The 72,089-nt window shown below is 33.7% G+C and overlaps 2 protein-coding genes across 2 annotated transcripts; one reads left to right on the top strand and one right to left on the bottom strand.

Moving 5' to 3' along the window:
• Positions 1 to 11,698: 11,698 nt before the first annotated feature.
• On the top strand, positions 11,699 to 12,397 carry LOC110021945 (AT-hook motif nuclear-localized protein 23-like). The gene has a single exon (XM_020720675.1). It carries the CDS (start codon positions 11,937 to 11,939, stop codon positions 12,321 to 12,323), a length of 387 nt encoding a protein of 128 aa, XP_020576334.1. The 5' UTR covers positions 11,699 to 11,936; the 3' UTR covers positions 12,324 to 12,397.
• Positions 12,398 to 37,801: 25,404 nt separating this feature from the next.
• On the bottom strand, positions 37,802 to 67,074 carry LOC110021950 (brefeldin A-inhibited guanine nucleotide-exchange protein 2-like). Its single transcript, XM_020720682.1, has 11 exons — positions 65,702 to 67,074; positions 52,846 to 53,163; positions 51,779 to 52,121; positions 51,280 to 51,702; positions 50,893 to 51,182; positions 50,378 to 50,651; positions 44,079 to 44,584; positions 43,674 to 43,995; positions 43,162 to 43,528; positions 42,306 to 42,994; positions 37,802 to 38,796 (listed from the first exon to the last, which is right to left on the bottom strand). The coding sequence occupies exons 1-11, from the start codon at positions 66,889 to 66,891 to the stop codon at positions 38,173 to 38,175; spliced, it is 5,346 nt and encodes a 1,781-aa protein (XP_020576341.1). The 5' UTR covers positions 66,892 to 67,074; the 3' UTR covers positions 37,802 to 38,172.
• Between the last annotated feature and the right edge of the window lie 5,015 nt (positions 67,075 to 72,089).

Below are 72,089 nucleotides of genomic sequence, written 5' to 3'. Positions count from 1 at the left end.
ATATTACGACACTAATAAAAACACTCCTTGTTTGCGCTATGCTAGACAAAATTTTCTGACAATGTATTCAAGATATGTCTATTATGGAATCTATACATTTATTGAGAGGTTTGGTAGAGAATGTTTTAGAGAGTAAGAAATATCTTCATATGCTTTTTATTGATTTTGAAGAAGCTTATGATAAGGTTCCAAGTGAAGCTCTTTGGAGACTTCTGGTAAAAAATAGTGGTGATATGTCTTATATTGAAGTTATTAATGATTTGTATATTGGAGTTACTTTTCTTGTTTCAACAAAATGAGGATTGACAAGGTACTTTCCTATTTCAATTGGATTGCATCAGAGATCTACTTTAAGCCCATTTTGTTTCACATTAGTTATGGATTCTTTTAGTGGACATTTTCAAGAGATTGTACATTGGCGTATGCTTATCTCTAATGAAATTCTTCTTATAGATAAGACTAGAGCAAGAATTAAGAAAAATCTTGATCCAAGGAGGTCTACTTTAGTTTCTAATGGCCTTCGTTTGAGTAGATCTAAAACTGATTGCATAGAATGTAATTTTTTGTAGAAATAGGTCTACTGGTGGAGTTGTAATAATAAATGATCAAATCATTAAAAGAAGTGAACATTTTTTATATGTCAATTCTATTGTTCAAAGTGATGGAAATATGGATGGGGATGTTATTAGTTGAATTCAAGTTGGATGGTTTAAGTAGTGGAATGCATTAGGCATTATGTGTGACAGAAAATTACTGCTTAGACTTAAAGAAAAATTTTGTAAGGTGGTGGTGGAACCTGCAATGCTTTATGGTGCAGAATGTTGGCCTATAAAGGAGAACATAAAACTATGTTAATTGTTGTTGAGATGAGAAAGCTGGGGATGTTATTAGTTGAATTCAAGTTGGATGGTTTAAGTAGTGGAATGCATTAGGCATTATGTGTGACAGAAAATTACTGCTTAGACTTAAAGAAAAATTTTGTAAGGTGGTGGTGGAACCTGCAATGCTTTATGGTGCAGAATGTTGGCCTATAAAGGAGAACATAAAACTATGTTAATTGTTGTTGAGATGAGAAAGCTTTGGTGGATAAGTGGCTTTACACTTAGAGACAAAACGCAAAGCGACAGTATCCCTGATAGGAATGGCAGGAAAGATTAGAGAAATATTTTTAGATGGTTTGGTGACGTTAAACATCAATCAGCTGATGACCCAGTTAGGAGAGTAAATGCTTTAAATTAGACATATGTTAAGAAAGGTAGAAGTAGACCTATAAAGAGTTGGGTCATGTTGTATAAAAATTGATCTTAATTTATTAGAATTAGTTGAAAATATGACACTGAATGAGACACAATGGAGAAAATGATTCATGAAGCCAACCCCACTTAGTGGGATAAATGCTTGTCGTTATTGTTATGGTTGTTGTTGTTCTTATTTTTAATGACTAAAATTTTGTTTTTTTTTTTGGTATTACCCACCTTCCTGGTAAAAAATGATTGGCGTAAAAAAATTTCATTTCAAAGTTTTGGTAGCCGTTTTATCAACCGAATTAACTAATATTAACATGAAAAAAAAACTCAATATATTATTAGACATAAAATTTATTTTTGAGGCAATTACATACAGACCACCAAAAACTTCCTATTTACAAATCAACCAACTCTTTCATCAATTCTTCAAATTCTCACTCAAATATCAAATTTCATGATAAAACGCCAACCCATATTTTTCATGTTTATCAAATCTTCAATATTTCAATCATGACACGCACAAATACATCAGTTTGATAGTTCAAAAAAATCCTATGTGATTAATTTATACGCATCAATGCTTCAGATGACCTATATATAACAATCCCTTTATTTTTTTAAAAGACATGCATTTGTGAAGTGCGTGTGATTCAATAAGACAATCATTGCTGACAGCTTCTAGTGCTACTTTCATGCATGTTTATGAAGACTTAATATGCGGCCATTGAGGCCTGGGAACAAAGTATGTTGGTTCCATGTAAGCCAATAATACCACCAATGGGGATGACTAAGCATCACTCGTTCTTATTAATGTTGGTTTCTGCACACTTTCATATTGTATTTTCCTTAATAAAATTTGTGGGAAAAGCCCAAATTCTATCAAGGGGCGTTTACATTCATAACACACAATTTTATGTATTTTTGTACATAACACCTAAACTTTACATTTATAACATCCTAAATTTTCATATCACATCAAAGTATTAGTATTTTAATTTTTTTTTTAAATATAATATGCATTTTTTTGTATAAATAAAGTTATGTTTGTGTCTGTGAAAATTGAAGCTGTGTTAGATATGAAAATACATACGAATTGACCAGTAAGGATGCAAAGTTTATGACGTACGTAGAGTTACGTCTGGATTCCAATAACATAGAGACACATGGCCAGCTTCACGTTTTACATCTTATAAGGCAGCTTTTAAAAAGCAAGCCCGACAACCCAACGTGGTTTGAAACAAGTATATTAGACGATGCGAGCGCGGGAGAAATTTGAAAAAATAAAACTTTATTTAGGGTTTTAGGGTTAAAGAAATCAGAGCGGGAAATAAATTGTGATTTGAGAAATACTCTGAGGTGAAGAAAAAAAACTTATTTTGAAGGTAAAGAAAATGCAACAAAGGATAGACGCAATAATAAAGGTGAAGATGGAAAACCAACACAGTGCTAATTAAAATGAATGAAAAGCAGATCGTTGTTAAGATTTGAACTTAATGATAAGTTTATGAGAGTTGATCTTCGCAATTATTTTTTATGATGAAATAATAGAAATAATAACAATAATAATATGATGTCTATTCGCCAAAATTATTTATTTTAGACATTGTCATGGCAATATATTTGGAGTCTATTGACTTATTCATTAACAAAATTACATCTAATTATTTTATTATGTTGTAACAAGATTTTAATGTTTTCTAAATAAAATCTAATATAATTTGTTGCATTAAGACACAATTTGAGTAGCACAATGAAATTATATTATAATATTTTTGAAAAAAAAAGTCATGTAAATATCCTGTGTTGTTAAAATAAAAATTATTTGATGTTTTAAGCCAGCTTAGTCGACTAATTTGTTGATTTTGGACACAATTTTGGCATTACAATTGTATTCTACTACTTGATTTCTTAAAATATGGCTCATGTAATTATGTTGGGATAATGATATTTTATGAACTAGATATGTTATGTTGATTTTGCAAATAAGGCACATGTAAATATGTCGATTTTTGAAAAAAAGGGTCATGTAACATGTTATGATGTAGACATCAAATTTCTATTATGTTTATTTGAGCATTGTTCAGTAATTTGTTAAATAGGCAGCATGGCTATGTCTGCCTGATTCTGAAAAGCCCACTTATGAAAAATTGTTGTTTAAATCATATTTGAGCTTAGTTGATCACTTTGTTAAATGTGGGCACAAATTTTTCAGTACAATCAGATTATATGGCTTGAATTCTGAAAATAATGCTCATGTAATTATGTTAAATATTGGATTTAGAATTTTATGATGTTTTTTTGAAGTCAACTATATATAGCTATTTGTTAACTTGAGGCACAATTTGTGCAGCACAATGGATTTGTGCAGCCTCAATTCTGAACAAAATCCTAAAGTAATTTTATTATATTATTGAAACTAGTATTTTATCTTACTTTTAGTCAGCATGTTGAGTAATTTGTAGATTTATGCATAAATTGTGCGGCACTACCTTATTTTTAATGAATGTTTTAACTGAAATTCATGAAGTAATAACTTCGAAATGAAGATAAACAAGTTTTAGGGTATTTAATAATCAACAGTCGTGATACATTAATCAACCGTCTGCGCCATCACTTATTAAGAGATTAAGAGTCTATATGAAATATTATCTAAAAGTCATTAGAAAGATTCTTTTTTATCGAACAGACATCATAAATTTCTCGTTTTTGCTCACGTGTAAGCCCTCGACACTGGAGCCTACGTCGAACCAAATGCTATCTGCCGAAATTTCGCCGAGATTTACCATTTCTTATATTTTTACACTCAAATACAATGCAATCTCAATTACAATATTTCTTGAAGTTTTTTTTCTTAAATTATTAGCTTTTTTCGGCAATTCGATATTTTGTGTTTTGGAGAAATTCAAAATTTTTAATTCCGTTTTCTAAAATTTTGTTGACATTTTTCATTATTACATGCATATGGCTCAACTCTTATGTCTTTTCATATCTAACACTAGTACAATAAGAAATTTGCATGCCTAGCACAATTCTCATACCCAAACTTTAATATTTATGCACATGAGACTTAGGAAGGGAGAAATGTCCATATTAACAAGTTTGATCCAAGTATTAATTGTAGCCATTGTGTATTATATAAATTAAAGTAAATAATATTAGTATTTACATATCTCCCACCTATACTTCTATATATACATACATAACACTTTTGTGTTTTAAAGCTATACATGAAAATGTGTTATTAAGTTTTGAGAATTATGTGTGCAAATATGAAATTTTAGATTTGGATTATGTAAATACATATGAATTGGTTGCCATGGATGTAAATTTGCCTTTGTAGTGACAAATTCACATACCTAGCACACAGTTCTTTTGTATTTATGTATCTCACACTTAACTGGTATTTATATACATGACACTTTAGTGCCTTAAATCTATGCATAAAAATGTGTATTTTACATATAAAAATTGATAATAGTGATGTTGTTGCGGTCGTGAATAAACTTAATCTTACTTATTATGATGTTATTATTTAGAGCAGTGATGAAGAGAGTAAAATGAGATAATTTTGATGTTTCATTTTAGAGTTTTCGCGTTTTTTATTTTTATTTAAGGCCAACGAAGTATGTTCAGCTCTCAACATTTTCTTAGAAGCATGATATCAACATTTAACTGTTTTGTCATTTTGTTAATTGCCATTTGAAAAAGTTTAGACGTATCATCAAATAAAATGTTGTTCCTGTTGACCTAACTTTTGTTGAGGTCTAGTTTTCTTCTCCTAAAGGCCTAAGATCTAGTCATAGAATTTTCTTGTTGACTATCCTAGAGGACTGGTGATGGAAACCTACTCATTAGAAATTCTAGACACCTATTTACTCTTTTTGAAGTTTCACATGTATGGTTTTGACCTCTAGCACTTAGTAGGTTGGAGCCAACATAAGGAAACTCAAGGATGGTCCCCATAGGACTGTCAGGCCTTGGGGTTAGCCCTGGAAGACTTGGTCTTGGTCAGGCTTATCAAAACACACTTGAACCCATAACTATCACATTTTCCAAAGACCCTAAAGCAAGTCATGCTTAGTCCTTTCTCCCTTTTTTGGAAATTCATGTAGGTGGTCTCCAAACCCTTGACCTTTGGTAAGGATGGCTAAGACCAACACAGGGAGGATCCAAAATGGGCTCTCATTGATCTCATGGGATAAAAAGGGCATCATTATGATTAACATCTTCATGAATTCCAATTTCACCAAAAACACCCAACTTTAACCTTCTTCCCCCCAAATTTTCCAAAATTACCAAAATACCCTCGGAACCCAAAGATTATTAAAATTACCCAAACTGTCAATTCTCACCCAAAAATAATATCAAATCATTCAAATTGACCAAAATACCCCATTTTAGTCAAAATCTCCAAAATACCCCCCAAATTGCCAAAAAATTTACCAAAATTTCCTTCTTGCTCCAAAAATTCCCAAAATCTCTAATTTCACTCCAAACCTCACCCAAATCAATCCTAACCACCTAATGATCCCAATTTCACCCAAATTGACCAAAATTCTTAAATTGCCCTTAAAATCCCAAAGTCCCCAAATCACCCCAAATTCATTTCAAATTTCTCAAATTTCAAATCCACATTAAAGTTCATCATGTTTAAGACCAACTGAAACCAAATCCAAACAAAATTTGATAAGCCCATTATTAATTTTAATAATCGAATTCTTCATGCATTCTTTGAAAGCCCATACCCATATGCATTCCCTAAAGTCCATGGGATTAATTTTGAAAGGCCCAAATTGATCCCACATGACAAAAGACCTTCTTCATCATCTCACTTTAATTTAAATCATTCCATCACGGAATCATACCAAGCATACCATACTAGTACATGAAGTTTTACCCAAATGGGGCATGTTAACCTTTTTCATTTAAAGTTCATAAAAATCCTAATTTCCTTTTGCATGAAACACAACCATGGCCTCATACATGGCATACTTGTTGGCCATCTCAAATAGCTTGTTCTGGGACGCTCTCATAGACGACAATATACTTGTTGGACATCTCAAATAGCTCGGTCAAGCTTTATGGCTCTACGAGTTCGAGGTCAAAACAAAATCTCTTCGTCCTCACTCCTTATGTCAGTGCAACTTTTGCCATGTTGGGTTTTAGATCCTTGACATCCAGTGTTTCAATCTAGAAACACTCAACAAATGACCACGAGCTCTCTTTGGCTCCCTGCTTCAGTTGCTATAGAGATTGGGTGCTTTTCTAAGGCCTCAGAGCACTAGCAAACTACGGTAGAAAAATTCTCCTAAACTCTATAAGATAGGTGATTACCCCCGGGCAACCCATCGAACCACCTTAATGCGGTTGATCTCAATGTTGTGAAGAATAGCTTACACTGGAGGGAAGAAAAAAATTTTAGCATGCAAATGGATGATTCCAGCGATGCAAGGTGGTCATTGAGATCTAACCGTCTTTTATATGATTCTAAGACGGGCAAGTTGAACTTCTTCATGAGTTTAGCTTCTGAGACCTGTAGGAAGAAAGCATTCTCTGACTACCTCTATAACTCGGTCAGCACTAGTCGGTTCCTCTCTTCCACAGGGTCAGATCTAGTGTTGCCTTGGTATAACCGGTCTTCAGGCTTCTTCTGTAGGTGGATCACTCTTTCTCCATTATTTGTTGGTGGTTCTCCTTTAGGGGTGGTAGTTGTTGGGTCGGTTCTCTTCCTGGGACTAGGGCAACCACGACTCTTCGCACCCCTACAAATTGTATTGACATTTGATTGGTGATCTAAGTTCTCAAATCTTGCAGACCTTGCTAGATGAATTCTTCCATGAACTCCTTAGTGCATGCTACTTTCACCACGTTCCTCTGACTGGATTTTCCCCATTGTTGTTGCTAGGCTCCTCTTCTCGTCCATGCTCATTGCACCTTAAAGGATGTTGAATCTGAAACTGTCCCGGATACACACCCAAGGTATTAAATGTTAGAGCGAGAGAGAGAGAGACAGTAGGGAACAACAAGAAATGTGTAGCTATTATTTAATTTATTCAAAATTACATATCATTCCCCTCATCATTAGCCTTTTAGAGAGACCTTTTGGTAATTACATAAATACCCACTTGTAATAAGACTCAAGGACTGATTCGGGTGCCTATGAAGCTCGTCGGTCGTTCGTGGTGTCATATGTTCGCCGATAGTCGGTCCAAAAAGGGATGTTTCTTGTCGACCGTTATGAGGACCGATCGCTACACTGCGAGACGATTGCTACCCTACGAGAAATTCACTGGTAAGTTCCTCTGGTCACTAAAACTAGACGCCTCATTAGCCAATATCCAACTCAAACGATTGTCAAAAGCCTCGTTCAATCGTCTGTATCTTTCGTCCAAGTTGTTCATCTGTCTCGAGATTCATACTGACATATTTTAATATTTTCACATATTGTATGTATGTAGGTTATATATATATATATATGCAACAAATCTATATATATATATATATATTTGTCTGTGTCTATGTGATATATAACATGAAGATGACTCTGGTTGTTTTTTTTTTTAATCTAAATAAAAATTGGCACTTTTGAATGAAGATGATGGCAATGGACTCGTCAAAATTATTATTAGGAAAAGTAAAGTAATTAGAATTTTTTTTTTCTTATTTAACAAAAAATACAAAATACCTACATGAACAAATTAGATTTCTTTAAAGAAGAAAAATTTCCTTATGTTGTTAAATGCACATGTCGCAAGACATGAGCTTGATATGCATGACCTTAAATTATTTGGCTATTTATTTCTTGAATTCCTGAAATATGAATGGATTGTTATTTTTGAAAATCAAGTCGTTTAGATAAGACACACGATTATAATATTTTCATCTAGAACTTTGATATGAGGTGCATGCTTCTCTGGACACTGTTGTTGTTGCGAGATCTAGATATACCAGTTGATGTGGTGTATGTATATATATATATATATATATAACAGGAGAATGATATTTGATGAAGTGAAAAAATAGAGCGAGAAAATTCACATTAGAAAAGAACACACAGATTTACGTGGTTCGACAAATTGTATACGTCCACAGAGTTGCAGAGGATTTTTTTACTTGAGGAATTTACACCAATCGATCACCTCGACTTACAAGAGGAATCTCTCACTTCGTTGCTCTCTCTTTTTTTCTCTCTGTTCTTCTCTCTCTACACCGAGATACACCGAAAAAACTACACCGAGATACACCGAAGAAGATAAACTTATAAGAGAAATAAACCCAATTTCTCTTCTGCCACAAGCCACCAAGAAAAAGCTATGGGAGAACAATCTTCTTCCTTATGTCGCATGGAACTACTTCTTGCACTTTCCTTCATTCTATCATGAGGAAGCCCGAAGAAGAACACCAACCATGACTTAGAAACTTTCTTCTCTTTTGTTCGCAACTTAAAAGAGATGGGAGACGGCAACGGTTTGCGGGAACAGTTTCGCAAACAACAGGAGGCGCATCTATTTGCGAATCGGGACCAAGAAGCGGTGGGAACAGGTATCACGACAGTGAAGCGGGAGCAATCGCGATGATTTGCGATCGGGTGTGATAGGTGGGAACGAGATCAAGATGTGTGGATCGGGCTCCAACGCTTAACTATCTCTCACTTGGAGACCGATACATTTGCTACAACATCTCCTTCATCAAACTGACATCCTCCACTAGCGGCGTCACCTTTTTCTTTAAACTTGAATCATCCGCCTCTGCAACTCAAAGCCATGTCTTCACTCCAGAAGACCAACTGAAGTTGTGCACAATTTCAGTTTCTCAAGAGTAATACCCTCAGTCAACATATCAGCAGGGTCAACATAGCTTTGCACCTCCAAGCTATTTCTTGAATTACTCTTATCTCTACTTACAACTTGTACTTGCTTGAACTTTCATCTTGCAAAATTTCTTTTTAGCTCTGTGGTTTTCTACTATCTCTCTGTGGAATAATAAGACTTGGTGCCCCGGGCCCACTATCCTCTTCACTTTTATCATCAACAGAACTATGAACTGCTAGCAATAGTGCATCATGTACTTCTTCAGATACTACATTTGCACTATCAATTTTCATCTACTTGGGATTCCTGCAGTTCATCTTTATGTGGCCAACCTTGCCACTATTCCAGCAGATTGCCTGCTGACCAAACTTTGATTTTGATCTCCCTTTATTTGAGTTCCTTTCATGTCATCTCCCTCTAAAATCAACATTCAGTGTCGAACTCGTATCTGAGATCTCGCTAGAATCTTTTTTGAGCACCTCCTAAGCCAAAATCAAATCACGAATATCATCACATTTCAGTTTAGATTTACATGCAGAACTTCTAACTGTCATTCTCATGGCTTCCCAACTATTTGTCAATGATGCCAAGAAGACCAGCGCACGTACCTTATCATCAAAATCATTTTCAAAAGACGACAATTGATTTATAATAGTATTGAAATCATTTAAGTGTTGAGCAATAGAAACACCTTCCACTATCTTCAAGTTAAATAACTTCTTCATCAAGTGCACCTTGTTATTCACCGATAGTTTTTCATACATACCTGATAAGGCTCCCATGAGATCTGCAATCATCCTCTCTTTGACGAAGTTGTGTGCAACGTACCTCGATATGGTCAATCGAATAACCCCCAGACGAATAACCCCCAGAACTTACCCAGAACTTATCGATCCAATAAATTTCATTCAGCCTCATCCATCCTTTCAGGTCTTTTTCCACAATAACGGAAGATGAAGTTTCATCCCATAGAGATAGTACTCTATATGCATTCTCCAATAACCAAAATCTGTGTCATTAAATTTCTTGATCCCTAAAACTTTTACTTCATCTGTAGCCATCGTTCTTCCTCAGATCAAACAAAGCTCTGATACCAGTTGTTGCGAGATACTATATACATATACACCAGTTGATGTGGTGTGTGTATATATATACAAACAGGAGAACGATCTTTGATGAAGCGAGAAAATAGAATGAGAAAATTCACACCATAAAAGAACACACAGATTTACGTAGTTCGGCAAATTGTCTACGTCCATGGAGTTGCAGAGGATTTTACTACTTAAGGAATTTACACTAGTCAATCACCTCGATTTACAAAAAGTATCTCTCATTTTGTTGTTCTCTCTTCTTCTCGCTCTGTTCTTCTCTCTATACACTGAGATACACCGAAGAAACTCTACAATGAGATACACCGAAGAAGATAAACTTACAAGAGAAATAAACTCAATTTCTTTTCTGCCACATGTCACTAAGAAAAAGCAAATGGAGAACAATTTTCTTCCTTCCCCCTCAAGGAACAACTTCTTGCACTTTCCATCCTTCTATCTTGAGGAAGCCCAAAGAAGAACACCAACTCTGACTTAGAAACTTTCTTTTCTTCTGTTCGCAACTTAAATGAGACGGGAGGCGAGAACAGTTCACGAGAACAGTTTCGCGAACAGTAGGGAGGCGCGTCTCTTCGCGAATCGGGATCAGGGAGCGGCGGGATCAGAGAGCGGCGGGAACAGGTATCACGATAGTGGAGCGGGAGCAATCATGATGATTCGCGATCAGGTGCGACTGGCGGGAGCGGGATCTGAAGGCATGGATCGGGCACCAGCGCTTAACACCTTACAACATTCAAATTAAAAAATCTGAATGCTCAATTAAAAAATTGAACAATTGCAGGATTACTCTCAAAGGCCTAAAATATCAAAAAGTAGAAAAAAGAATAAATGAAAAATAAAAAAAGAAAACTTTGGCCACCAAAAGCTTTGCGGTGTGGAACAAGTCACCCCTCGTGTTGGTTACTAATTCCTTCTTAAATTTATCAAAATAATATATAATAGCGGCATTTCCATACATACCACACAATTCCGGCATATTTACATAACTCTTATTATTATATTCTTAACATCCCTATCTCTAACATCATATCATAAATATTATAATCATTATCTTTTTATAAATAAAATAAATCCCATTTATGCATAATTTATGACACCAATGTGTTGAAAACTTTAAATATCAAACATTGAGTTTAAAAATTAAATTCCTCATAATATTAATTTTTAATTAAAATTAATTGTATATTCCTTAAAAATTGAGCGCTAAGAAAATATTCTTATTTGCGTTTTCCCAAAACCATGGTCTATGCATAGCTCACTTCGCCCTTTGACAAAACCCTAACCCCAAACAAATCGGAGAGGAAGAAGAAGAAGAAGAGGCATGGATATCCGAGCTCAGCTACCACCATAGATTCCTCTGCAAACTCTTCTTTTTTCTTGCCAAAGCAAGCTCTTTGTCTCAAGCAGGTAAAAGTATCAATCACTTCCCTCCATCCCAAATATTTTCTTTCTAATTCTTTCAATTTTTTGGGTTGTTAGTTCATCTCCAAGTTTTGTTGATACCTAGTACAGATGGATCCGGCAAGACGGCGCATAGCCACCACCATCCTCCCTCGTTCCACCGCCGCCACTTCTGCTTCCCCTACCACCCCATCCTCCACGCTCCGGCGCCACACCTCCGACCACGGCACCCACTCCTTAATCTCCGTCCCAAATCCGAGCCCGACCTCACCGCCACCAAGCGAGACCATAATTCCCCACAAATTCAGGCAACGTCGAAGCCGTCAATCATCACTACTCGCAACAACTTTAATTCATTACAGTACCACATGTTGGAGATCTCCGATGGCTGCGACGTTGCTACTAGCGTCGCCGCCTACGCTGCACGCCGCCGGCGCAGTTTTTGTATACTGAGCGGCAGCGGCGCTGTCGCTGACATCACCATCCGGCAGCCTGGTTACAGTGATATTTCCTTCAGTCTTCAAGGGTGCTATGAGATTCTCTCAATCTCCGGCTCGTTTTTCTTTGCGCCGCCGGTTCCTCCTGTGGCGGCTGGAGTCACAGTGTTTCTTGCCCGCGGTGAAGGGGAGGTGGTGGGCGGATGCGTTGTGGGTGAGTTGAGAGCTTCCGGTAAAGTCGTTGTCATGGCAGTATCGTTTGTTAATGCGGTGTACGAAAGGCTGCCGCTGGATGCTAACCCCTTAATATCTCTATAATAATCTATGAATAATTTTGAAATTGAGCTTGCGAAGATTATTGAAAGATTATTAGGATTATAATATCTCAATAACCTCCCAATAACCCCCTAATAACCGCAAAGCCGAGGTTATTACATAAGTAACTCTGCGTGCGTGTTAAGTACGCAAATATTTCTCGACGAGAAGGCAGCGACCAATGTCTGAGCGAAAAAATCTATTTTTTAGTGGGCTATTATAAACCGTATATTATTAGTTCATTGCGACATTCTTCTAATTGAATGCTCGACAAATTAAACATTTATTTTAATTAATTTATGGTATAGATTATGATTTTAAAGCTTATTTGTCATACTAGTTAAAAATATTAAACTCTTACGTGTATGATTAACTCATTCTGGTTTATGACAAACAAAATTGTGACAAATAAGATGCTCTTTATGTAACCGATGATATTAAAATATGTTATGTGGTGTTGATTCACTTGTGAACCATGTAGATTTGATTTCTGCTGACATGAGGAAGATCACTAGTGTAGAATTTAATACATTATAATTGACAAAAATTTATGGTTAGAATACCCTATAAGAAGGCAGATAAATAGAGACATTAATGAAAATTATTACGGGCAAATAAATGGAGAATATATTCACAAATCTAGAGCAGAAAAAGGTCCAAGTAGTTCACTGATATCTCTTTGCTCCTCTCTAAATTTCGTAGAGCTAGATGTCCCAACACCCCTAAGTCCACGTTGCCAAGAGCTTAGCTTTGTTGGTACTTAGTTTAATTGGACTAACCTACTATACACAATCTCCCATGAAATACCCGTTAGACTACAGTCAATATAGTCAAGAAAAATTTAATCATTCCAACAGTTTCTTTGATGTAGCTTGGTGTGTTTGGCATACATAACATCTTCTTAGGGCTTGCGCTTAACCTCATCAAAACTTAAGTTGTTCGGCCTCTCATAAGATCAACTCGATTGTTGGCCAACTCAGAGCTAATTCAGATTGAACTTGATTCTAGAAAAATTCTCTAAATTTGTGTTTTAAAGCTTGATAGTGATACGCCCGAAATGACGTAAAATAATGACAACAATGCAAGCATACGCTATAGAATCTATGCTTATTAGCATCGTATAAGTCCGACGCTACCCAAGGAGAAATCCAATACTAAATGGGATTAGTGTCAGAAATAACTTTTCGTTAAAACGGGGGTTGCTAAAAATATTAGCATTGCAACTGTCCTATGCAAAAATTTTATGATGGAGTTAGCATCCATATATATCGTTGTTGACCAATTTCGTCGGATCATTGACCGACACAAGATCAGCGTGGTATTTGCATCAACCAATGTCAGATTCAAATTTGCGTCGAAATATTGTTGGCTAATATCAAATATCATCGTTAGAGATCCAATGAATTACATCAGTGTTCCGACATGATGTCAAAAAATTGGAAGAAGAAGAAAATTAATTCAAGAACATAGGGAAATTTACGAGGTTCAGCAATGTGCTTACATCATCGGGAGCAGAGCGCCGTCACTATTCCAGAAAAAATTTCAATACATACCCATAGGGTTACACATCCAATATACAGATTAAAACCCACAGATAAAATTACTAAAAAAATGCCCCCACTTCCCCAACCTACTTAACTCCAAGAGACACAACTCTTCACTCTAAGAGACACATCTCTTAATTCCAAGAGACACTTCTCCTCACATCAAGAGTCCAGATTTATTGCATGACTCATGGGGCGTGCATGGCCTCCCAAAACCTTCCAGAACAGCCAGGAAACGACCAACATCTGTCAATTTTCTAGTATATGAGTCATATCTAACAAATCTCCACCTAGGTGAATACTCAGGCCTTTAGGAGAAAGATACCTTAGAGTTTCTCATACATCGAAGCGGTTTGAGGAACCATGTTGTCTTGCAACTGTTGACCTAACTTTTGGTTGAGGTCTAGTTTCTTCCTTAGAAGCCTAAGATCTAGCCATAGGATTTTCCTGTTAACTATTACTAAAGGACTAGTGATTGTACCCTCACCAATAAAAATTCAAAATGCTTTTTGGCTCTTCTTGAAGTTCCACATGTTTATTCTAACCTCTAGCATATAGTAGGTGGAGTGAACATGGGGGAGATCAAGATGAGTTTCTATAAAACTGTTTGGCCTTAAGGTTAGCCTTGGGTGGTGTGGTGTGGTCTTGGTCAGGTCTATACATACACACACATGAACCTTTCACATTCACTCACAACCTAAACTTTGAACCAAGTTTGCCTAATCTACTTCCCTGCTATGTTGGAAACTTATGTGGGTGGTCTCCCAGACCTTTAGCCTTAGGCTAGTGTTTGGCTAGGACCAGAACATGGAGGATCCAAAATGAGGTTCCCTTTTTTTCATGGTACCATAAGGGTAATTTTATGATTACCATCTTCAATTGATTCTAATTTTTTCAAATTTCCAATTTTGACACTTTTAGCCCCAAACTTCACCAAATTACCAAGATACCCCTAAAACTCTAATTTTCTCAAATTGACCCAAAACTCTCAATTTTATCCAAAAATCATTTCAAACCACTCAAATTACACAAAACACCCCAAAATTTCCAAAATTTCCAAAATACCTCCAAAATCCCCAAAATTACCAAAATGCCCTTGGAGGTCCAAATTTTCCAAAACCTCCTAAATCATTTCAAACACCTTTAAAACCAATTCTTGATCATGCATTAGGGCTAATTTGACCAAGTTGACCCATTTTGACCAAAATCCCCAAATTTCTCCCAAGTGCCTAAAGTCCTCAAATCACCTCCAATTTCCACCAAATTGATCTAAAATTTCTTCAATTTCAAACCTAAACACAAATTCACTTTTTCCAAACCCGATTGAAACCAAATTTAAGCCCAAGTGTACCCATTTTTAAAGCCAATTTCCAAGCCCAATTTGAACCCCCAATTTGACCATCTCTTCAAATTCCATCAAATTGAATGCCCTAACCTATCCAATTTCCCTAAATTCATTTCCTAAACTCTTTATAAGATTACCATATACCAAATTAAGCCTTCAATTGACCTTAGACAAGCCTTAAGCATAGCCCAAGTTCAACCCAAGCCAAAATCCCCAATTTTGCCCCAAAGTCCAAATTTCTTCAAATTAAACCTCATCACCCTTCAATTATCCACCCAATCGATTCCCAAATACCTTGTGACAATACCCTACACCAAATTGTCCAATAAATTAGACTAGATCCAAGATTTAGCCAAGCCTAAACCCAAGTCCAATTCAACTAATACATTTTGAATCCAAACCTTAAACCCACTTGGAACTACTTGTTTTTACCCATCTTAAACCACCTCAGCAGCCACTTAGACCCTAAGATCTACCCTAAGTGCTCTTAGCCCACCCTAAAGGTACCATGGACTAAAAGTCCCTTTTTTCGCCAAGTGACCAAAGCTTGAGCTCAAGTAATTAAACCCCCATCCTAATCACATTTAAGCTTCACCTTGGATTCTCTGAGTCAGCTAATCACCTTCTCTGTCCTTGTCGGCATGCCTAGTCACCAAAAAACACCAAAATTGAGAGGCCCCCATTGTCAAAACCTAAATTTAAAAATCCCTGACTTGGCTCACTCCCATTAGACATTGGAGCTTCTCTTCCCTCTATCTAAGCAACTCTTTGCACCCACTGGCTAGCTCTGGTGTCCACCATGGCCTCACATATTTAAACACCTCCTCCCACAACCAAACATAGAGAGTGCATATTTCCTTACTGAGACTCTGCCAAATTACTTCCAAAGCTTCTCCAAGACTTCCTAAGCCCATTCCAACCATTTTCCAACCACCTTCTCCACTGTTTGAACTCAATTTTAGAGCTCAAAACCACAGCATTTTTTGGCCATTTCTTAAAACTCCACAAAACTCTAAATTAATTATTTCAAAAGCTTCCCCATACCAAACTAAGAAGATCCCCACTGAAAGCCCCATCCCCCAGCCACTCTTACTTAGCTTTAGACTAAGACCTCCACACATGTTGGAGGAACTTCTACTCAAAGCATTCACCAGAGGAAAGTGACACTTCAAGGAGGTTCGCCATACTCCACTGAAGCTTCTCCAAGCATCTGATTGAGGCCTCCTCTCATATACTTCTCCTCTCATCTGATTCGCCATACTCCACTGAATTCAGATGATTAATTGAACAATATAATAAATTCAAATAAACTCAAAATGCTTCAAAAGGGTCTCAAAGTTGTTAGGGATTATTCCTGAAACACTTTTATAACATTTTGGATGTTTTGAAGGACAACTGGACTTATTATATTTTGTTCAAGAAAATCATCCATTAAAACCTTTAAGGACCCATCAAGTTAGGACATAAGATTTGGTAGACACACCTTCAACTAGTCTTCTTGTTTTCCATCCTTGCAATTTATTTAAATTCCCTATAAAATTATATATATGTTACAGGTTCTAATATTTTAGCAGGAGTGTGAGAAGATGACATGTATGCATTTACATTTTTGCATTCAATCTCCTTTTCTTTTACTTTACTGCATTTCAAATATGTACTTGCTTCAATTATAAAACCTCTAAATTACAAAAACTTTTTTAAAACTAAACAATATCTTTCAAAAACAACAAACCAATAATTTCATAACTCGTCCTTTTGAATTTACGTGAGTCCCTCGGATGAGGTACGGATGAGGTAACCCAAGGTTTGCTAACGAGATCTCCTAGTTTAAATGGGCTTAACAACTTATTTAAGCTAAGCAAATTCATAAGAAAACAATGGTACCAAAATGAGTGAACCATAGGATCCTAATCAATGTCACTCTAATCAACTTTACTCTCCCCATAATGATTGAACTGAAATTGTCATTTAAAACATTTGAAACTTTAGACTTTAGGACTACTACTTTGCCTAGTGCAACATTCTACAACAACAATCTTTCCTTAGACTTAAACAACATAATCCATAGGATTTCGAGGTTGTTTGCCTAGTGCATCTTCACTTTATCTTTAGGCCTTTGCACTGCACAATCATGTTGTGTAAATTGTAAATTAAGCCCTAACTCGTTTTAAGATTTTGAGGTTGTCATTCATTACGACATAAATCTTCTTATCTTCCAGGCTATTTGTTTGATTATCTCATACAAATGTAAACCCTAAATAATAATAATTAGTAGGAAGAAACATTTAATAACATCTCTCCAAAATTGAAGCCAACCATAGGATAGCTTGAGAGGTCGTCGAGGTTCTCCTCAAGATCTGTGACACCCCCTAATTTTCTTCCTTTAGATTCCATAATAATGTTCCAAATTTGAGCCTCTCCCATTTGACACATCTTGGTCTGATCTTTGGAAAGTCATATCCTTTAAAATTCTTGAAGATAATATTTTATGATCTAAATCAAGAGTTTTCTTAGGTGACCATGGTCATTTAAGATGTAATTAACTATAGGGGTGTGCCTCCATATGGAGCTTTAAGAACCCAGGTAATATAAACCCTACCTAATCTTCCATATTAGATAGGAAAATTTGTCGGCTTATATAAAAAAATGGTTCGCAGAATAAACAGATGTCATAACCTCTGTAGTTTATTTAATTGAGTCTCACAGATAAGTGATATGTCTATTCCTCGGAATATATATGTCACTTGTAGTGTTATGCTTGTTTATTTAAACTATTGTCTATATTGGATCAGTTCGGTCTTGTATGTTCAAAATTAAAACATTACTTTTCAAAATTAAAATACCATTTTTCTAAAAATCAAATTTACATGTATATTATATTAAATCAAAACCATATCTTGAATCTTGAATTTTTAACAGCCGACGACAACTGCAAACATTCAACAGGCTTAAGCAATGCAAGAACTTGTTTATAGTAACTGACTTGATCAACATATCAGCTGCATTTTCATCAGTATGATCCTTTTGCAACAAAATATCATCAAATGCAATCAATTCTCTAATATTGTGATACCTCATATCAATATGCTTAGTTCTAGCATGACATACTTAATTTTTAGTCAGATAATTGACACTCTGATTGTCACAATGCAACTGAACCCCACCTTGGTCAACACCCTGTTCCTTTACTAGCCCAAAAATCCATAAGGCTTTTTTAGCACCTTTGGCTAGTACCATGCACTCAGCTTCAGTTGTAGATAATGCTACAATAGACTGAACTATAGATTTCTAACATATAGGCCCTCTACCAAGAGTAAAGACCTACCTAGTTGTAGACCTTCTATCGTCCAAATCACATGCATAGTCTGAATCCATATATCCAACAATTAAATGATCATTCTGTTGACTGCCAAAAATAATTCCATGTCCTGATGTACCCTTCAGATACCTGAAAATCCACTTGACTGCTTCCCAATGTCGCCTTCTAAGTGTAGACATGTATTTGCAAACTTGACAAACAACATAAGTCGAGTCAAGACGAGTACAAACCATAGCATGCATCAAGCAGCCAACCTCATTGGCATAAGGAACCTTTGTCATGACTTTAATTTTCATATCTATCTTAGAACACTGATATGAGGAAAGCTTAAAATGATTTGCCAACGAAGTGCACACAGGGTTTGCTTGGCTCATTTCAAACCTGTCTAACACTTTCTCAACATAGTCCCGTTGAGATGACCACAGTCGTCCCGAGCTTCTGTCTCAGTGAACATTCTAAGTATTTTCTTTAAAGCACCCAAAACTTTCATATCAAATTCTTGACTTAGTAAAGCTTTCAAGACAAGAACATCATGCATATTCTTTGCAGCAATAAGTATGTCATCAACATTCAGTAGCAGAAAAATAAAAGAAGCATCTTCAACACTCTTAACATAAAAATAACATTCATACTCACATTGTTTGTAGGTAATCTAAATCATAAAGGAGTCAAACTGCTTGTACCACTGTCTTGGAGACTGTTTCAACTCAAAAAATGATTTCTTTAACCCGCAAATCAAATCCTTATGTCCAAGTTAAGTAAACCCTTCTGGCTGCTCTATATAAATCTGCTCCTCTAAATCACCATGCAAAAAAACAGTTTTAACATCCATTTTCTCTAGATGTAGATCCCAAACAGCTTCTAATGCAAGCACTTCACTGATTGAAGTATGTCTGACCACAGGAGAAAAAATTGCATCATAATCTATCCCTTTCTGCTATGAAAATCCGTTTGCTAACAGTCAGCCTTGAATTTTTCCCTTCTTTTTTTGTTATTGATAGTTTTCTTTTGTACACCCATTTGCATCCAATAGTCTTCTTTCCCTTAGGAAGCCGCACCAACTCCCATGTATGATTTTTCTGCAAAGACTCCATCTCCTCAACCATTGCACCCATCCATTTGTATTTCTCTTGGCTAGTGATAGCCCTTGGAAAGTAGCTAGATCATCAATATTGATGAGAAGTGCAAAAGAGACCAAGTCTTCACAACACAATCTGTTGGGAGGCCTTTTATTCGCGTGTCTTTATTTATCTCTAGCCAGATTAAAATTTTGTAAACAATCAATAGACTCATCAGATGTAGGATTTGAACTTTCAACTCTCTTTAATGTTACAATTGGTTGTTTGAAATCCATCTGCACTGTATCTGAACTGGAACTATTCTCTGTCACATTGTCTTGATGTTGCTGCAACATAGACTGCTCATAAAAAACTACATCCTTACTGATCACATTCTTCTTTGCAATCGGATCCCAAAACTTGTATCCTTTGACACCTTTCTTGTAGCCCAGGAAGATACACTTCTTGGATTTTGGATCAAGTTTTGATCTTTCATCTCCATGTACATGCACATAAGCAGGATAAACAAAAATTCGTAAATTATCAAAATTAACTGCATTACCTGTTCATACCTCTTTTGCAACCTTGCCACCCAATGATGTCTGAGGCGATCTATTAATAAGGTTGCACATCATATTCACAGTGTCTGCCAAGAAAGTTTTAGGAAGCTATACATTTAGTCTCAAGCATCTTGCCATTTTAGTTAAAGATTTATTCATCCTTTATGTAATGTCATTTTGTTGTGGTGTCTTGCAAACTAAAAAATGCCTCTGAATCTCATGCTCTTGACAAAATTTTTGAAAATGTGAATTTGTGTACTCAGTGTCATTATCAGACCTAAAATATTTAATCTTTCTACCAATTTGGTTCTCCACCTCAACCTTACACAACTTGAATTTAGAAAAAACTTCATATTTCTGTTTCAAGAGATACACCAAAACTTTTATAAAAAAATCATCAATTAAAGTAACATAATACAAAGATCTACCAAATTAATCTTCCCTACTAGGACCCTATACATCAGATTTTCCAAGAAAACAAAAAATTATAAAAATCGAGCATGCAGCTTTTAACACCATGCAACAAATTTCTTTTATGCAATTCAATTATCCCACGTTCACCAAGATGACATAAACACATGTGCCATAATTTTGTATTATCATCATATGTATCAATAGAGTAAATTCCACCTACAACTGTACTCCCCAATAATTTATAATTATTACTTGTTGTGATCTCTCCTTTCATCATAGTCAATGCGCCCTTAACAAATTTGATAGTTTCTCTATTCTCTTCCATCTTAGGAATAAAATCATTCATGTGTAAATTGCCCAAGGAAATTAAGTACTTCTTCAAATCTACAATACGCCTAACATCACATAATATTCTGACAGCGTCATCATACATCTTAACTCTGACTTCACCAATACTAGCAAAATTAGAACATCTATCATAACTCAAATAGACTGAACCAGAATTAAATAACCTGTATGATATAAACCACTCCCTATTAGGTGCAATATGATAAGAGCATCCTGAATCAAGAATCCATGTATCCTTCAATTGAGTTGTTGTAACTGAAAGTATATCACCATCATTGCATTATGAATTTTCACTCTGCACCACATACAGACTTGGAAGATACATCACGTTTCTCATCAGTCTGTTTTTTGAATTTCAGATAATCTCTTTTCATATGTCCTGACTCCTTGCATTTGTAGCAATGAATTATCTTTCTGTCTTTAAATTTTGATTTGAAATTTTGCTTTCCAGAAAAATCATTCTTTCTTTCTTTCTTTCATGATCCTGATTACCCTTAACATATAAATTGTTGTCATGAGAGCTTTCTCATGTATTCTACTTCTGCTTATTATGTGCCAACAATACTGCAGAAATCTCATCATCTTTGATTGTTTCTTTGTCATATGTAAGAGTAGTCACCAGGTGTTCATAAGAAGAAGGCAATGAACACAACAAAATCATTGTTCGGTCTTCATCCTCAATAATCACATCAAGTCATGCAAGATCTGTGATTATTTGAATGAATACATTCAAGTGTTGCGCCTGATCAGAGTCTGCCTGCATCTTCAGCCCATAAAGTCTTTGCTTCAGATACAGTTTATTCATTAAATATTTGGACATAAATTAAGTTTTTAATTTCTTTCATACTTTTCTTGAAGATTTTAGATTCATAACATGATATATAATCTCATATGCAAGACATAAATATATGGTATCTGACGCTCATTGTTGATACTCTTCCCAATCTTCATCTTCCATGATATCAAACTTCATTGCTCGCAAAGCCTTCAAGATACCTTGTTGTGCCAACAGATTCTTCACTCTTGTTTGCTAGAATCTAAAGTTTCTAGTTTCATTGTACTTCACCACTTCAAAAAGTAGAAGAGACATTTACATTTTTTTTCTATTTTTTTCTCTTTCTCCCCTTTATTTGAACCTATCAACACCGCAAAAAATGTATTTTGTATCCACTGCACAGCCTTGTAATATAACATGCAGTTGTTAACACAACATTCTATCTTTTTAGACAGTAACCCTAACACTGACACTAAATTTTTAGTTTTGTACAATCCTCTGAAACTAAATACTTTGTAGGGTTAGTCTCCTTTACAAATATTGCTATCTGATTTAAGCATTCTTTGGCCACGTTGAAACAACATTTGATATTCAACATGCTCAATGCCACCGATAACTTCATATGCTTAGTGCATCCTTACCACTAAGGTTGTTATGCAAAATTTAATAAATCATAGAATTTTTAAGCCCTACGAGCATCACTAATCATTTTCTCATATATGTCAGGATCGTCTTCCGTTGAAATGACATAACTTAATGAGGCATCAACATGAACGTACTGAACATTCGTTCAAACTCATCATGTGATACCAATCCCTTATGGTATAGTTCCAACTTCACTTCTTCAGGTGTCAGTTGCACTTGATTCTTGTGGTTTGCACAGAGGCATTAGAACTTGCCTTTTGAAAGGTAAACGAGTACTTGCAATGCCACCTACCCAAATTGCTCAACAAAATTCAAGAACTCGTCAGTGGGTCCTTTTCTCCCTAGATATAGTCTGTTATACATATATGATCTCAATTTTTGAATATTTATTTGCATCATATATGTGGATTTACACATTTAGACATCAGCAGTACAAATCAGATAAAACTCACGTATTACATACAAAAAAATCTACTAAGTGGGATTAGCTACATGAATTTGTTACTCCATTACATCCTATTGAGTGTCATATTTTCATTTAATTTTAATAGATTATGATCATTATTTATACAACATGACTAGGTCTTTTTAGAGTATTGCAATACTTACCCCCATTTTATATAAATTTCCTTTAAGTCTAAGAGATACTTTTCATTCACATAAGAGACTTGATGTATTCCTAGATTCAACCATCCAACATTAATTATACTAATAATTAACTTCCTGGACTATATCACAATAACACTGAACAATAGACTAGATATATCTAAAATGTTCACTCATAACAGAATTATCAGATAGACGTTGACAGCGACTTTATATATGCTTAAATTTATGAACCCATATTTATATATTTATAATGATTTTGTAAAGTCACAATTTCAAACGCAAGTATATGTATCACTCAAGTAATACAGGGCTCTACTGGAGTCTCGTTTATCAATCCCACAGGGAAGCGAGGTAAGAGGTCCTTCGTCAAATCCTAGTCTGCTACAATTGGTTCTTAGTTTGGAATGTCAATTAAAATGATGTTTTATCTAGCAACTACTCCTAAATGCAAGTGTTAAATGTAAAGATAATAAGTGTAATTAAATGCAAATATTAATTCTAAATATAACCCTTTTTGGATAAATTGGTTTGGAGAATTTTGAGATATTAGATATTACTATTCTTATGTAATGAAAAGGAAGTATTTTAGAGCTAAATGTAAAGGAATGAGATACATTAATCATTATATGTTCCAATTAGGAGCCATTTTAATTCTCTACCATGATTCACAGACATAAAGAACATTGACTAATCCTAGCTTGTTTACTGAATCCGTGGTTAGGCTGGGAGGTTACTGGCTCTCACTTCGGAGCTCCCACGTTCCCCTCGCCTGATGGCTAACATCTCCGCTTCAGTACTCAAACAATAGGACTGAATTGGGGATTTTAGTTTGTCACCCTAAAATCTCTAATTCTACGCCCATCAAAGTATATTTTTCTATTTATTTGTATTCAACTCCCATGAACTTAACAATCCATGGAATCTGAATGTGGTTCTACTTTGTTGAGAATTACACAGCCCTCTCGGGTAAATGCAATTACAACGTACTTTAACACTACAACAGACCTTTATTGTAATGTAAATAAAGTGCAAGTAAAAACCATCACATTGATAATTAAATCCGCTTCTAACATGCATCACAAAATCCTAAACATGAATTCTACTCAAAATAAAAGAAAAGTAAAATAAAAACAACGGCATAATCTTCTCATGCCATTATTTCCAAACAAGAAGAGAGAGTAAGAGAAACACATCACAAATCATGAATAAAACACAACGGAAAACTTCATTTCATCAAAACAAATCCACTGGATAAGTGTTTACAAAACTATAATATAATGAAGAACACAATACTTAGTTTTTTTCCCTTGAAAGAAAGAAGAAAACCCCTCCCACAAAGTCTCCCGCCGATCCATGCAATGCTAGAACATCTCCTTACAAATTCTCTCAAAATCTCCTCTCCAATCTCTCTAAAAGGGTAGAAATCTATATTTCTACTTCTATTCTAAAAACCCTAAACTTTCTCCTCACTTTTTCTAACATTCCTCTCACATAAATCCCTATTTTTCTAACCTAAATTTGTTCTTTTAAATTGTAGGGATGAAGTTTGAAGAGTTGCCACAAGCACCCTTCCAAAAAGCGTCCAAATACATTGAATTGCAGCCCATAACCGCCAAAAGTCGGCCCATAGTCGTCCCGGGCACTGTCGGCGGGCTCGAGGGCGCTGTCGGCGAGCTTTTCTGTCGTTTTTTCGGTCTTCTCGGGTAAATCTCGCCGTCGGCGCCATTTTGGCGTTGTCGGCGGGCAGACTGCGCACATTCACCGTTTCACTCTGTTTTAGCTCTGTTTCGCCCCATTTTAGTTCCGTTGCGTTCCTAGATAGCCCTACAAAATAAACATGAAAACAATCTTTCTTTAAAGTGTAATATCATTCAAAAATATGTAAGATTTGTAAAAGAGATTAAGCATCCAAAAACTTATCGAAAGGTGACAGGGCAAAATATCATTTATTGCTCGTTTTTGCTCCAAATTGCACCGTTTTTGCATATTTTTGCTCCAATGGCAATAATTCATCATACCTACAATAAAACATCAAAAATACCCTTCTTTAAAGTGCAATATCATCAAAATTATTACCCTTCTTTAAAGTGCAATATCATCAAAATTAGTATAAAATAGGTATGAAAATCTCAACATATTTTCCTTTGATCAGGCGTCAATGTTTAATGTGACCAAAATATCTAATATGACTCTCTCTAATCTTTTCTACAATTAGTGCTACACTAACCCTTTCATAGTATATTCGTTTTGCATTTTTGTATCTAAACTTAAAGTCACTTATCCATCAAAGAATTCTCATCTCAGCAGTCCTTTCATAGATATAATCGTTTTGCATTTTGCCTCTATGCTTAAAGTCACTCATCGACCTAAGCGTAAAGTCGCTCATCAATATAATTTCTATACATTACATAGCTATTACCTAACACCTAAAAAACACCAAAACCGCTTAATTTTTATGCATTACATAGCTAACTCTAAACATTATTTTTACATAAAAATCACCCATTTTCTATGCATTACATGTCTAACACCTAAACCCTACATTCCACATAAAGAGCAAATAATTCCTATGCATTACATATCTAACACCCAAATTTCACTTTTGACAAACTATAAAACAAAAGTTCAAAAATCTCGTGAAATGGAGGCTCAATTGAGAAAGAGAATATTACACATTGACGTAGAGGATAATCACTTGCCTATGGCGTGAACTCATCTGTGGAAGGTTACTGGAGACATTGGACTTAGCGATCGAAAGGGAGGAGCTGCGATAGGGTCCAAAACTAGAGGAAGGAAATAAAATTCACGAGTAAGAGTTTCGTCTCGGGTGGTCATTTTATTAGGGCATTAGCGTCGGCCAACGCTGACTCTATTATATAACTTACTAACATCAACACTTTTGACGGTAAATCAACTTACGATTGTTCATTATTTTCAACACAAGGCAGAGATCGACAAAAAATAAACACAAATTTGATGCAAATTTTGCATTCAAATAAAATCCAACGCTAATTCTAACAATAAATTGCATTTTTTTCTGTAGTGATACGTGCTGACTAAGTAATATACGAAATATGAGTTCCTGTATCGATCCAACAGAGAACAAGTTAACCATCCATATCAAGAAAAGCTCTAGCCATCTGGTTTTTAGTCTAGCTTGAATTGTTCGAATTGTTGGAGTCTTTTTTAAGATTATACTCTGAATATTTGCCAAAAAAAAAAAAAAAACTCAAAACCTAGGTTACTCTATTCAAAATTTCTATGGTTTTCTATCTAGCAAATAATTCTTCTCTGAATTGAAACTTATAAATTTTGGTTTAACTATGTGATCAAAATATGGGTGACAACCAAGAACAAAACTTCTTTGTATCCTCTCCCGTTCATCAAAAAGGGTTTTGAAATCAAACATGCTTAGTCACCTAAATCAAGGGTTTGTCCCAAGATCATGTATTTTCTTACTTCATAGAACTAATATAGAAGCAATATCCCTCTTCTCTGAATTAAATATATGTTAACCTAATTTATTCCACAGCCTGCTCCCCGCAACTAGATGATAAAATATTTTAACTTGACAATTGGTCAGATTGAAAGTCAATTTAGTGCAAAAGGTTATCTTATCACCTCTATGTAGTTCAATTGAATTACATTATATACATTAAGCACGTAATTCCCAGACTACCAATTCATGTGAAAAATAAGGATTCTACTCGTAGAAATCAATATTTTATTCAACAAAACATAGTAAATAAAAAAATGTAAGAATGAAAGAACAAATAAAGTGAACTATTCCCACCTGATATTTCTTTGTTCTCCTCAAGAGCAAACCACATTGAATCACAACACCACATGACTCTTCTCACACAGTAACACCATTATCTCTCTCTACACACACTGAGAACACGACACTTAGAACACCAAAGATGGCTGGCGAAGACAACGAGTGAAAGGGGAAATTCTAAACTGCTCTAACTTCTTCCTTCATTCATTTTCATCCTTCTTGCCTTCAAATGACCCGACAAAATGAATCTTGCACATACGGGCAGCTGTATGCCTCAGAGGTGGTGCTGAGGCATCTGGTGCTCTGGATTCAGTCGCCAACGCGCCCAGTGGCATCTAGATCATTGGGCCGCCTAGGTTCCTAGAAAGTGTTTTTTGTGCTCTTTACTCCCCAAGTTGGTCATTTGCTCCATAAGTTACTACTTAGCTCTATAAATTTCAAATGTACCCTACATAAGAAACAAAAAATACTAATAAGAAGTATAAAAATGGCACAAAATATAAAAAATCACATTAAAATAACAAGCACCTTTGGTACACATCAGGTAGTAAAATTTTGATATACACACCACTCTTTAGTATCACATACCAATTTTTATGTTATCATATGATATTTTATTTAGTATGGTAGTCCAAAAATACCATCAACCATGTATGATGTGTGCTTAATCTTAACAAAAGATGGACCATCCCTCAACATCATGCACGCTGACCCCACACTCTAATATTTTTCATCTATAAGGTTTGGGCCATTTACATACATACCATACAATTCTCACATTTTTACATTTTAAACACCCAAACCTTAATTTTTAAGTTTATAACAGTCAATTTTTTCATGTCACAACAAAAATATCATATAACTAACTTAGTGAATTACAAAATTTCATTCATACATAAAAAGGTATAAATGTAATTATTTAAGTTTAGGCATTGATATTTAAATACATTGGAATTATGTGACATGTATGAAAATCTTCCCATTGATACTAACATAATTAGATATTTATATAGTTAGGGCTGTCAATTTGGTTCGCTGTTCGTGAACAGCTCGTGTTCGGCTCGTTCGTTAAGCCTAACGAGCTGAACGCGAACAAATTTTTAAGCTCGAAATGTAAACGAGTCGAACACGAACAACAGTTTGTTCGCTCATATTCGGCTTGAAATGGCTCGAAAAAAAAATTATATAACTTTTTATATAACAATATATTACATATATTATTTATATAATAATATATTATATATATTTATGTCTAAACTTAAATCATAACACCTCATGTGGCAATGTGATTAGTGTCTTCTTTTGTATATATTTGATCCAGGTTCGAATCCCACACTTTACATCTATTTTTCTCAATTTTAGTTTAATGAGTCAATTTCGAGCCGAAGACGAACACACTGTTCACGAGCCGATTTCGAACACGAGCTATTTCGAACGAGCCGAACACGAGCCAAGCCTGAGCTCACTCAAGCTCGGCTCGTTTACAGCCCTATATATAGTAGCAAAATGATTAATTAAGATTCCCCAAACTTTTCATTCTTGTCTTTTCCTTTAACTCAATAGTTGATTCTTATTTTGCAACAACTGTGAATGAAATCTACTTGAGACATATTGTATTATTTTAAGATCTCTTGGACTATATTTTGTCCGATTATCATAATTCCTCTCAGAATTATCATGAAAAGACACATTCGAGAGCATATATCAATGAGACTAATGAATTGTACAATATAATAAATTCAAATAAACTTAAGCCTCTCCAAAATTATACAAATTATACACAATATAATAAATTATCATGAATTGTACAAATTACACCACACTTAAGCCTCTCCAAAATTTAGAAACTTCAACATGCTATCCTTTTCTTAACACGAGAAATAAAAATCTCATACCTTCTAATCGGCAAAAAAAAAACTTTTATGGAACAAAAATTCATTCGGTTACAAGCGCTTTAGAACCATGATGTGGTGATGCAACACTATAGATGAATGACACTAATACTATTAATGTGAGGCTTTATATTCTCCTACTCATTGCCAAGTTCTACCATAACTATACATATAAATTATTTATTTGGATAGTCTCAGTGATAACGATATTCTCAGCTTTTATAGTTGATAGAGTAACAATCCTCTGTAAACAAAAAAACCCAACTCACTGTTGTATTCTCTGAAGTGAAGATATAACATGATGTATTTCTTCTACCATCAATAAATTCTATAAGGTCTAAATCTACATATCCATATAGATTAATCCTTAAACTTTCAAAGAAAAGTGCCTTTTTGACTCTCACTCTCTTGTATTTAAGATTCTACTTCAGCGTCTCTCAATGATATTTATTTGGATTATTGATGTACTAACTGATGGCTCCCACTGCATGTGCAATATCTGGTCTTGTACATATCATCACATATACTAACACTTCAAAATTGAAGCATATGGGATTCTTCTCATATGTGTTTGATTTTCTTCAAACTTAGGTGATTGCTCCTTAGATATTTAAAGTGATTAGCTAAGGGAGTGCAAACTAATTTTACCTCTGTAGGACATTCTCAGCATATTCTGCTTGAGACAATTTCATTCTAACACTAGTATCTCTACTAATTCTCATACAGGGAATTTTTTTGTTTGGACCTAAATCTTTCATTTCAAACTCCTTTGAGAATTGATTCTTTAAGTCCCCAATCTTCTCCATATGAAACTGCAATCAACATATCATCCACGTACACTAGCAAAACAATATAGGAATTATATTTAATGAAGTAACATTGTTCTAACTAACACTTCGTGTATTGATTTGTGAAATGTGGTAAAGCACCAACAATTAAAAATTTTATGTGTCAATTAAGTAATATATAGAATTAGAGTTTGTGTATAGATCTCATAAGAAATGTTTTTAATTTCCAAATAAGTCAAAGTATTAGTTTACTAATAATTTTTTTTAACTTGAAATGTCAAAGGTTAAGTAACTTTCAGAGTTGCTAATTCTAAATTTTGTAGAAAAAAAAACTCAAAATTGTAGAATGTTCTATTAAGTTAAAAAGCTTTCCCTGGAATTGGATCTTAGCAATCTACGATTAATTAAGTGTTCAAGATGAAAGTGATAATCGAGAATAGTTTTCCTATTTATCCCCTCTTAATGGCCTAAGGAGGTTTTGAAAATACAAGTTTAATTCCCTAAATCTGAAGGAGTTTCCAAGGATTCCAAATTTCCCTTTGTTGTTGTACTAACCAGAAGCAATATCATTATTCTGCCAAGACAGTGTGCTTTAACCTAATTTTCAACTAGCCTGCTTTTGTAGTACTGGATCACAACGCCTTTTAACAAATCAACTAGTCAAATTGTGAGTAAATTAGATGCATGAGGTTAAAACATCACCATGATGAATGTTTAATTTAATCACATAACAAAGTTAAGTTTCAAATCCCTAGACTACCAATTCAAGAGAGAAAATTATATGTAATAGGTACACATGCTTTGGAATAACAAAGATTATTTTTTAGTAATGAAAGTAAAGAAAATACAAAAGTTTAGAAAAGAGAAAACCCACTAGAGTAAAACAATTCTACCACCGAACTTCATTCTCCACAATATCAATAGAGTAATACTTACAGAGAAATTTCTCACTCAAAATCTCACAAAACTCTCCTCTGATGCTTGAAGACTTTTTCTTACTTCAAAAAAAAAACAGCAAAGAGGCTCTTCACTCTTTATATTACATCATTTTAAGCTTACACCCATGAAACAATGTGAAATGAGACATCTGAATTATAGTCCAATGCTTATGGGTGCCTAGGCGCCTAGACTGGTGCTTAGATGTTGATGATTGGTTCCTAGGTGCCCATGACTTGAAGCTAGGTGCTCTCATGGCTTGCGCCTAAGCACACCCATGACTGGTGCCTAGGCAACCCATGACTGATGACTAAGCACATGGGCTTCTGGATCAAGGCTCTCATAATTAGCGCCTAAGTAACAATTTCTCTAAACCCACTCACTTAAGTGTAGGGTTCTCTGGATCTGGGTGCCTGCGCATCAATCCAGCCCCATAGCACACCAATTGACTTTCTTTGCTCCACTTGCTCCTTAGGTTGTCAATCATCAGTGCAATGTATATAAAATCAAAAATATAATGGAAGAGCATAAAAATGGAACAAATACATATAAAAAAATATTGAAATATCATGCATATTAAAATACATATCAAATAACCTTAAAATTACACATTTCTTGCCCTCTATTAATTCAAAATCTAAAGTTAGAAGTTTTAAAAAATATGGTAGATTGTGATTAAGGATTATTGTGTTTTTTAGTAATGAAGTAAATAACTAAGTCAAAGTGCATAGGGCACATTTTTAGAAATAACTTTTTATAGAAATAACCTAATATCATAATATAACTCTTGCTAATACTATAAATATATAACCCTCATAAATCTCTTACGTGAGGCCTGACTAAGATGAAGTTAATACTTAACAAATGAAGTTTAGTTAGCTATGAACTTAAACAACATTAATTCCATCATTATCTCTCTAAATATAAACTTTTAAGAAAAGTTGTCGGTGAAGAAAAAAAGGAGGGAGAGACATGTGTGTGTGTTTATAATTTAATATAATATAAATTTGGATTTTTTAGAAAAATAGTGTTTCAATTTTGAAAAAAAGTAATATTTTAATTTTTGAAAATACGAGACCGAACCGATCTCATATAGACAATAGTTTAAATAATCGAGCACGACATCGCTAGTAATGTACATATCGTGAATGATAGATACACTACTTACCGGTGAAGGCTCAATTAAATAAACTAAAAAATTGCGGCATCCGTTTGGTATGCAAACCATTTTTATGTGCCGACAAATTCCACCATCTAATATAGAAGATTAGATAGGGTTTATATTAAGCTGGGTTCATAAAGTTTCTAATAAGGGCGGGCAAGCCTCTATAGTTAGTTAGTTACATCTTAAATGATCGAAGTCACTTAAGAAAACTCTCTATTTAGATCATAAAATCATGTCTTCAAGAATTTTGAAAGGTATGACTTTTCAAGGATCGGACAAAGAGGTGTGAAATGAGAAGGGCTCAAATTTGGAATTTTTTTATCATTACATCCAAAGGAAGAAAACTAGAGGATGTCATGGATCCTGAGGAGAACCATGGAGACTTCCCAAAATATCCTATGGTTTGGCTTCAATTTTTGGTGAGAAGAAACTAACTGTTTCATCCTGCCAATTTGTATTATATAGGGCTTACATTTATGCGAGACTGACACACAAATAACCTGCAAGATATGAGAATTTAGGTCATGTCTAACGACAACCTCAGAATCCTAAAGCAAGTCAGGACTTAAATTGCACAACATGATTGTGTAAAGGCCTAAAGATGAGTTAATGATTTATGTCGCACTTGGCGACAGCCTCAAAGTCCTATGAGTTGTTGTTTAATTTTAGAAAAAAGAAATCGTTGTTGTAGATCCTCATGTTGTTGTAGATTGTTGTTGTAATAGGCTACCTAAGGAGTTGACTCCAAGCTCCTCAGCGAAGTAGTAGTCCTAAAGTCTAAGGGTTTAACTGGTTTAAATGACAAGTTCAAGTTCAATCAAGGGTGGTAAAGTTGATTAAAGCGACACCGGTTAGGATCTCACAGTTCCCTCGTTCTGGTATCACTATTTTCTTTTAAATTTACTTAGCTTAAACGAGTTGTTAAAATTATTTAAACTAGAGAGATCTCGTCAGCAACCATAGGTTACCTCCTCCAAGGGACTACCGTAAAATCAAAAGTACATATTATGAAGTTGTTGTTTTTTAAATGATTTATGGTTACCTCTGAAAGAGTTTAATTTATTTTTAAAAATTGTTGATTATTTTTAAAAAGTTGTTGTGTTTTGTTTTGGTTTTGAAAATCTTGTTTAATTTTGAAAAAAGTGTTGATTGGTTTTGAAAAGGTTCCTTTTTGTTTTGGAGGGAAAGTAAAATTTACATCCAAGCATGTATAATATTTTGAGGCAAGAATAAATTGCAGAAAATAAAATGACAAAAATTAAATAAAACTGTAATAGCATACCTGTCATCTTCTCACTGCTCCCGTTGAAAGATTAGCTTTTGCAACATGTATATATAATTTCACAGAAATTTAAATAAAAATTACCAGAAAGGAAAATAGGGAAGAAGGTTTAAACTACCCCTAATAAGTTTTGTGTCACATTCTTATGGCTCCCTAGAAGTTTAAATGAATGATTTTCTTGAGCAAAGTATAATAGGTTCATTGGTCCTTCAAAAATATCCAAAAGATCATAAGGATATTTGAAGCACGACTCCAAACAACCTTTATGAGTTCATTTGAATTTATTATATTGTTCAGATAATCATCCCAAGTTCAGGGTTTAACTAATTAAAATACTCTATGCTTAGTAAAATTGATGCTTTAATTATCTCATGAGCGGGGTACTTAATTAATCATTTAATGTTTCACTTAAAATGTATATAAATTGGTACCCTCAGTTATTAAGACTTTTATGCTTACAATTAAGGCTGGGCTTGTAGTGTTTGCAAATGTTCACAATTAGTTATGTTTCTTAAAGCACATTAAGCAAATCTAAATTAAGTCTAGTTCACTGTTAATCCCTTAAGACTTATGCGTGGATAAATTCAAGACTTTTTAGGGATGTCAGATTTTATGTTATTTTTAATTCACATTAATGATCACATCACTCAAACATTCAATAGGGATTTTAAATTGGTGAATTATCATCTTTCCAAAATCTAACCCCTCACCTAGGGATCATTTAATTCAATTAACTCTTGAATTATGATAATTGGGGAAAATTACCATTATACTTTTACTGTAGAAAAGTGAGGTATTAATCTCTACCTTTTAATCTCTTGTATTTCAATCATCCAAAAGACTTTATTATGATCAAAATTACTCATTTACCTTTTATTCAATCCTAAAATTTAATTAAGGCATAAAAATTCAAAATTACCATTTTGCCCTTAAGATTTCCCATTCATAACTTATTAAATAGAACTCAAATGACTTTGAAATTTTTATAGTACCCCACTCTTGAGTATCAGAGGAGAAAATGTGATAATTCAAAATTTAATTTAATTTAAACAATTATTTTATTCAAAAATAGGGATTTTCAAAGTTAATTCATTTGATCAATCAAAACAAACTATCTATCCTTAAGAAAATTGTTGGAGGTACATCTAGGCCAGAGGACCACAAGGACTAATTTTCATGATTTTCAAATTATATTTTACTTATTAGATTTATTTATTGATTTTGAGTATTAATTAAATATAAAATTAACTTTTTTATTTTTATTAAATGTCTCGGAGTCCAGGGGACCGAAAGAAACAAATCCCATATTTTATAGTTAAATTTTATATTTTTATGATTTTTAATTTATTCATATTATAATTATTTTAGTGCAAAATTAAGAAAAATTCATTTTTAAGCCTTTAAAAATTTATTAGTTTATTTAGAAAATTAGGAAAAATATTTTAATTGCTCCCAACTGATTAGGAAACCAATTGTGACATTTTGATGCATTCTTTAATTCTAGTGTTTTTTATTTTTTTTAGTTATTTTTAATTATTTAAAATTTAAAATATACCTTAAAAATAAAATATTTATTTTAATTTTAATATTATTTTTCTTAAGTGTATCTAATCATAAGAAACTCAGAAAATCACTTTTTATAATTATTTGACTTTTAATTTAATTTATACAATTATTTTAACGCAAACAAATTTAGCTTAAAAAATCAAGTTTTGTAGGTAAATTAATTTTTAAAGATCTCAAATTTTTACAGAGATTTAATGTGTCGAGTTTTTACAGTGCTCATTTAAAAACTTACTATGCTTGTTGGTTTGAAATTAACTCTTCTAGTTGAGATTTTAAGTCAACGCAACCATGACAGGGACTTGATTCTTGAAAACATTTAAATATAAAGTTTGTTTGGGTTGCTTAGTTTATGCCAGTCTTAATGAGGATCAAACTAAGTGATTTAAACTTATAAACACTTATCTTATAATGTTGATTATTATTTCAAAATTACTAAACTCGCCAACTCCAGCATATGCAAAGAGAAGGACCTGAATTATTAGGTGGGGTCTTCAACCCTATTCTATAGAAAATGTGGCTTGATGAATTACCTTTCAAAATATGAATTATTTGAGTACAAGTTTGGTCTTAACCCGCACAGCATTCCTAAGCTATTGCTTAGAAATATTTTTCATTTTAAATGGAGTCCGTACGGTTTAGTAGTGTCATATTTTTGAATATATTAAAGAATTTTATAAGATTTAAAGACTTTCACAATCATTAAGTGATGAATTTGAAATGGAGTTTGCATTAAGAGACAAATGCAAGATTTTGGAAATATGCATAAGTGAATTACTTATAGAGACACTCTAAAGCATGCATAATTCTAAGTGTATCTCAAGTGTTAGTCATCTATGTCCTGAGTGTGGGGCTCACATTGCAAGATAATACTGACTTATGACATAGCCAAATGTTTATGTAAAATTTGAATTTGTTCATAACTTAAAATATTTGTAGAAGTATCATGATTTTAGGCTTCAAAAAGGACGACTGCTGTCTGCTAGCAAATAATAATATGAATTTGGTGGCATGATTTCCAAACTTTGAAATCTCGAGCTTTGAATTATTTTTGAACACTAAGAGCCTAAATTTGAAAGCTCAAAATTTCAAATATTTTTAAGACCCCAGGAGCCTAAATTTTAAAGATTAAGTTTTTAAATAATTTAAGCTTAAAGAGCCAGAATTTTAAAAATCCAAAATTTTATATATTTTTTAAAACTAGAAACCAAAATTTAAATAGCTCAAAGTTTCAAATTATTTTAAAATTATGATTGACATTTTATATTATATTTAAGTTCATAATTCCAAGATTTTAAGTTATTTATAAATCCAAATCACCAAAATATCCGGCAACCTTCTGACATCAATCCCCATTAGAGGGAGATGAGAGAGTATCAACTTTTTCAATTATCTTAAAAAACTCGCTAGTCAGTGTCTACAACTAGGAAACAAAAATATGTATTCAACCCACAATTTTAAATGACGCTAAGGTCTTTAATGTACCTGTAAAAAAGGGTCAAATCACAAGCAAGCATTTTCCCAAACGCTACTTTACTTTTCTTGAACAGTGCTTAATTCCCAAGAACAAGTACTTACATTTCCCATAACAAGTATTTAAATCCCCTAATTTTATATAAAAAAAGTCAAACAAATCCTCAATTTTCTTGAACATTACTTAATTCTCAATGACAAGTACTCGAGCTTCATCGAATGAATGTTTTAAAACATTGCCCATTTTGTTATACCTTTTATACCTTTGCGAGCGAGATCGGCGACAACAACAATAATCGATGAACAACTAACAATAAAATAAACAAATACAACACTTTTTTTCTAATTTTTTTAAATACAATAAAATACTATTTGTAAGAAATTGTTCGGTTTGGGCTCAGCTAGCTTCGTGTCGGCTTGGGTCAGCACCAAAAGCAAGTTGCGGCTCAGGATAGGGAATGGCAGAGGGCTTTGACGAGGATTTGCGTGCGATTTCGAGAGCAGCTTCGGGCAGGGCAGAGTGGCAAATGATTTGCACGAGAGGGAAGTGGGTCGTGTTAGGGGCAAAGGGTCTCGAGCTGAGGAAGCGACGGCATGAAGGTTGTGACGCAAGGAAGCGAAGGAGAAAGTAGATGAAGGCTCCAATTGCTGAGGTCAAAAGGATTACGGCCTCAGTGTAGGCTCTTGGTGCAGGGAGGAACTGCGGAGGGTTCCGGTGTAGAATTCGAGTGACTGGATTGTGAATCACCTTCGATCATTTTTAGAACATTAAAGAAACCAACAATAAATGTATTGCATGGAGATGTTTTTGTAGGTGTTATCGAAAAAAGTGGCCGGAGAAGGATAAATGTACTTGCATGGCCTTGTAGGCACTACACTGATTTGTCACAGCATTATGATTTACGTACTTATTATTTTGGAAGATTTACATGTCTATCACTCAATTTCAATTCTTATGTACTTACATAGGTATGCTTAGAAAGGTGCATTTCACTTCTTAAAAATGAAAATGGTGATATTATATATGTAATATAAAAGATTTGGGCGGTATTAATATAAAAGTAGGTGTTATATATATGCTACATAGAAATTGGGTGGTATGTATGTAATCACCCCCCTATTATTTTACAATCTCATGGGTGTAGAGAGTGAGGATGGGAAGATTTATTGGCTCAGTCAACCTTGATTTAGAGCCAGGTGACCATTTTGAACAAGTCACTCTCCCTAACGTATATCTATGGTTGGATAAGATGGGCACATTGAACAATGCGTAAGCCTTAGCTTTTATAGCTGTGCTTTTTGAAAATTACTTTTCAAGTAAAAGAATATCTAATCAAACGCCATTTTTTTTTCTATAACATCTGTTTACATTGAACTTTAAAATTTGCATTTCTTATACCAATTTTTAAAAGTGGTTTTTATAAATTAAAAAAAAAAGGCAATCAAACAAAGCACAAGGTGGTCCATTTAAAGCTCTACTCAGAACTCATCTAACGTGTACTAGACTCAAAATAGATTGCATTTTTGTATTTGAGTTTTAGTGGAGGAATACAGCTACATTTAAGAAGTCCAATGAGACTGGAGTGGCACCACATTAATCAAAAAATAAAACTGCGTTTTATACTCATCAATTTAATAAATTTCTCAAATCATCTCTACATCATATTATGTAAAAAAACATGGTGACAAATCATGGCTTTCTAGTGTTAATAATATGATGTAAGAAAACATGGTGACATAATATGATGTAAGAAAACATGGTGACAAATCATAACTTCGAAATGTCTATTCATCGAAGTTAAGAAGGCAATAAGTAGGGGCATGTAAATGCAGCATAATTTTAATGTTCTTTTATCATAAAAAGCTCATTTGTAAACGTAGATTTCATCAACCATGTTCCGAGTATTTGTCAATCATTACACGTTGTTTTGCACCCTGTAGCACATGAATTAACCATATGAGAGTCAATAGCTTCCCCAGACAATCAAACAAAAACAAATAGATAACACAAATTTAATAATGGACAAAGAAGTACACTACCGTTCTCCCAAAAAATAAAAAAAAAACAAAGGACAACAAAATCTATAAAATAAATAAAATGTGTAACTGCACCTCCAGCATTTTTTTGGTTACATACTTATCAAAACAAGCCGGTAAACACGCTACCTATTCAAAAGCACACTACCCCCCAAACTTCTCAAGGTACAAAAAAAAATTGCCAATTGCCTAAAGGCTCCCTTAGCATGATTGTAAATTGTAAAATTTGAAAATGATTATGTAAAAAACTTGTATAAATAAAATTAACATAAATGTGAGGCAAAATTTACAGCAGAATAAGAGGATGTTCCACTGAAGTAACTACTGGAGATTCGAGCAAGCCTGAAGCAGAAGTGGCCCGACTTTTGAATCAAGCATCTCACAGAGTACTTCCTGTACCTCATTGGAACCATGCTCGCAGCTTATCAAGCATGAGAGAAGAGGGAAGAACTCGGCCAATTTCTTCTTGAAAGAATTTGCTTCCATTTCACAGATCACATGCAGAGTTGCAACAACAACTGAAGCTCGTGCTGCAAGCTCTCTTCTTTTTGAGGAACCTGTTGGGATTTGCCACAAGGGTCTAACCTGCTTGGCTGCTGCAGAAGCTGGGTGCCAAATTTTTGGGACATCAACATATACTTGAAGGATCTGAGAGCACAGGTTAACTAGAAGACTAATCGCTTCGGTTTCCCCAAAGCCGGTTGGGTTACGTACAACATTTTGTAACAGGGTTAGGCATAGGTAATAGGATTCATTCTCGAGACGGAGTAATGGAGGGTCCTGCATCTGGGTCATGGGACCCAAATCTATTAGCCTTGATCTTAGCTCATTATCACTGTTGATCTTATGAGCATGCAATGCGATGCTATGAAGGGCTTCGAAGAGTACAATGGTGTTTTTTGCTGAGAGAATATCTCTAAACATGTTTACAATCTCTGCCACAGCCTGAAAAAATGATTACAGATGTTTGAAGCTTAAGGATGAAGTAGGGGAGTTCATTTTCATAGAACGTGCAAACGATTGACAAAAAAAAAATATTTCAGTGTTATGAGCAATCGGTGGCATCCAAAGCAATTTTGAAGGCAATGGATGCAAAGAGTTGTTTGAAATTGCCAAGTTCAAAATTTGGTTCATAATTGATGCAGTGCAAGACGCCTAAGTTTAGCTTAGAAAATGTTAACATTTTTATAGGCCAATTAAGAAGAACAGAATCAGATTACAAATTCTGAATTGGACCACATTTTAAGCTTTTATTAGCCCATTTTAATAAATGGCCAAATTTTTCCTTTTATTGAAATTGTATTTATTTTATTAAGTTGCTTTATCTTCTTTCAAATAATGTTAGCTTTGAAATTCATTTCAGAATAAGTTTTAATTGGCATCCAAGCGACCCTCAACATTTATTTGGCAAACTATTTTTTTCTGTTGCTTCTGCCCAAAATACCTTGCACTTCCGTTGACTTCACCAGAAAAGCTCCATTGCATTTTGCCTCGTCAAAATCATTTATAACAAAGCAAAAAAATTTAGCCACTTACCTCCTCGAATCAATGTTTTTCAAAAGCCAAGACAAAGCCACGCATTGCCTTCCTCACTGGCTTTTTAACATATCAATCAAAAAGAAGAAAAACCTATCTTGATATCAATTGCCCTCTTTCCTTCCAAACACAAACAATGGACACTATAAGAAACTCTTAATCTTTTCATCGCCATCCGCTTAAATTTTGATGTTATCATATCTAAAGATAAATAGGGACAAAATATCATGAAGATCAGCATTAACTTTTATCTCACAAAGCAATCTGACCATGTCAATTATCTTATAACCCATAAACATTATTGATGGCTCTAGTTCATGTTACCAAACCTATGATGATGCACAAACCAGCTACTAAATAAATGTTCAATAAAATTTTAGCTCATCTGCCTATGTTCACCAGATTAATTGCTTAAACCACTAGATCACTACACCAAAACAACCACATGGCACTCAACTTCACCGCCATTCTTTTGAGCTATGATGATAGTTCTTCTGAAGTTGATTACAATAATGAACCTCTTACTAATGACGAATTTTAGGATAATGGTACTTGTGAAAATATTTGTGAAATAAAAACTATTTATAGTGTTGAGCTAGACTTGAGGATAATCATGAATTATTAATAACAAAGTTCATTACTATTTCTATGATTGAAGTGTTATCAATTGTTAAGCTAAAGCCTACGTCGGATCAAATGTCTGAGCCTGACAATTTTGTCTCGGAATAGTGTTTCCATCAGATTTTTTTGAGATTCCTGATCCAATTCAATTATCATTATTTAAGGAGACGTGTTACTTAAAATGATTATCATTTGCTTCAGTCACACTTATTAGAACTTAAAATTGTGTTATCATTGTGACCATCATGTAATCAACTTTAGGTCATATTGCAAAAAATGTTGTGTATGAAATTTAGAGCCACCAAACACCCAACACCAAGGTTTTGAAAACCACCAACATCGAACCAGAATAAAAAAATGTTCAAGGGTCATAAGTTGAACTGGGGACTAAAACGATTAATATGATAAACATTAAAATTATTTAAATATGAAATAAAATTGTATAATATGTATATGAAATTTATTTTAAATTAAAAAAATTATAAATATAATATATAAATATAAATAAGTTTATGATATGTATTATCAATACCCAATTCTCATAGCCCAGCACAAAATTTCCATAGATTGGCCCAACCCAGCCAAATTTTCATTTCTGTAGTCATTCACGTAACTCTTTTTCACACATCATTGGGGGAGTTAAACTGTAAATTTAAATTAAAAAAGAAAAAGAAGCTTAGAGGTCACAGTATTATTGATCTTAATTTGCATGTTGATTTCATTTTTAAATCAAGTATAAAAATTTGAAGTTTAAATCTAAAATATCATACCTTTGGCCTAATAAACTTATTTTAAACCAATTAGATCATTGATTAATGTTAATTAATACTAAAAAATTGATATGGGCCCTGTTTTACAAAATTTAAATTAACTGACAGATTCTTTCAAATCAGTATGGATTCACCGATTCACTGATTAAACCGCCAATTTGTGGGGATTCCAGATGATTTGAAGCGGGAGACGGTTTTGTATGAACCTAAACCGGACCAATGATCGGTTCAAAATCAAACCCATTAAACCGCTCGGTCTGAACCAACCTTCATAAGCAAGCCTAAACCTCTGTAACGCGTGCCTTTTAGCCTTCATCCAACTACTGCTCATTGCACAACATGGTCCTTTCTTCCACTAATGATCCAACGACACCACTTTCTTTGATTTGGTTGCCTCTAACAAACTCTTTATAAGATGAGTTCTTTGTTGCCTCTAACAACCAAATAGTGGAGTTCAAATAAGAACATATTTTTGGAGATCATTTCAAAAAGTTTAAATGAACTACAACTGAACTAAAGTTAAATTATTTCTCAACTTTGCTAGGCTTTATCTATTTATGGCCTATTTATAGCCGAATTTTCTTATTTCCAAACATTTTATTTTAGGTGCATTTACATACATACCCCTCAATTTAAATGAATTTACAGACTAACACCTAACTTTTGCTTTATACAATAATACCACCCAAATCTTTCAAATTACCTAATAAATAACACAACTTAAACTTTTAAAAACGGAAATACACATTTTCTTGCATAGATAGGTGATATGTATGTAAAAATTGAAGTTCAGCTGTTAGATAAGTAAATAAATTGGAATTGAGTGTTTTGTAAATTTTCCTTTATTTTATTATGGAGCATTATCATTCTTTTTGAGATAATTTTAAGGTTGAATTATACTTCCATATAGGAATAGATGTGATTTTTAATTTAAACTTTGATCTTATTCTTAATACTCCGTTTCCATAAATAGAGATTGATGGTTTGAAAAAGATATTATTAATTAGTTTACGAGTAGAAATTATTTTGTGCCTCCTGATCCAAATTGTGCTTGTGGTTTTCTCGCTTCCCACCCCCCGTCCATCAATATTTTGGTTCAAGATATTTCTTTTAATGCAGCAAAGCTTTGATGGATAATTCAAGCATCAATTTTAAGGAAACATTTGAAAAAAGGTTATCCTCGTGATGGAGAACTTCTAGCTGTTTTATAGCAAACTCTCACCAATGATTTGGACAATCTGAGTCGCTCCTAGAACTGAATTATCATATAACCCGAGATTTTCCTCTGAAAAAGAATCGACCGCAGTATTCCACTCCCCTACCAGGAGAACAACCAGTCGAGATCAAGAACTGCTTAAAATGGAAATTTTACATAAAATAATAGACCCCAAGTGCAAAATTACCCGTGAAGATTTCTCAGTAATCATCATTCGTATTGGGTGATGTCAAGTAAAATATAGACGTGCTCAAGTAATGACATATCAAAAGCAATTAAGCATGATGAACGAAAGGAGAAAGCTTGCTAACCTGAATCAATAGAAGCTGAACAGCAACACGACATCTAACATCAGTAAGAGCAAAATATAGGGTTCTTGCTTTTTTTCCTTCAAGTTCTTCATTGGTGTATCTTGCTGATCCTTCAGTGCTTGACCCAAAGGAAATTTGTGTCGTCTCTTTAATGACATCAGCAAGATAAGTATCGGATGAAATAAGGGAGAAATCTGGAATTGTGGCTACTGCAGCTTCCTTCAGTGACAGAACAGCCTCACCCCACTTTTCCTCAGTAAGCAGGGACCCTGCTTTACTGATTAAACGAGTAAAGGCCGCAATGCCAATACCAGCAAGGCTCTGATGGGGCCGCTTTATAAAGCTTGTCAGCAACATTAACATTTTCCCTAGGAGAGGATTAACCATATCATAAAATCTGACAAAGAGATCCACAACTAGCTCGAGGGCCAATTTGCATGTTTCATAAAGCCAGACATCTTGATCTGGCTCACTAGAGTCATTTTCAAAATCTTCCGGTTGCATATTTTCACCAGAAGGTTCTATAGCATGTTTGACGTAATCAAATAGTGGGAAAAGAACAAAATCAAAAACTTTGTCCCATAGAGGCAGTGAGAAAATATGGCCATAATTTTCTAATGTATCAAATAGCGCTTGAAGTGCACTTTTCCTGATTTCAGCCCTCATATCAAAGGTGAGTTCAGATAATCCTGTTCAAGGATGAAGAAAAGTAGGATTAACAAATCCTAAACAGATATACCTTGCATATCTATCAGTGTGAGAAAATCATATTGAATTTTGCCAACATAATATGTAAAAAAAAAAGTCATTTTCTCTCCTAGACTACCGAAGAAGAGAAAAGTTAAAAACAAAATACCAGCCAACAAGGGGAACCAAAGAAGCAAATGATCATCCTTATCAGCTAACCGTGTAGCATTTGTTTTTTTCCCTTTATATATCCAAGTAGATGACGGAGCATTATTTGCTGAAGCCACCATCTTGTTTCCAAAATCACCTTCAGCAAGCTTAGTCGCACAGAAGATAAGGAAAGAGATTGCCTGCATGCTAAAATCCTTGCTGAACCTACTATTAGTGAAAGCAATCAGACAATTAATGCAATCTGAGAAAGCCGCATTCTCAGTTTCAGTTATGTATGGGAAGTAATCCTTTATAATCCTCTCGAGAATCTCAAAAGCCAAAAGCACTATGTTCTTGTGCTCATCATAAGAGGCAATGGTGAAGACCTGCAAAAACGTTATTACAAAGTTCATTAGTTTGGGAATAATTTAACTAGAAAACAGCAAATCACTTGAAGCTTTACGATAAATATTTGTAAATATTAGGATGGAAAGCTAGTAAGAAAGTCGGTTTATGAAAATTGGAAATTACCATAAACAAGCTTCTCCATCCAGACTTAACACACTTGACACGAGAGAATACCAACTGGGAGACGCATCTGATAATTAACTCCCTGATCTCAACAGCTTTGCTCTTACGCATAACAATGATAAAGGGCTTCATAAACTCGTTCTGAAAATTGTAGTTAGCTAATTCTTCACGATCCAAGAATTTCATTGCTAACTGGCGCAATGAATCAATTGCAAAAATTGAAACTGAGAGATTATCTGAGCAACCAACGGTGACAAAAAAGTCAGACAGCACATTCCAAATGTGTGACCATACAAGTCTGATTCGGCTCATGTTGTAATGCCTGTTTTAAGCGAAAGATCAAATTATTAAATATTCTAATATATTTTTTCTTCCATCAAAAAGAAAGTAAGACATGATTCTTACGCAATTTCAACTACTTTTGTCAGGCTAAACACGCGTGGGTCAGACGTAGAGCGCAACTCTTCCAAAGTTACCTTGCAAAGAGCTTTAACAAAATAGATTATTGCCTCGCTGTTCAACTTTTGACTTTGTGCAAAGATGCGGTTTATCTCAGAGATTCCAACTTGTTCCAACAAGTGCAGGTTGGAAACTAAGTTGCTCATTTGATCAGAAGTGATCATACCAGAGGCATGACCACCAACACCAGCACTATCATATGATCCCCTTCTTGCAGCTGCAGCAGCTTGTTGAAGCCGCCCAGGCCCTTTTTTCTTCAGCACAGGAAGGATTGATGGATTCATTTTCTTAGATTTATCTAACTCACCCTGTTGAATTGCAAAAAATGCAGCATCCGGAGGAGCACCCTCTCCTAAGAGATTCAAATGTTCAAAACGTGAAACACAAGTCAAGACATGTTCCCAAGCATCTTGCAAGTAATTTCCATCTTCATCTGCAATTAAAATGATTGCCTGAAGAAGCAATATCCATGTAAAAACGTAGAAAATATTAGAAGTCAAAAGCAAACACAGCCATACAAACTTAATTAATCAATTAGGTGGAAGAAAACAGCATGCATTAGCACCAACCATTTTTCATAAAATATGGTATAAAAAAATATTTGAATTTCTAAACAAAAAGAAACATAAAATTTCTGTAAATTTTGTCACAGAAACAGCATTATCAACTAGAAGACAGTTTCTCTGGTTTCTTTACCAAAAGAATTTTCTCCCATACCAAATCATACCAGAAAATCCAGCTAACGGTGATTTCATAGAATTCCATCCTTCCAGAAGCTAAAGATCTACGTCAACTTTAGAATTGAAGTTGTCAGTTGGTTATGTCAATTGTTAGGTTTACTTAAAACCATCTAAACTATGAATAGGCTCCTCATTAAAAATTCAAGGGTGACAGGAAAACAAGAAGATCGCCTTATCGTAACTGGATCATTCATGCAACCTTCCAACGATGCAACGTGGCCAAATGGAAGCACATGATTGGTGTAACATACGAATTAAGCAACGTAGGTAACACCAATCATAAATTGTTCCTTCAGATTGTCCTTCTGCATCCATTGGAGCATACTTACCTAGACTATTTCGATCAGAATTTATGCAGCATAAGGCTTAGAATGTGTTATGAGTAGGGCTAGAAAAAAAGTTCGTTGTTTGCAAACTGCTCATGTTTGGCTCCTTGAGAAACTCGTATTTGAATAATTTGTTAAGCGGGCCGAACAGAAATTTTAATCTCAATTTATAAAGAATTTGAACATAAAAAAACAATTATGTGATCGTGTTAAGCTCATTTTGGCTACAAATAATTTAGGGAATAAATAATTAAATTTTTTTTTTATTAATTTTAAATATTTCTATTAACTATATGAATCATAAACTTGTAATAAGCATTTTTTAATATATTTATTTGATCTCTTATGTTTTATCCAAAAAATTTTAAATATTAATATTTTTAAATAATTCAAGCTAAATACAAGCCACACATGAATAGGCAAATTCAAACGAATTTAACACAAATATGATTCACAAAAAGTTTTAAGCATGAGCCGATTTCAAACAACAAAAAATTCGAACAAATCAAACAAGAACAAACTATAAGCTTGAACAAACTCGGCTCATTGAAACTCCCAGTTACGGTGCTTATAAAAGACACTTTTGTCTTAAATAAAAGTTATTTTGTTAATTTAAGGTTGACTGGAGAACTATGCAACACCAACACTTCTAAACATATGTCGTACTCGTATCGAACACCTATTAGACACCGATATTTTTTCGATACATCCTGAAACTTTTCCGACGCTACAAAATATATGTGTAAATTTTTTTAAGGCCCGTACACGTCCGGAAAACACCTCAACACCGCATCGGACGTGAGCTTAACACGACTTCGAGAAAATGAGACACGAAAATTAGAAAATTATAAATATACGTATAGCATTAATTATGCCTCAATGTTGAAATCGCTCCATCTCTAGTCATGATGAAGCTCCTTCTAACATTCGTCAAAACCGAGCATTGATGGTGCATCTAATATTCATTGAAGCTGAGCATTACTAAATTCTTCTTTGTAATCATAGAATTTTTAAAATTTTAGTATATAAATTAGATTATTAGTTGGACGAATTCTTTTGAAACATATTATATCTGATTTTAAAAATTTATTTTCACAAGCATGAGATTTTATAATAAAAATTAAATTTATAGAGTTAAATTTTAATCTTGCATAATTCGTGTTGTAATATTTTTAATAAGGAATATTCAAAAAATATATAATTTATACTAATAATTAATTAAATATAAAAATGTGGTCATGATGTGTCGTGCCTGATTTTTTTCAATTATGTCGTGTCCCTGTATCGCATTTGTTTGTCTGTGCTTCATAGGTGGAGAAATTTCTCATAAGAATTATGTGATAAAAGGACATCCTGAAGACTTAAAATTAAGTTTATATAAAAGCAATTAGATGAAGATGTTGTACGGATAAAAGTATTATGAAGTTAAAAAACTACTGATATTTAACTTGACTATGGCAAAAGTGAGATATTAAGATGTATGTATAGAAAAACTAGGAATTTAAAGAAATGGTATGAATGACATCTTTAAAAGGTAAGATTGATGAAAATAAATCTATGTTGGTTTGAATATGTACAAAAAAAAGGAAGAAATGCAATCATTGAACAAGTTGATAAGTCAAAGTGATGAAAGCAAAGTTGGTGTTTCATTTTTCTATTGAACAAGAACGATACAATGTATCATATAGAATTCATAGACTGAAAAATAATAAAAATGCAAAAAATTAGTCTTTTAAGATGTGTTTGTTTCAGCTGTGGCTGCACAAAATCTCAGTTCAAAAGCAGCTGTGAAAATTCTATTTTTCAAAAGCTGGTGTTTCAGAAGCAGTTGATTTATTTGAAAAATACAGTTTTAAAAGTGTTGTCTATGGACAAATATCTAAAATACCCTATAGAAGTCATAGTTTTTATAAATATATGTAATTCTTATATTTAACTATATTAAATCAAACAAACATATATACATAATACTAGCTCATTCAATCAACCATATAATATTAATATATTAATATATTGAACGATTTGTAATGCCTGTTCACATTTATCAAATTTACAAATCGACATCTTGGATCCCATAAGCTCCCTCATACAACCACATTATTCTCATTTATTTTAATTCTCTTTTATTTTAATTCATCTCTTCATTTACTTGTTGAACTAATAAATTATTTTCTCATTTATTTAATTCTTAAATTAAACACAAGTCGAATCTAAAACATCTACTCTCCTAATCGGATCATCAGATGGTCGACATTTAATGTGACCAAACCATCTAAGACGACTTTCTCTAATTTTGTCCGTCACAGGAGCTACACCAACCCTATCACGAAAATATTCATTTTGCATTTTGTCTCTAAGTGTAAAGCCACTCATCCACCTAATCATTCTCATCTCGGCAACACTTAACTTATTAGTATGCTTCTCTTTTAAAGGCCAACATTCAGAGTCATAGAGCATTGCAGGTCTCACCACCGTCTTATAAAATTTTCCTTTCAGTCTAAGCGGTACTTTTCTATCACACAAAAAGCCCGAAGAATTCCTCCACTTCAACCAACCAATTTGAATTCTACTATTAACATCCCCATCTATATCACCATCGCTTTGAACAACGGACCCAAGATATCTAAATCGTTCACACCTTTTAATAATTTGATCACCCAAAGTCACACTTCTGTCACTAGAGCTATTACTACTAAAATTACATTCCATGTATTCAGTTTTAGTTCTACTAAAATGAAGGCCTTTAGACTCCAATGTTTTATCCACGAGAAGAATATCATCAGCAAAAAGCATACACCAAGGTACATCCTCTTGTAGATGTCCAGTAAGACCATCCATAATTAAAGCAAAAAGATATGGGCTTAAAGCCGATCCCTGATGTAATCCAACAGAAATAGGAAAATATTTTGTCAATCCTCCTTCAGTTTGAACACAAGTAACAGCTCTAGTATACATATCTTTAATGACTTGAATATAAGTCATATCAACACATTTCTTCTCGAGAACTCTGCAAAGGATATCTCTTGGAACCTTATCGTGAGCTTTTTCTAAATCAATAAAAATCAAATGTAGATTCTCCTTATTATCTCTGAACTTCTCCATCAAACCTCTCAATAAATGTATAGCTTCCATAGTAGACCTGCCCAGCATAAATCCAAATTGATTATGAGAAATTTTTGTGATGCATCTTAACCTATGTTCAATTACCCTCTCCCATAATTTTAAAGTATGACACATCAACTTAATTCCTCTATAATTCGCACACTGTTGTGCATCCCCTTTATTTTTAAAAATGAGGACCAAAATACTCTTCCTCCACCCCTCAGGCATCTTTTTAGTTTTTAAAATAATATTAAAGAGTTTAGTAAGTCAAGAAACTCCCAAATCTCCCAAATATTTCCACACTTCAATTGGGATATCATCTTGTCCTACAGACTTTCCACCCTTGGTTTTCTTTAAAGCCACCTCAACTTCTTTTTTGCTAATGCGACGGTAAAAATGAAACGTTTTATTATTATTCATGATATTAAGATCACTAAGGTCGATCGTATTTTCAAAAACTTCATTAAAAAGTTTATCAAAGTATTTTATGTATTCACGTATCTAACACCCCAATTTTGATTTTTACATTTATTCCACCAAAATATTTCATATCACATCTAATATATCACAATTTTTAGTTAAAAAAAATGAAATACACCTTTCTTATATGTGTAAGGTGGTATATATATAAAATTTGAAATTTTGGCGTAAGATACTTAAATACATAAAAATTGAGTGGTGTGTATGTAAATCCTCAAAATTTACATAAAAATATACTTCTTTTAATCTTAGTCTTAAAAATATTTTTTAAAATTTTTAATTCATTAATTTAGGACATGTGTCTGACAAGTGTGTCCTTTTTTTTTAATAATATTTAAATCCAAAACATTTTTGTCGTGTCAATGTCCGTGTTTGTGTCTGTGTCCATGCTCGAGTTCGCATGGTTCCTTATTTATAAGTGTTTGTGCATCATAGATAATCACTGGTATCACAATCAATAAAATCACACATCCAACTTGCACACACAAGATTAAAAAATGGAAGACGAAATTTTATTCTATCAAAAAATTTAAATTACATTTCCGAGGTACTACATTAATAAATATGAGGCGCAAAATTAATCTAATTCAATTCTAGATATCTATCAAAATCAATTTTTAATTTTACAACTAAACAAATAAATGAAAACTTGTGTATTCCAAGTGAAAAATACAGCAACATGAGATTGAAAAAAGCCGTTAAAGGGGGAAGAATAGTAGAAATTGGAAAAAGAGGTGTCATAGACTTATAAAAATAACACCACACATAAAATAATGAGGCCAAAACAAGACCCACAAAAGAGCAGGGATGTAACAACACACACATAAAATGTAGGAAGCGTAGAAATTTAATAGCCTGTAGTAGTGAACAGACCTCAAGTAGACCTGCTAACAAAAGCACCCTAAAAGGGATTTTTTAAGTTCTCTTGACTGTTTTTGAGGAAGAAAAACCAACAAATAGAAGTAGTGTCTATTTGGGAGGAATTTTGACCACCTTCTCCTCTCTTGTAATTTTCTACAAAAAAGCTGTTTCTGTAGAAGTAAAATAAAATAGTGGCCGCAAAAATAATTTTTCAAAGCAAAAACATAAAAGCGTAAGCCATGGCAAACGAAATCTTAGTATAAGGCATCAAATGTCCAAGCCAGAATCCTTTTTTTTTATTGCCCAAGCCAGAATCTTAATATCCAAATCATAAATATGTTTGATCAACAAAACTGTTGTAAATAACAATCATTAAAAAAAAAACCTAAAAAAGAAAAAAGTTGCAAAAGAACATTGCTACATTTTTTATCGAGATCGATATCCAAGAAATAAAAAGGTGCGATGCGAACCATTCCAGTGCTTTCAACATAATTTTCTCAAAAACCACACAAATCAAAGAGTGAAGATAGTAGCCTACAACATATTATTGACACGGATGTGCAAGTACACGCATGTTAAAAGCCTGAATGTGCAGCTCAACAAGATATAATCATATAGAAAACAAATTTCAGCTGAATTAAGAACATATTATTAAGTAAATGACCATCAGCAAGCAAATGACAATACTACAAAATTAGGATTTATTGATTTGATATTTAGTGAATATCGAGCAAACCTTTATGGCGTCAATATTTTTCTGCCTTATATCTGCAGCAGAATGGAGGGAAGTGAACTTTGCCAGTGATGTAACAAAAGCATCTCTTTGTGTCTTCATTAACAATGCGGCCGTAACATGTATAGCATACCTAAATCCTTCAAGACAGGCAGATAGTACAGCTAGATCATCACTCTGGTCAAGAGCAACACTAAAAGCAGCCAACATAGGAGCCCAGCAAACCTCCATCATGGATCTCAAAATAACTACATCCTTGGCAGAACAGGAAACTGAGCTGAAATTTGCAAAATATTAACAATAATGCGTGCTTTCAACTTTCAAAATTGCACTCAGATATATTACAAAAAGTTGGACGCATCTATCAGGGTAAGAGGCAAAGTTTTAGAGCCTTAGTGAAGTAAGAAAGAAGAATATAGTTAAACAACACAGCGAAGGGATCAGTGCAAAAAAAATTTGCTCAAAACAAAATGTCAATGAACTGGTCACGAGTAAACAATAGTAAATAGATTTCTTACTCTGATTTGCGAGCATTTTTTGTAGTGTGTTCTTGCATGTGCCTGATGACGTCCTCACTGGTTTCTGTTGTTTTATCTCCATATTTGTCAATGGAAATATTCAGAATGTTATCCAAGGCAAATATTGTAGTATGGCATGCAGACTGTTGTGGCTGAGGAGCAAAATCATCCTCTTTCATCTTTATTTCATTCCTTGAAATTCTTTCATACAAAGATTTTAAATATTCTTCAGGAAGATCCTTACCACCATCAATGCCACGACTATTCCTAATAAAATTATCTGCAGACATCTGAAAGAAGCCAAAATATATGAAAATTTTGTTAGATACACAAAAATAAAACCCCATCATACAAGCACACCAGTACACCACAGCACTGCTTACATACCTTATGTTTAACCATTGGATTATGAGCATCAATATTTAGCAATAAAATAGAATATGCAAGAACATAAGCAGTGCCGGCACTAGTAAAAGTGTTTGGATTGCATTTGCAATAATGCTCAGCAAACTTCTCCATGATACGATCAATCTTTTGTGCCTCCCCTGGTAACCTAAAGCCATGAAGAAAAGCCCTTATAGCCTCATCAATCTCCATGCCATGAAAATCAAAGGTATCCACATAGGCATGCATTACTTTTAGGGAAAATTCTTCTCTTTCACCCAGAAAATCACCAATCAGGATCTTGCTCAACCCAGATGTACTTTTAAGGAAAGAAGCTATTTCCTCAGCGGAGTCACCAACCTTCTTAGCATTGATAAGAAACTGAATGCCTTCTTTGGGCTTCCTATTAAACAGAGATATGCCTTCCTGTCATTAAATCAAATTTGAGTTGTTCGGTAAATGACATCTCTATAAATCAGGCACACAGACACAAGTAGTCTACCTGAAGTCCCAACTCATAATCCTGGCATTGTTCTAATACTGCAGCTTCAGAAACTCCATTTATTGTTTCAGAATCCACCCGTTCTGCAGGGTCCTCAATATTGCCATTTTCCAATGGAAGACCACCCATACTTATAATAACATTTCCAGAAATTGATTCAATACAACTAGAAGCATGGGGATCGGGTATTCTCATCTGTTTGTTCATCCATTCTCCCATTGATCTCAAAATGGCTACCAAACACCTCATAGCTTCAAGTTTCATCATGGCATCCTGAGGTGGTACAAAGGTCGTTGCAGCACCAGAATGACCTTGAGCTGTTTTAAGCAAGCCGTTGACCATTCTACATAAGCCAAAAAGGCATGTCAAAAACGTTACAATACTTGAAAGAATAAAAGAAAATAAACATGAAGCATGAATCTTTCTTGATGAGCTAGTCAAATCATATAAAGTTTTGAAGATTGGATACCTGTATAAGAGGTATTATATTTATCAACAAACTTAGGATAACTAGATACTCTAAAACTTCCAAAGATATTTCAAAATCTCCAATTATCAACCAATTTTTATCTTCAACGAAAAATAGCTTTGACACTTCTGCAGGATGTTCCAAAATTACATTTTAGAAGTGATCAGAATAAAAATAAGGTGATAAGCCTGATGATGATTAGCTAAATATTTTTTTTAGATTTTATTACTAGCATGTATGCACATATGTTACTAATCAGTATTGCATGCATTATGCATGAATGTTTGGTGTCTGCGTCTACATTAAACATAAATAAAAAGATGCTTCTGTATATTGACTATAAATGTGTGTATGTTTATTATTTTTTTTATGTGTTATAGATATACATGGCACTTGTACATGCAGATGTTATATTTTATTTTCCATATTGACATTTGCCTTTCCAAGACCAACTGTTGTCATGTCCATGCTTCATAGATTTATGATAATCACAGAACTATTAGCATAACTTTTTGCTGCTAATACAACTATTTCGAAAAAAATTAGAAGCATATGAATAACAATGTAAGCATAGAATGAAAAAACAAAGATTTAATACCTCTCAAAAATGTTGGGCGAGTGAACATCACAATCATAGTTAGCAAAAATTTCAACAAAAATGTGAGAATCAATACAGAGCTTTTCCAAAAATCGAAGCACGATCATTTTCTGTTGAATATTTGGTTGAGAAACATTTTCTAAAACTCTCAGGATAATCATCGGAAAGAAGACTCCGATCTCTGCCTTTAGACGTGGTCTGAATCTTGATAAAAGGCTCATGAAAATCGAACAGGATAACTGAAAAATGATAATAAGAGGCGAAGCACTATTCTTTAATAAAGACAAGCATAGATACTGCTTTATTGCCCCTAAGAACCTGGTAAGATTGAAAACAGAATAATTAGTTTGAAAAGCAATTTTACAAAATAATGCAATTTAAACAAACTTAATAACACAAATGTGTCTTCAAACAAATAAAAAATAATTCAAACGTAACATAAAATAAGGTAGGATCATGTACTGACAAACACGAAACATAGTAAGTAGTTAATAGTGACAAAGGTTTAGACTTCAGATATTAAAGATAAAAGATAAACATAAACATGGACGCAGAAAGATTCTCAAACGCCAAACATTCAAGGCAATATAAAAGATAACAAGTTCTTGTTGTTCATATCCTTGCACAAAATAAAACGATATGTTATGCTTTGAAATGCTATGAATTCAACGTATTTTGGAGGTTTGGCCAGTTATTATCAAAATACAATTGAGTTCAAATTATAATATTATTAAGATGTCAGTGCAATCCACACGTTAATTGGTTAAATGCTATTGACCTTAAATATCACGAGTCAATCTATTATTAACTCTATTTTTTTCTCCAAGCTTGTTAACCATGAAAATGGGTATTATATAGATATCACGCAACATCTACCAGAGTAAACAACAAAATGGTTAAAATCTTGAGATGTCAGAGCAAAGCCGACAAGCAAAACCTCAAATAATATAGTATGATATCAAAACGACAGTAAAACAAATATACCTTCAAAAAACCATCATCAAAAATGCATTTTTTGTTACTTTTTTGGCTCCTCTATATAATGCGATTAAATGAATTTAACATCTTACAGACGGTATGCAATAAAATAAGCAGATAACAAGCAGAAACTAGGTCGTAATTAAATATAGTTGGCAGAAATCCTTATAGTTTGACAAGAACAAACCTTGCAAACAAAACAACAAGGATTAATTTTGACAAATTGAGTCAAACAGCAGAAGAATCAAGATATGGAGTAAACAAAAATAGAAGAAAGGAACATCTCAACATCCAAACAAAAGACCCCACAATAAGTATGAAACCATAGTTGGCATTGCATATAAAGATCATCCAAGAGAGTTAATAGATTTTTGGTCGAGCATCACAAAGTTAACTATGGATGATGTTTAGTGATAAAAAAAGGTATCCTTAATGTGAATTCAAATTCTGTATACTTCAAAACAACAAAATATTTGTGATTGTTGTAACAAATTAGTTTGAACTTAGAATATTTACTCTTTCAAATATTAATTTTAATACTAAATTTTGCATTTAACTTTACTTGTAATTAATTAGTTGAGGTAGTGGGAGTCTGTATTCATAGGCCTATGATGTTATCTTATTCTTGAGGCTACAACTTTCCTATTCATTCAATTACCAGTTGTGGCTAATTGGTCTTGCAGTTTTTTACATACTCCAAAGGTTTATTTGGTTTATACTATTATCTATTTATCAGTTCTTTTGCGAGATAATTTTGACTGTCTTTGTCCTTCTATTTTGTGACTCATCCAATGGTTCCTATAGTTGGTAACATGGTCGTGTAATTGGCTATACTCGATTGTTAAATAAACTAGCTACTTTTCCTCTATTCAGCGGTAGAACCTGGTAATGGTGAATAACAAAACATAACACAAATCCAATGCATTGCAAGGTGTGTCATTTAAAGCATAGTACAAAATATTTTAAAAAATAAATAAGTCAATAATATAAGGAAAAAATACCATAATACAAAAAAAACACTATCAATGTCTTATAAAATAACAAATTTTAACCATTTAAATTACATGTTCGTAGACGTAGACGGTCCCTTAAGCAACTGATAGCAAAATAGGGCCTGCAGGGGAAGATTTCGGCCAACTGGCGGGAGGGCCTACAAAGGAGAGATATAGCTGCAGAAGGGAAGTCTGACAAAGGGACAGCCAGCAGGGGAGCGACCAACGGGGGGAGAGCTTGTAGGAAAGGGTACCAGCTGTTGAAACTTTCAAGGGAGAGACCGCAGCAACGAAATCCGGGCTGATAAACTGCAAAGAAAGGTCTGCAAAGGAGTTTCGGCGGCTGAAAAACTGCAATGGAAGGCCTGCAAGAGAGTTTCGGCGGCTAGGGTGCTGTCACGACAACTAAGGTAATGTCCCAATGGCTAGGGTAAGATCCATACACTGATACCATGTAGATTTTTGGAATTGAGTAGGTTAATATTATTGATATTAAAAGGAGTATAAATATAGGATAACATAATTTTAAAATAGATAAATACAATGCACAAATCTCTCCCTAATAACTAGACCATAATAAAAGGAAAGTCATAAGCAAGGAAATAAAACAAATTTAGGAAATAATTGCAAAGGAAACTAAATAACTTCTAACAATTAAGTTTACCAAATTGATTCAAACAACGAAAGAATCAAGATTTGGAGTAAACAAAAATAGAATAAAGTCACGTCTCAACATCAAATCTAAATACCCCACAATATGTATGAAATCATAGTTGGCAATGCATATAAAAACCCTCCAAGAGAGTTAATGGATTTTTTTGTCAAATATAAAAAAGGTTTACGTGAATTCAAATTCTATATAATTCAAAACAACAAAAAAAATTTTGATTTTATGTTGTAACAAAGTAGTTTGAACTTAAATCTTTTACTCTTTCAAAAATTAATTTTAATTTTAGATTTTGCATTTAAATTTAGTTTTAAATAATTAGTTAAGGTAGTGAGAGTACGAATTCATAGGCCTATGATGTTATCTTATTTTAAAGGGCTATAATTTTCCTATTCTTTCAATTGTTTGTTGTGGCTGCTTGGTACTGTTGTTTTCACATTCTCCTATAGTTGATTTGGTTGATATTGCTAGATAATTTTGACTGCCTTTATCCCTATATTTTGCGACTCGTCAAATTACACTTATAGTTAGTTACATGGTTATGACATTGGTTCTATTCTATTGTTAAATAAGCTAGCTACTTTTTCCTTTATTTGGTAGTCAAACTTAGTGATGGTGAATAACAAACCATAACACCGATCCAGTACATTGCATAGTGTGTACCATTTTAAACCTAGCACAAAATATTTAAAAAAGTAAATTATTGATAAATAATTCAATAGTATAAGAAAAAAAATCATAATAAAGAAAATCACTGTTAAATTTATATAAAATAACAAATTTTAATGTTTTAAAGCACATGTTCGTGCCTGATATATGTTTTTATCAAGACAACATGTTTTCATGCCAAAAATTTCTTACAAGTTTGACATAAATCCAAAATTTTATTTTTCAAGCTAATCAATAAGCCTGTGGAACTTTGTGGCTTAATTAACTAATAAGATTATAGTTCTGCAAACTGAACAAAACTAGGTTGAATTGATGAATCATATTAAATCAAATAAAAAAAAGTAAAACAAATAAAAATATATTAATAGGTAAAAAAATACATGCAAAAATAGAACTCAATTGCATTTGATTTGATATGTGAGCAATCCCAAGCAAATGGAGTCATAATGTGTCCAAACAACTCAAGACTTTATGCTCCAAAGAAAACAAAGCTATCCATATCTGCAAAGAGGAGTCATTATCGTCGCAAAGAAAACTTATGCCAATCCTACGTGCAAAGAGGGGGCTTAATCCCGGGTTTGCAAGTCGAAAAGGAGGTGAAGACATCCCTATGTGTGAAGAACTATGAAAAGAGCCAAGTCGATTGAGTGTGTGACCTTAAGGGTTACCATGAGTGAGGCACTAAAACTTTAAGAAAACAAAAATTAATATAGAATAGAAATTAGATAATGATACTAATAATTTAAAGCAATAAAATAGCACACACTACAACGACAATGAATCTTGCACTATAGCCCATCAAAAGCACAAATAATGCATGATAATGACACCCTGAACCTCGTTAATAAAAATAGTGTGGGGTGTGTCTCATCATACTATGGGCAATAGCAAATGTTATCGTGTGCTATCAACATGTATGTTGGTGTTGGATCCAACAATTCTTATTTTTGCAACAAGATGACAAAAGTGTAGAAGGGTTTGTTATGAGATTTTCAAAGTGTTTAGAGGTTAGCCATAGCTTCTCTAGTTTGATTCTATTATTGGGCCCTTTTCTGTTTTTAACTATATTCTATAATGATTATAAAAAAAATGAGGCCTGTAAAAAGACAATTGCATGGTTAATTTTAAAAAAAAAACTGTTTTAGATGTACAATCCTCCTTAATGAAGTGCATGCCTTACAAATCAAAAAGAGGCTATCTTCCTGTAGAAGTGTAGAAGTTTGAAAGGGTGAAACATTTTTTTCAATGACATCTTCACATTTTTTTTCTTTCTCTCCCTCATTATAATAACCATCCAGTATAAGTTGAAATGATGGAATTTTATCAAAGTTGCTGAAATCCAATTTTCATTCTTTTATGTAAATGTCATGCATTGCAATCCTAAACTTTCTTATCATTAATTTCTAACACAAGGACAAATATTTTGACTGAATTAGCTTTTGCGTTTTTTATATTTGGTCATCCTCAAAGAAAGTAAATAGTTGTCAATTTAATAGCAACTTACACGTGTGAATTACATATTTTTTACATCATTTGGTTGTATCATAATCAACATTAAAAGCTATATTTGAACTAGAAATTTTGAAGCATAAGATAAAGAACATTACATCTATTATTAGAGCTATTTTATATCATAGCACAGCTACAAGTAGAGTTTAATCTAATGACTACTCAGCAATTCAACAAAGAGAAGCAATCTTATAAGAACTGGGAAAACAACTAATTAATACTGCATAACAAGATCAAATGAGGACATGGATTGGGTGAAGAAGTGTTTGTCGATGCATCACAGCTAAAGATCAATATGTTGTACTAGTGTTGCCAGGACTATAGTATGGTCTTAATATCAAAATGATTGTAGCATGGTCTTTTGTCACTTGTATTTCGAAATTTTAGCGGAAAAGCAATGAAGGATTTTTATTAGCTATCTTTCTAAAATTTTAAGTTTCTTGGTTGTGATTCATTTATACATTATATACATGTTATACGAAGAAGTTGCATACAATGTATGTTGTTTTACTCGTATGGAAGAATTTAAGTTACAAATTTGATTTTTAACAGTCCTCATGCTCACCACTGTATGCACCAGCATGTGTGGCGTTTAGGCAAGAGAACAGGTATTGTTAAGTAACGTGCCAGACTGAAATTAACTTGTCCCAGGAGAGGTACGATGATATGTTTTGGTTTCTCTATTGTATAAATTAATCAAATAAGCGACATGTTTAATGATAAAGTATTGGGCTTGTATATGTGTTTAGATAATGTTATAAACGTTTCTCTAGTGAATTTTAGTAGCTCTATACATGTATTAGTTGATGCAGATCCATTATAGAACATTAATTGTGGTAATGAAAATGTTTAGCAAGTTTTTATGAAGTTTGATATTGATATGATCTTATATTTGGTTAAATTATTTGAAAGCTTTCTTTATAATACCTCGTTAAAATGCATATTATGCATTAAGCTCGGGCATAACAATAGGATTCCCATTTTGAAGAAAACCTCAAGTTTTACATGTATTGACTTAGAATGTACTTGCACGTGCAACCATTCATGAGGGGATGCTTTCATTGCAACATTTTATAACTCTCAAACCAAAAGGTATGCTTCCCGTTAACCTCATTCTATGACGTTGACATAAATTTATCCCCATTCTTAAACTATAGAACCCAATCTTAGTATAAGAATTCCTTTATAGATTACTTTAGCAGACTCTTCTAGTGACTAGGTTAAAACTAAATAAAACCCAAAATTAAACCAATTAATTCCCCTTGGTTCATGAAGAACTCGAATTGGTCCTCAACTCGTTTAAATGAAGTTGAGCTTACCACAATTAAATCATCAGGAATAAAAAACTAAACCAATACTCCCTTCTAAGACTTAAGGCACTCTTAGATCACTTTTAAAACCCTTGGGACCCTTTAAACTCAAGATTGACAAAGCCTTAAGATTCCTCCTAGGAGCCTTTGAACATTTTATTGGCGCACTTTGAGACAAAATGACTCAGCTGACCTAGTTTGACATACTCAGCCCATAACGATCTTATGGCAGCTACTAAACTAATTAATTTTTTTTATTCAAGCATTTCATTCACAATGAGCTTAACTAGCTTAGAAGTCTTAAAGAACTATACCTAAGTAGAATTTAAATCTTCAAACCATAGGCTAGCCAACATTTACTTGATCTATTAGACTACCCAAGGAGCCTTTTGAATTACAAATTAAATCAATCAAATCAAATGAATAAACTTAGCTAAATGACAACTAAAGAATCACTTAGCTAATCAAATCAAAACTTCTAACCAATCAAATTCAAATTAGGCATCTGGTTGACCCAAGCATGAACCATTAAGGGGATGTTGGGTCACTCACCTAAAGCAACATAAATCAATCTAAATAAAATTAAATGAAACATTAAATTAATTTGAAGTCAATTCAATTAAAATTTAACCTGCATTAAAATCATTTAACATAAATTTAGCTAAATGGTGATAGAAGGTTGAAACGAAGTTTACTCAATTCCAAATTAATTGAAAACACATTCAACTAAGTTCAATAAAATGACCTTTTAAATCAAAACCAATTCAAATAAATAAAAATTGAGGTAAATGGAATCATGATTGGGTTAATGGGTTATGTAACTCATTATCGAATCAAATAAGCCACTTTGAGCCTAAACTACCTAAATGCTAACCAATTGCACACAAAACCAATCAAATCACAACTTCTAACCAATTAAATTCAAATTAGGCATCTGGTTGACCCAAGCAAGAACCGTTAAGGGGATGTTGGGTCAAATTCACCTAAAGCAACATAAATGCGATCTAAATAAAATTAAATGAAACATTAATTTAATTTGAAGTCAATTCAATTAAATTTTAACCTGAATTAAAATCATTTAACATAAATTTAGCTAAATGGTTTAATAGGGCTAATGATAGAAGGTTGAATCAAAGTTCACTCAATTCCAAATTAATTGAAAACACATTCAACTAAGTTCAATAAAATGACCTTTTAAATCAAAAACAATTCAAATAAATAAAAATTGAGGTTAATGGAATCATGATTGGGTTAATGGGTCCTGTAACTCATTATTGAATCAAAATAAACCACTTTGAGCCAAAACTGCCTAAATCCTAACCAATTGCATTCAAACCTAACCTAAAAGCTTCCCAAGGTCTTTCGCAACTTGCCTAGGCAAACCAAATCACAGGTGAACCCTGTTTACCTCAACATTAACCTAAACTATGCCCAAACCATGAACTCTCAATAACAATTAAACCTTGATTTAACCTATATTATCTGAAATCATGGAGCCAAATGTTTTTAATGAAGAAATTAACCAAATTCATCACTTAAATGCCTGAAAAGTATACTTAAAGTATCCTGAGATCATTCAGGCATGAATCTAGCAAATGGATCAACCAACATCTTTTAAAAAGGAAAAAACAAGAGCCTCCAAGGGAAATTAAGAAACCAGCAACCCAATTAAGCTCAAATTTCCTTAGCTACTTAAATACCATCCAGCAGGCCGCCTTTAGTAGTTCAAACGCGCCCAAGTGATTTCTCTGTCCTTGAATACCCAAGAAACTAAGCAGTACCTAAAGCCGATTTGGTTGACCCAACCAAATCCATCACTTAAATGCCTGAAAAGTATACTTAAAGTATCCTGAGATCATTCAGGCATGAATCCAGCAAATGGATCAACCAACATCTTTTAAAAAGGAAAAAACAAGAGCCTCCAAGGGAAATCAAGAAACCACCAATCCCCTCAAAATGAACCTAGGACATCTAGCAAAATCTAATTGCATGCTCCCTAACCACCTAAACCGGAAATTATAGGCTTTGCTACTCACTAAACTCAAACCCATCCCTTAACTCGGCCTATAAAAACCCCATTCATCACTGCATAAGGGCATCCTCCAGCTCTTAGTAAGCGCCCATTGCCTTTAGCTCTTCCAACTGCCTACTCTAAGCCCAATGACGTCCATCTCTGTTGAGTTCTTGATCGGATTTCATCAAGAACAGCAACCCAATTGTCAAAGGTTCCAAAGATCGGTTTAGAGGTCGTCTTCTCGCCTAAATGAATTTCCAAGAGTCATCGGTTGTTAAATAATTGCTCTTTATAACATAATTTTCCAATCCTTCCCCAATTTCATTTAGTTGTTAGGACATTGAAAAATGAATGGTAGAGGTAGAAAGATTTAAAAATTAGATCTTTCATCTTTTACCTCTAGATCATTTCCAGTGAAAGGGAATTCAAAGTTCTTCATTAGATATGTCAAATCATGCGCTCCTTGACATATGGTTTCAATTTTTTTCAACGTACTAGGAAAGATGGAATTTGGTTCGTCCATTCTATTGAAATAGAATGTATGATCGTGGTTTGATCAAACCAAGGAGCAAGACTCCCACCATGCGAACAGTAAGTCCAGCGTATTTGATTCCTTTCTAATAGAATTCTACCATCTGTAAATTACATACAGTCATATGCTGATTGTTTAAGGGGTCAAGTATTTAAAGAAAATCCAAGCAAAATGGTTTAATCTTCTAAAAATCATATCTAATGTAATACTTAACCAAAAATTAATTGTAAATGCTCGTTTGAATGAAGAAATAGATAAATTTGTACTAAAAATGAAATCTAGATCTAAATTATAGTTATTTATTTTTAATTAAATAAACATTGAAATTAAATGAATAATCAACTACTAAATAAAATGATTTTTTATTTTGACAAAATTCGTTCCAAGTTTTCATTGAGACAATTAGGATTTCTGGTAATTTTTCTTGGAAGAAAACTTGATCAATTTAAGGGAATCTAGTTTTTCTAATTAATTATTAAATAATAATAACATCAAAATGGCTCTCTGAAGCCAATAATGTATTTAGGTTCTTGGGCTAATTTCATTAGAAAGCTAAATAAATCTATTTCTTGAATTAAATAATTCAATAAATGCACCTTTAATTTCATTAATTCTTGATAAATCAAATTTAATTTAAAAAATAACAAAATTTATCTACTCAAACATAAGGACAGAGAGAATGTGTGAAAATTAAATTCAAATTATTTTGAATAAATAAAAAATTTTGAATTTTTAAATTAAAAAAATCCAATAATTCATAGAAAATTCATTTCATTACTTAATGACCTCAAATTTTTATGAGAAGTTTAGGATAATATTTTAAATTTCTTTGTATACAACAACAATAACAACAACAAAGCTTTAATCCCACTACGTGGGGATGGAGGGGGTGCAACACGAGGACTTCCCAAGAGGTCACCCATCCTAGTACTACCCTCGCCCAAGCACGCTTAACTGCGGAGTTCTGATGGGATCTGGTGCACTCGTGCTGGTATGGTCCCACCTATTTTAAACTTCTTTGTATATTTTCATTATTTTTTTCAGTTATTTAAATTTTTAATATTACCTAAATGAAAAATAAATAATAATAAATTCAACAAAATTAAAAAAATCATCAAAATTGTATGAAGTGTTTTGAAGATTATCTTTGGCCTTAGGTATTAATTTCATTTAATTTTGAGATCATTTGAACCCAAAGCAAAAATAAAGCTGATTAAAATCATAATTTAACCAACCCTTAAATAAAAATAAAAAACATTAATTCAAAGTACATAAAAATCAATTTTGTATGCTTGTAGGTGTTATGAAACATCATTTCTTTCTTTGGTGATTTGTATGTTTCATATAAGCTAAGGTGTCTTAAATGATGGGATTGTCCCTGGGGTGAACTTGTAAATTTAAAATTACTCTTTAAATCCTTTACAATCAAATTAAAGCAATAAATCTTTAAAATAAATAAAGTTCTTAAAATACTAATCACATGAATTTAAAAAACCCATTAGTAAAAAAAATTAAACCCCAAACCAAAATTGAAAATTGAACTTTAAAGGCATAATTCAAACTCACCATACATCCTAGCACAAACATCAGACCTGTTAGAGCGATGACCAAAAATTTTAAGTTGGCATTCTTTGCTCTATTAGTTGGTTTGGTGTACTTTTGTGATGTTTTATGTTATGTAATGGATCTGAGATGATATAACAATTGCTTAGGAGTTATATATTTTCTATGTTAACTCTATTTTGTAGATGTTGTAGTAAGCATCACGGTCATAAGAATCGTAGGTTTACTTTTCTACCATTGAGTCTCTATTTAAAGTTTAGATGGCACTTGCAAGGCCTGTGGGTGTCAGAAGTTAGTCCTGAAGCAAAGAAAGAAAGCAAATGAACATAATGAACCAATAAAATCAAAAGAAATGGATGAATGAGAACGAACCCTCAGAGCAAGTAATTCCAAGTGGAGCTTCGTGATGCCCGATAAACCCAAAAGTAAAAGCTGAAGACACCACAAACTTGTTGAATTTCTGTATTGTAGAATTAGACCGGCAATATAAGGTAAGTACTCGATTGCCAATTATACTCTTTCTTCTGGGTGTATTACACTATCCAACCGAACTAGCATTTTAGTTTATCATTTCTAGTTGTTTTGTTTTCTTTGTTTGAGCGTTTACATTGAATTGCGATCCTAAAAATCATGTTAATGCCTAAGCTCTTTCACTCGATCATAATTGATCTGTTTTATGTTGTAGGCTCTGAAGAGCAAATTTTTTATCCCAACATAACAACTCAAAATACAATTAATTCAAAACAAAAAAAAATCAATTAAAAATATAAAAAAATAATCAATAAAATTTATTAGAATAAATTATTTGCATTGGCATGTTAGTATTCTCCTTGCCTCAACACTTCACTCATTACGCATAACTATGATCAACACTTCACTCATTATGCATAATTATGCTTCTGGCCAATGATCATAGTCACATTACCTAGAAAAGTTTGACCAAAACTTGATTAATCTTTAACCCTTGATATGCATTAGTTGCAAAAGATTAGACTAAACTATAAAAGAAAATAATTAATGAAATTTTATGTAGTGGGCTCTAATTGGTCTTCAAAATCAATTACATAAATAAAAAAATTTAAAAAATATAATTTTTTTAGTTGCTAGAATCATTTCACACCAATCATGATCAGGCATCCTGACTATAGTAGTTGAGATATAAGTTATATTTTCTTCCTTTAATAAACAACAGTCTTACTTATCCTACATTAGAATAGACTACACTTTGTAATTCTAAGATAATTAGGTGAGTTTAGTTTATCGTCTTTTGTAAGTAGAATTGTAAGTCAAGTGTCAGACTAATTTTAGCCATAAATATGACGAACATTATACATTCATTGCATATCAATAGGCCTAGGTTTGAATTCTTATAGTGATATAAAACTTATTATTGAAATATAAGTCATAACTTTTTAATAAAATAAACAATTCATAGTTAAATAATTCTCGATTTCAAAATTATAAATCCCAATATACAAAAAATTGGAGTGCTATTGAACTTCTTAGTATCAAAGCACTTCATAATTCTCCTTAAGTTGTTGTAGCTTCTAAGAAAATTGTTCAAATTAGAACTTTCCTTAACGAATTTTCAAAATATCACTCTTGAAAAGCAAACATTGAAATTCATAGATATTAGTTATTACTTCAATTGAGAGTGTTTTTAGAAGATCATCACTTCTCCAATATAATAGAAGACTATCCCTAAAGAAAAATTGTACTTCATATTAAAATAAACAATATTTTAACCGAACTTAAAAGAGAAAAAATTTTTTATTTATGTTGACTCATAAATTTTAAAATATTTACTTAGTCGTTGAATCTATTATAGAGTAATATTTCTAAGTTTTGATATAATATATTATTCTTAATGTTATATTTGATCATTTAAATATAAAATTTTAAAATGTGTGATGATATACTTCTTTGAAAACTTTTAGCTAATTTATATTGTCGAAAAATTTTAGTTGCCTTAAATATATCCTTCAAAACTTGAAGATAAATGGTAAGATACATTAAAGAGAAAATATATCAACCCTTTTAAAATAATGGTAGCCTCTCACTCCTTCCCACCCTCCCTCCTTTTTTTTTAATAAACAATGAAAGTTTTGAAATGAGAAGCTGCTCCATCTAAGAATATATATATACGCACAGCTGGGTAAATGCAAAAATAAATAAATAAATAATAATTTCTCATTCTATTATCATTTTTTGAAGGAAAATAGAAGACATGAAATGTTTTTAGTTAAAAAGGAAAATCACCAATAATGTTAGGGAAACATCATGACATTAGGACTACACTAATTTACTCAAGGTATTGCTAAGAATATATCATATTTAATAAAAGTGGTAGATTGCTTGATTCAAGTTATTGATAAGAATATATCATATCTAATAAAAAACTGCTAGATTGCTTGTACGAAGTGGACAAACCAATATTCTAATTGTCTAATTAGCTAAGCACCAGAAGAGAAGGGGCGATGCATACAAATTTTCTATAATGTAACTGAGTTTGCAAGAATAGCATGACTAGAAAATTCTGGCGCTTAATTTTTATTATGATCATGCAATCCATCAAGGCATCAACACAAAACATAAAATGCAATAACTTGAACAGGCACAAACCTCTCAGTAGTTCTAAAAATATCCCCGGCATTCTCCAGCAAAATTTTGAGTACCTCCAGAGCTAAAATCTTTCCCTTCATCTGCGAGGGATCAGCAAGTGCTTCCTTAGGCGGTGTCTTCATTGAGAGCTTACATAGAGCCCGGAAAACCAGAAAAGCATCTCTCCTCAGCCTACTTCCAATTTGCACCTCATCGTCATCCTCTCTCTCCATGGCCAGCACCGCCCCTTCCCCACCCAACTCAACTTTTCTACCCTCAAGAGCACTCTTGTACATGCTGATCTCCCAATGCTTGGCGTCCAGCATATCTTTGTCGGTAGAATCAAGTAAATCTGTCGGATTCGTGCTCTCCACCGTCGTGGGCTCAAAAGTTCGATCATGGAAGCCGTTGGAGGGCGTTGTAGATCTCGAGTTGAGGACGCCGTCGATGTCACCAATGATCCTGGTAATAAAGGCCTGTACGAATTGAGTGACGTTACCGTCGACTGAGGGCTGGTCGGCGGTGAGGTCGATAAGATCGGCCACTACAATGGGTTGGACGGGGACTGTAGAAGAGTCAGCCTCCATCCGGCGGAACACGATGACAAGCATCTGGATGAGAGAGGCCTTGGCAGTAGTCTGGTTAACGGGGTTTTTAGACGCAAGGTAGAGATCGTGTATGGTGCGGACGATAAGGAGAAGGGAATCTCCGCCGATTCGAAGGGATGTGGAGGTAACAGCAGTGAGCAGGGTCTTGAGGACGAGGAGCTCCATGGAGTCGTCGGCCAAGGAGTGACAGCTGCAGGAGGCGTCGATAAGCTGGGCGAGGAGGCGGGCGGAAGGTCCAGCGGAGGAGTCGGCCTCTCCATGGAGGAGGGCATGGGAGATGAGTCGCTGAACGCAGTCTAGGGCGGGCTCGGCGATTTTGAGGAAGGAGGAGGAACAAGCAGCGATCAAGGGGGCGAGGATGGCCTCAGACTCTAAAAAGGAGAGATTCGAAAGGGGGCCGGGAGCAGAACATGAGGAGTCGGGGGAGTCTGGAGGATAGGAAGAAGCGGAAGATGGAGGCCCGGACAGGCTGTCGATGAGGGATTTGCACTGCAGTGCAAGCTTGGAGTGCCCCTTGCGCCATGATGCGTTCTTGATGATCTTCTCGAGTGCCGGGACCACGATCTGGTGCACGCGGTAATCAACTTCCGCGAAAGAAGCCATTGCCGGCTGAAGGTTGAAATCAGAAGGAGTTTAGATCCGGCAATGAATGAGCATTCCGCCACGGCGGCTGTGGCGGCGGCAGACAAGCAGCAGGTCGGGGTTTTGAGCGACCCCTTGCAACTGGCCTTGCCGTCCCAGCCGGCAGCGGATCTGCAGGAGGAGAATGAACAGGAGATCATCATAGTAACTAATATGATGTCCAGTTATAAATTCCTTCAGAAACTAACAATTTTTATATTTTAGTCGTCATGATTTCTAGATTTTAGGTAAATATTCATAAGCACATGTATTTCTAAATTTTTATTTACTCTTTGTAAATTTAAATTTTTATTTTAAAAACGATTATAATACTGATTTTTTAAATAAATGTAAAAGCGGAGATGACTTTTTAAATATCTACAAAGAAACAAAACTTCTGTGCCAAGTTTATTGAGGATTTATTTTTCAACTTTTACTTGGCAGCCTTTCAAATACAGTTGGCCTTCATGCAATTTTACTTATAATTTTATATTATGGTGGTTATGTGTGCCTATACACTTAGATTTTAATTCATGTTTGATTATTATGCCATGTATGTTAAATGTGATCAATACAATATTTGGTTCCTTCGTGCACAATCAAGACGCCCGTGATTAAATCGTTCGTTGATTGGACGACTCAGAGCGGAACATGAGTCACCTGTAGAACTCCACGAAAAATAAACAAAGATACCTAAAGACTTGATACTGACTAAGGGGTCGACCAACCTGGGGATGACCTAATCAGAGATCAAATGTCGATCCAGCATCCAATCAAGAAACTGTGGGACCCGAAGACTACTGAATCAAAGGTTGACCGGCTTGAAGACCACCCAAATATAGACCGACTTGTAGAGGATGATCTGTCAGATATTCAATGACCTCATGGCATGCAATTGATCGATTGGGGTCGGCCAATTAAAAAGAATTAAGGGTATAATTGTCATTTTATATCATTCCTAACCCGTTTTCTCACACTTTATTTCTTGGATGTGATTCACAGACATATTTGGGTTCAACATTTGGCTATAATTGTACTATCTTTTTGGGTGTTCTTAGATATAAACTAAGATTTAAAAAATCATATTTTATTTGAAACATTCGATTTTATATCATTTCCTTATGGTGAAAATTATACAAATATATCTGTTAATTTTTTAAAAAAATGTACTTTGATTATTTAATACTCTTGATTTTAAGCAATAGTGAAAGGCTTCTAACTTTCACCAACAATTATATGGCTTTTTGATAATAGAAACTCATTAATCTTTCCTTATTTAAATTTATTCTTTGTTTCTAATGTGATGTTAGGCTTCAATAATATTTTATGGCATAATTTGTTTTCATTGAACATCTATGAAGGTTAGTGATATTATTCATTTTGTTAATTTAAGATTACATATAACAATTGCACTCTAAATCCCAAAGCTTGAATATCAATAAATATAACATAAATTCAAACATTGTTAGTGTACAGCAAGAATATGTCAGCATGAATCCCGAGAATATCCAACATTCCAGAAGGAATGAAGTACAATAAAGGAGAGCTCGCCAACAGGAGACCAAGAGGTGTCACTTATATAATTGGATGCAACCATTCAAACCAAGTTTAAAAGCCAACCTAGTTAAGATAATGATGAAAAGATCAACCCAAGTCTGGACTAATCGAGCTAGGACAAATAGATCAAACCCGAGGAAGCAATTTAGTTCCTCGCCATCGTCAACCGTCCCACAAAAACCCCTGAGGTTCGTCGTCAGAGAATAAGAGTTGGCAATACAACAAAGCATCACAATCATCTTTTGGCTATCCTTATTGAGGAGTGAGCTAATTATTGGGTTACATTAATTCACTCTAAGCCTGATAGACTAACATCGCTCAATTGACAAGAGTCCCTCATCAAGGATCAAGGGTTTTAAGCTGGATTAGATCAGCTAACTAACAGAAGTTCAGTTGATTAAATCAATCCTAATGAGTTAAATCCAACCCGAAAACTCAACATAGCCAACTGAGCCAAAGCCTAACAAGCCCAACCGAGCCAATCATAGGGCAGCCAAGCAATAGAATCATATAGGTAAAATACTAAAATATCTTGTAACGATACCATTAAAGAAGGTATGGAAATATAATAGCACATATTGTGCCCTCTCCTCCATAAATAGTGGATCATTTTAGGAGAAATGGCTAAAGAAGAAACGTTTTAATGTTTATTTTCTCTCTCTGCCTATTTATCTCTCTCCATCTGTATACTCTAACCCTTGACGTGTGATTCACAAAAAAATCAAGATTCAAAATCCTAAAAGGTGTGGTGAGCATGGATCTTACCACGAATAAAAAAAGGAGTAGCACTCAGAGAAGAAACTTATAATATAGACACCATTAACCTGAATCTAGTAGCTAAAGGATCAGATGTTGGACACGTTCGAGAGATGTTAGCTTGGGGATTGAAGTTGCATCCCCAATAGGAGGGGTCGGCACCCAATGGTCGAAAGGCACCCTTAGCCATGAATAGAGGAGATTTCAGTGCATCAACAGTGTTGGTTCGGCACTGGCAGAACATCAGTTTGGGGATATTGAAGCACTGGCCCGACCAGCAATTACACAGATATTTATGTTCCTAAATATGACCAAAATCTTAATCCAATTTGAATTTAGCGGCTTGTGAGAACAAATGTAATATTATAAAATTTAGATTAATAGTTTTCTCACTAAGGGTACTACGCAAGTATGCGTATTATTTTAAGTAATATAGAGTTCTTTAAAACCCCAATATCGATATCACAGTTAAATTAAGAGAAAGAAGTAAATTCAGGAATCTTAACTATGAAAAACCTTAAGATTGCAAAAATATTTGAAGTAGTTTATGCAATGAAATAAAGTTTACTAATTCCTACAAATGCAAGTTAAAAGTAAATGACAAATTATTAGAAAATTTAAGATATATAAAAAGAGACTTTCTCCTTGTAATTAATTCATAATTAGTGTAAGATTTGAAATGTTTAGAAGTTTACTATTGTATTGTGACAAATAGGAGCATACTTATTCTTTTTTCTTCTGATATAAAGAATATTGGCTAATCTAAAGTTGGTGTCAACATGTATAGTAATGTTGGGTAGGTTCTAGTCTCTCAGTCCTAGATTGTCCAATGTGCCCTCTCTATATGACCTACCAGTGACTCTTAATTCAAATCTCTAGACCAAATTGATAAAAGAAACTAGTCTGTCACCCTAGAAACATCAATTCTACGCCCATTAAATCTTATCTTTTTATCTATTTGCACTCCCCCTTGGACGATTGTCATAACTCTTTACAAAGTGAAATATGACACTCACTAGTTAGTGAAATCTTAACCCTCTTTGATCTTTAAGTTTCTCAACAAATTTTAACAATACAAATGACCAATTTGTAAAGTAAATAAAATATCGGTGAAAATATCATCACAAATTTTTTAAAATAAAAGAAGTTCTAATCAAATCAAAACCACCACTTGATTACTTCTTCTGTAAGGAGAAAGAAAAAAACTACTCAGAACACCTAAGGATAATAAAACAAAATGTATTTATAACACTCAAATCTAAAGTACAATTCTTATAGAAAAAGATACAAATACTTATCTGAAATGTTTCCCCAAGCACTTCTTTGAAGTTCCTTGACTTCTCTGAGTCTAATAGACTCTTACAGAACTCACAAAACTTCAGAAAGAATAAAAACTCACAAAACCTTACTAAGGTGGCATCCCATTCTATATGGGTGTCTCCCCTTCTCAAAACAACTCTAGCACTCCCCGCTTTACTTTTAGAATAATCCCTATATATAGAGCTTCGAAATTCACCAAGGGTTGCTTTAGACATCTCTCCAAAATTTGGCCTCGTTCAACGCATCTTTTAGAAACTAATTCGGGCACCTGGGCACCAAAACTGTCACGCCTAGGCACCTGCCACGATCTTCATCTGGCGCCTTGGCACCAATTCGACTGATATTGAGAATTTTTTTTTTTTGTCCAGTTTGCTCTTTTTTATGTATTTTTTTTTATTGCACCTGTAACTAAAATGGGAGAGCCTCTTTTGTTGTAAGAAAATTTTTCCCATCTTTATGATGTAATTTGTTATTTTAATTTTTTAAGTTTAATATCTCAATTTGTGTGTCATTCGTTTATGCATGGAACCCCACTATTATGAGTGTTCTCCCTAAATAAAGTCGGTGTACCAAACATGCTCGCATAGCCCATTTCGTCATCAGAGATCATCTAAACAAATTTGTTAATGATCAAACCAATTTGAGACTAATTCATGTGTGAAGTGATTTTATGGACTCCTCGAGTTACGGGAAACTACTTATGAATGTTATATAATCCCTTTTCATTTGAAAGGACATTCAACACATGTGACATAAAAAAATTTGATGCCAAAAAAGGACCCCCCAACAAGTGTGTTGCATTGCTAAACACAAAACAATTGTTTGAAGCTGCCTAACTTATTATTGAACCAAGGTTAATTATGTCAATGTAACTTGGTCAACTGAAAAGAAAAAAATCTATATATACTAATAAGGAAAGCTCTATGACTCACATCCAATTCTAGGAGGTAGACAGGTCGGCTAGGTCGAGAAAAAATGCCAAGGGACTTATATCAACTCGAGAGCCATTTTGGGTGATCAAATCAAGAAAGAAAACTTTGAGATTCACATCTAACTTAAGATATGATCAAGGCACAGAGCCTAAATATACTAGAAGGAATGCTCTGTAAGTTACATCCTACCTAGAAAGTATAGCGACTAAATCGAGAAAGAACACTAAGGGACTCACATCCACTCGAGAACTAGTCAAGGTCATCATGTTAGAAAGGAAGACGTCGAGATTTACATACAACCTAAGATCTTATGTAGGAATGGAGCCTACGAATATTAGATAAGGAAAGCTTTTAGGGCGTAAATCCAACCTAAAAGGTGACCAGAACGAGCGAGAATGTCAAGAGACTCACATCCACTCGATAACTAAACTAATTGATCAGATTAGAAAGGAAGATGTTGGGATTTACATCCATCCTGAGATCTGATTGAGGCATGGTGCCTTATAATATTAGAGAAGAAAGCTTATGGAACTTACATCTAACCTAAAAGGTGACCAAATTAAGTGGGAATGCCAAAGGACTCACATTTGCTTAAGAACTAGTCAATGTGCTCAT

This window comes from Phalaenopsis equestris, unplaced genomic scaffold, assembly GCF_001263595.1.
Source record: "Phalaenopsis equestris unplaced genomic scaffold, ASM126359v1 Scaffold000152, whole genome shotgun sequence".
NCBI classification, from domain to species: Eukaryota; Viridiplantae; Streptophyta; class Magnoliopsida; order Asparagales; family Orchidaceae; genus Phalaenopsis; species Phalaenopsis equestris.
Note: the sequence above shows the minus strand (reverse complement) of the source record. Positions and strands in the feature narration are given on the sequence as shown.

What these genes read in the sequence shown, in the direction of transcription:
- LOC110021945 (XM_020720675.1), top strand. Translation starts at nt 11,937, where the DNA reads ATGTTGGAGATCTCCGATGGCTGCGACGTTGCTACTAGCGTCGCCGCC.
- LOC110021950 (XM_020720682.1), bottom strand. Translation starts at nt 66,891, where the DNA reads ATGGCTTCTTTCGCGGAAGTTGATTACCGCGTGCACCAGATCGTGGTC. An exon ending in AAAAATGCTCGCAAATCAGA is followed by an intron (nt 50,652 to 50,892) that starts GTAAGAAATCTA and finishes TGCAAATTTCAG; the next exon opens with CTCAGTTTCCTGTTCTGCCA. An exon ending in TTGGTTCCCCTTGTTGGCTG is followed by an intron (nt 42,995 to 43,161) that starts GTATTTTGTTTT and finishes ATCCTTGAACAG; the next exon opens with GATTATCTGAACTCACCTTT.